The 72089-nt window shown below is 36.2% G+C and overlaps 1 long non-coding RNA gene across 1 annotated transcript; it reads right to left on the bottom strand.

Moving 5' to 3' along the window:
• Positions 1-16957: 16957 nt before the first annotated feature.
• On the bottom strand, positions 16958-33198 carry LOC126302167 (uncharacterized). Its single transcript, XR_007553095.1, has 2 exons — positions 33137-33198; positions 16958-17516 (listed from the first exon to the last, which is right to left on the bottom strand). It is a non-coding gene; the product is annotated as an uncharacterized LOC126302167 (long non-coding RNA).
• Positions 33199-72089: the final 38891 nt, after the last annotated feature.

Below are 72089 nucleotides of genomic sequence, written 5' to 3'. Positions count from 1 at the left end.
GATGTAGTACAATTCAAGTTTTAGTTATTGATTATTCACTTTTTAGTCGGATTTGGTGGCTTGGACATGAGGTGGAACCTTAAGATTTTGCATGAAAGGAGGACTAGCAGCCGCGTTGCACGGGAGAATGAGCAACGTGTTCATATGTAGTAAAAACCTGAGAAATCCGTCGTTTATCGTCATTTGTTATCGAATCGACTTAAAGCCAGACCGTCACATTGGCCGCTTTTCTCTCTGAGACGGTTACATTTATCGTCTGCAAAGCTATGTCGCGTGCTGCGGTATGCGGAGACACTAAAAGCACCATAGTAGAACACAGAAGAAGCTTCTAGGTTGAAATAATAGCCAGTAAGAAGTAGTACAATTCAAGTTTTAGTTATCGATTATTCACTTTATAGCCGGCTTTGGAGGCTTTTACATGACCTAGGACCTTAAGATTTTGCATGAAAGCAGGACTAGCAGCCGCGTTGCACGGGAGAATGTGAAAAGTGTTCATATGTAGTAAAAACCTGAGAAATCCGTCCGTTTTCGTCATTTGTTATCGAATCGACTTAAAGCCAGATCGTCACATTGGCCGCATTTCTCTCTGAGACGGTTACATTTATCGTCTGCAAAGCTATGTCGCGTGCTGCGGTATGCGGAGACACTAAAAGCACCATAGAACACAGAAGAAGCTTCTAAGTTGAAGTAATAGACAGTAAGATGTAGTACAATTCAAGTTTTAGTTATTGATTATTCACTTTTTAGTCGGATTTGGTGGCTTGGACATGAGGTGGAACCTTAAGATTTTGCATGAAAGGAGGACTAGCAGCCGCGTTGCACGGGAGAATGTGAAACGTGTTCATATGTAGTAAAAACCTGAGAAATCCGTCGTTTATCGTCATTTGTTATCGAATCGACTTAAAGCCAGATCGTCACATTGGCCGCTTTTCTCTCTGAGACGGTTACATTTATCGTCTGCAAAGCTATGTCGCGTGCTGCGGTATGCGGAGACACTAAAAGCACCATAGTAGAACACAGAAGAAGCTTCTAAGTTGAAGTAATAGCCATTAAGAAGTAGTACAATTCAAGTTTTAGTTGTCGATTATTCACTTTTTAGCCGGCTTTGGTGGCTTGGACATGACCTAGGACCTTAAGATTTTGCATAAAAGGAGGACTAGCTGCCGCGTTGCATGGGAGAATGTGAAAAGTGTTCATTTGTAGTAAAAACCTGAGAAATCCGCCGTTTTCGTCATTTGTTATCGAATCGACTTATAGCCAGATCGTCACATTGGCCTCTTTTCTCTCTGAAACGGTTACATTTATCGTCTGCAAAGCTATGTCGCGTACTGCGGTATGCGGAGACACTAAAAGCACCATAGTAGAACACAGAAGAAACTTCTAAGTTGAAGTGATAGCCAACAAGAAGTAGTACAATTCAAGTTTTAGTTGTCGATTATTCACTTTTTAGCCGGCTTTGGTGGCTTGGACATGACCTAGGACCTTAAGATTTTGCATGAAAGGAGGACTAGCAGCCGCGTTGCACGGGAGAATGTGAAAAGTGTTCATATGTAGTAAAAACCTGAGAAATCCGTCCGTTTTCGTCATTTGTTATCTAATCGACTTAAAGCCAGATCGTCACATTGGCCGCATTTCTCTCTGAGACGGTTACATTTATCGTCTGCAAAAGTATGTCGCGTGCTGCGGTATGCGGAGACACTGAAAGCACCATAGAATTCAGAAGAAGCTTCTAAGTTGAAGTAATAGCCAGTAAGACGTAGTACAATTCAAATTTTAGTTGTCGATTATTCACTTTTTAGCTTACTTCGGTGGCTTGGACGTGACCTAGGAACTTAAGATTTTGCATGAAAGGAGGACTAGCAGCCGCGTTGCATGGGAGAATGTGAAAAGTGTTCATATGTAGTAAAAACCTGACAAATCCGTCCGTTTTCATCATTTGTTATCGAATCGACTTAAAGCCAGATCATCACATTGGCCGATTTTCTCTCTTAGACGGTTACCTTTATAGTCTGCAAAGCTATGTCGCGTGCTGCGGTATGCGAAGACACTAAAAGCACCATAGTAGAACTCAGAAGAAGCTTCTAAGTTGAAGCAATAGCCAGTAAGAGGTAGTACAATTCAAGTTTTAATTATCGATTATTCACTTTTTAGCCGGCTTTGGTGGCTTGGATATAACCTAGGACATTAAGATTTTGCACGAAAGGAGGACTAGCAGCCGCGTTGCACGGGAGAATGTGAAAAGTGTTCATATGTAGTAAAAACCTGAGAAATCCGCCCGTTTTCGTCATTTGTTATCGAATCGACTTATAGCCAGATCGTCACATTGGCCTCTTTTCTCTCTGAGACGGTTACATTTATCGTCTGCAAAGCTATGTCGCGTGCTGCGGTATGCGGGGACACTAAAAGAACCATAGCAGAACACAGAAGAAACTTCTAAGTTGAAGTAATAGCCAGTAAGATGTAGTACAATTCATGTTTTAGTTGTCGATTATTCACTTTTTAGCCGGCTTTGGTGGCTTGGATATGACCTAGGACATTAAGATTTTGCACGAGAGGAGGACTAGCAGCCGCGTTGCACGGGAGAATGTGAAAAGTGTTCATATGTAGTAAAAACCTGAGAAACCCGCCCGTTTTCGTCATTTGTTATCGAATCGACTTATAGCCAGATCGTCACATTGGCCTCTTTTTTCTCTGAGACGGTTACATTTATCGTCTGCAAAGCCTTGTCGCGTGCTGCGATATGCGGAGACACTAAAAGCACCATAGTAGAACACAGAAGAAACTTCTAAGTTGAAGTGATAGCCAGTAAGAAGTAGTACAATTCAAGTTTTAGTTGTCGATTATTCACTTTTTAGCCGGCTTTGGTGGCTTGGACATGACCTAGGACCTTAAGATTTTGCATGAAAGGAGGACTAGCAGCCGCGTTGCACGGGAGAATGTGAAAAGTGTTCATATGTAGTAAAAACCTGACAAATCCGTCCGTTTTCATCATTTGTTATCGAATCGACTTAAAGCCAGATCGTCATATTGGCCGCTTTTCTCCCTTAGACGGTTACATTTATCGTCTGCAAAGCTATGTCGCGTGCTGCGGTATGCGGAGACACTAAAAGCACCATAGTAGAACACAGAAGAAGCTTCTAAGTTGAAGTAAGAGACAGTAAGATGTAGTACAATTCAAGTTTTAGTTATTGATTATTCACTTTTTAGTCGGATTTGGTGGCTTGGACATGAGGTGGAACCTTAAGATTTTGCATGAAAGGAGGACTAGCAGCCGCGTTGCACGGGAGAATGAGAAACGTGTTCATATGTAGTAAAAACCTGAGAAATCCGTCGTTTATCGTCATTTGTTATCGAATCGACTTAAAGCCAGACCGTCACATTGGCCGCTTTTCTCTCTGAGACGGTTACATTTATCGTCTGCAAAGCTATGTCGCGTGCTGCGGTATGCGGAGACACTAAAAGCACCATAGTAGAACACAGAAGAAGCTTCTAGGTTGAAATAATAGCCAGTAAGAAGTAGTACAATTCAAGTTTTAGTTATCGATTATTCACTTTATAGCCGGCTTTGGAGGCTTTTACATGACCTAGGACCTTAAGATTTTGCATGAAAGCAGGACTAGCAGCCGCGTTGCACGGGAGAATGTGAAAAGTGTTCATATGTAGTAAAAACCTGAGAAATCCGTCCGTTTTCGTCATTTGTTATCGAATCGACTTAAAGCCAGATCGTCACATTGGCCGCATTTCTCTCTGAGACGGTTACATTTATCGTCTGCAAAGCTATGTCGCGTGCTGTGGTATGCGGAGACACTAAAAGCACCATAGAACACAGAAGAAGCTTCTAAGTTGAAGTAATAGACAGTAAGATGTAGTACAATTCAAGTTTTAGTTATTGATTATTCACTTTTTAGTCGGATTTGGTGGCTTGGACATGAGGTGGAACCTTAAGATTTTGCATGAAAGGAGGACTAGCAGCCGCGTTGCACGGGAGAATGTGAAACGTGTTCATATGTAGTAAAAACCTGAGAAATCCGTCGTTTATCGTCATTTGTTATCGAATCGACTTAAAGCCAGATCGTCACATTGGCCGCTTTTCTCTCTGAGACGGTTACATTTATCGTCTGCAAAGCTATGTCGCGTGCTGCGGTATGCGGAGACACTAAAAGCACCATAGTAGAACACAGAAGAAGCTTCTAAGTTGAAGTAATAGCCATTAAGAAGTAGTACAATTCAAGTTTTAGTTGTCGATTATTCACTTTTTAGCCGGCTTTGGTGGCTTGGACATGACCTAGGACCTTAAGATTTTGCATAAAAGGAGGACTAGCTGCCGCGTTGCATGGGAGAATGTGAAAAGTGTTCATTTGTAGTAAAAACCTGAGAAATCCGCCGTTTTCGTCATTTGTTATCGAATCGACTTATAGCCAGATCGTCACATTGGCCTCTTTTCTCTCTGAAACGGTTACATTTATCGTCTGCAAAGCTATGTCGCGTACTGCGGTATGCGGAGACACTAAAAGCACCATAGTAGAACACAGAAGAAACTTCTAAGTTGAAGTGATAGCCAACAAGAAGTAGTACTATTCAAGTTTTAGTTGTCGATTATTCACTTTTTAGCCGGCTTTGGTGGCTTGGACATGACCTAGGACCTTAAGATTTTGCATGAAAGGAGGACTAGCAGCCGCGTTGCACGGGAGAATGTGAAAAGTGTTCATATGTAGTAAAAACCTGAGAAATCCGTCCGTTTTCGTCATTTGTTATCTAATCGACTTAAAGCCAGATCGTCACATTGGCCGCATTTCTCTCTGAGACGGTTACATTTATCGTCTGCAAAAGTATGTCGCGTGCTGCGGTATGCGGAGACACTGAAAGCACCATAGAATTCAGAAGAAGCTTCTAAGTTGAAGTAATAGCCAGTAAGACGTAGTACAATTCAAATTTTAGTTGTCGATTATTCACTTTTTAGCCGGCTTTGGTGGCTTGGATATAACCTAGGACATTAAGATTTTGCACGAAAGGAGGACTAGCAGCCGCGTTGCACGGGAGAATGTGAAAAGTGTTCATATGTAGTAAAAACCTGAGAAATCCGCCCGTTTTCGTCATTTGTTATCGAATCGACTTATAGCCAGATCGTCACATTGGCCTCTTTTCTCTCTGAGACGGTTACATTTATCGTCTGCAAAGCTATGTCCCGTGCTGCGGTATGCGGGGACACTAAAAGAACCATAGCAGAACACAGAAGAAACTTCTAAGTTGAAGTAATAGCCAGTAAGATGTAGTACAATTCATGTTTTAGTTGTCGATTATTCACTTTTTAGCCGGCTTTGGTGGCTTGGATATGACCTAGGACATTAAGATTTTGCACGAGAGGAGGACTAGCAGCCGCGTTGCACGGGAGAATGTGAAAAGTGTTCATATGTAGTAAAAACCTGAGAAACCCGCCCGTTTTCGTCATTTGTTATCGAATCGACTTATAGCCAGATCGTCACATTGGCCTCTTTTTTCTCTGAGACGGTTACATTTATCGTCTGCAAAGCCTTGTCGCGTGCTGCGATATGCGGAGACACTAAAAGCACCATAGTAGAACACAGAAGAAACTTCTAAGTTGAAGTGATAGCCAGTAAGAAGTAGTACAATTCAAGTTTTAGTTGTCGATTATTCACTTTTTAGCCGGCTTTGGTGGCTTGGACATGACCTAGGACCTTAAGATTTTGCATGAAAGGAGGACTAGCAGCCGCGTTGCACGGGAGAATGTGAAAAGTGTTCATATGTAGTAAAAACCTGACAAATCCGTCCGTTTTCATCATTTGTTATCGAATCGACTTAAAGCCAGATCGTCATATTGGCCGCTTTTCTCCCTTAGACGGATACATTTATCGTCTGCAAAGCTATGTCGCGTGCTGCGGTATGCGGAGACACTAAAAGCACCATAGTAGAACACAGAAGAAGCTTCTAAGTTGAAGTAATAAACAGTAAGATGTAGTACAATTCAAGTTTTAGTTATTGATTATTCACTCTTTAGCCGGATTTGGTGGCTTGGAATGAGGTGGGACCTTAAGATTTTGCATGAAAGGAGGACTAGCAGCCGCGTTGCACGGGAGAATGTGAAAAGTGTTCATATGTAGTAAAAACCTGAGAAATCCGTCGTTTATCGTCATTTGTTATCGAATCGACTTAAAGCCAGATCGTCACATTGGCCCCTCTTTTCTCTGAAACGGTTGTACTTATCGTCTGCAAAGCTATGTCGCGTACTGCGGTGTGCGGAGACACTAAAAGCACCATGGTAGAACACAGATGAAGCTTCTAAGTTGATGTAATAGCCAGTAAGATGTAGTACAATTCAAATTTTTGTTTTCGATTATTTACTTTTTAGCCTGCTTCGGTGGCTTGGACGTGACCTAGGAACTTAACAGTTTGCATGAAAGGAGGACTAGCAGCCGCGTTGCATGGGAGAATGTGAAAAGTGTTCATTTGTAGTAAAAACCTGAGAAATCCGTCCGTTTTCATCATTTGTTATCGAATCGACCTAAAGCCAGATCGTCACTTTGGCCGCTTTTCTCTCTGAGACGGTTTCATTTATCGTCTGCAAAGCTATGTCGCGTGCTACGGTTTGCGAAGACACTAATAGCACCATAGTAGAACTCAGAACAAGCTTCTAAGTTGAAGTAATAGCCAGTAAGAAGTAGTACAATTCAAGTTTTAATTATCGATTATTCACTTTTTAGCCGGATTTGGTGACTTGGACATGAGGTGGAACCTTAAGATTTTGCATGAAAGGATGACTAGCAGCCGCGTTGCACGGGAGAATGTGAAAAGTGTTCATATGTAGTAAAAACCTGAGAAATCCGTCCGCTTTCGTCATTTGTTATCGAATCGACTTAAAACCAGATCGCCACATTGGCCGCTTTTCTCTCTGAGACGGTTACATTTATCGTCTGCAAAGCTATGTCGCGTGCTGCGGTATGCGGAGACACTAAAAGCACCATAGTAGAACACAGAAGAAGCTTCTAGGTTGAAATAATAGCCAGTAAGAAGTAGTACAATTCAAGTTTTAGTTATCGATTATTCACTTTATAGCCGGCTTTGGTGGCTTTTACATGACCTAGGACCTTAAGATTTTGCATGAAAGCAGGACTAGCAGCCGCGTTGCACGGGAGAATGTGAAAAGTGTTCATATGTAGTAAAAACCTGAGAACTCCGTCCGTTTTCGTCATTTGTTATCGAATCGACTTAAAGCCAGATCGTCACATTGGCCGCATTTCTCTCTGAGAAGTTTACATTTATCGTCTGCAAAGCTATGTCGCGTGCTGCGGTATGCGGAGACACTAAAAGCACCATAGAACACAGAAGAAGCTTCTAAGTTGAAGTAATAGCCAGTAAGAAGTAGTACAATTCAAGTTTTAATTATCGATTATTCACTTTTTAGCCGGCTTTGGTGGCTTGGATATGAGCTAGGACATTAAGATTTTGCACGAAAGGAGGACTAGCAGCCGCGTTGCACGGGAGAATGTGAAAAGTGTTCATATGTAGTAAAAACCTGAGAAATCCGCCCGTTTTCGTCATTTGTTATCGAATCGACTTAAAGCCAGATCGTCACATTGGCCTCTTTTCTCTCTGAGACGGTTACATTTATCGTCTGCAAAGCTATGTCGCGTGCTGCGGTATGCGGAGACACTAAAAGCACCATAGTAGAACACAGAAGAAGCTTCAAAGTTGAAGTAATAGACAGTAAGATGTAGTACAATTCAAGTTTTAGTTATTGATTATTCACTTTTTAGTCGGATTTGGTGGCTTGGACATGAGGTGGAACCTTAAGATTTTGCATGAAAGGAGGACTAGCAGCCGCGTTGAACGGGAGAATGTGAAACGTGTTCATATGTAGTAAAAACCTGAGAAATCCGTCGTTTACCGTCATTTGTTATCGAATCGACTTATAGCCAGATCGTCCCATTGGCCTCTTTTCTCTCTGAAACGGTTACATTTATGGTCTGCAAAGCTATGTCGCGTACTGCGGTATGCGGAGACACTAAAAGCACCATAGTAGAACACAGAAGAAACTTCTAAGTTGAAGTGATAGCCAACAAGAAGTAGTACAATTCAAGTTTTAGTTGTCGATTATTCACTTTTTAGCCGGCTTTGGTGGCTTGGACATGACCTAGGACCTTAAGATTTTGCATGAAAGGAGGACTAGCAGCCGCGTTGCACGGGAGAATGTGAAAAGTGTTCATATGTAGTAAAAACCTGAGAAATCCGTCCGTTTTCGTCATTTGTTATCTAATCGACTTAAAGCCAGATCGTCACATTGGCCGCATTTCTCTCTGAGACGGTTACATTTATCGTCTGCAAAGCTATGTCGCGTGCTGCGGTATGCGGAGACACTAATAGCACCATAGTAGAACTCAGAACAAGCTTCTAAGTTGAAGTAATAGCCAGTAAGAAGTAGTACAATTCAAGTTTTAATTATCGATTATTCACTTTTTAGCCGGATTTGGTGACTTGGACATGAGGTGGAACCTTAAGATTTTGCATGAAAGGATGACTAGCAGCTGCGTTGCACGGGAGAATGTGAAAAGTGTTCATATGTAGTAAAAACCTGAGAAATCCGTCCGTTTTCGTCATTTGTTATCGAATCGACTTATAGCCAGATCGTCACATTGGCCTCTTTTCTCTCTGAGACGGTTACATTTATCGTCAGCAAAGCTATGTCGCATGCTGCGATATGCGGAGACACTAAAAGCACCATAGTAGAACACAGAAGAAACTTCTAAGTTGAAGTGATAGCCAGTAAGAAGTAGTACAATTCAAGATTTAGTTGTCGATTATTCACTTTTTAGCCGGCTTTGGTGGCTTGGACATGACCTAGGACCTTAAGATTTTGCATGAAAGGAGGACTAGCAGCCGCGTTGCACGGGAGAATGTGAAAAGTGTTCATATGTAGTAAAAACCTGAGAAATCCGTCCGTTTTCGTCATTTGCTATCGAATCGACTTAAAGCCAGATCGACACTTTGGCCGCTTTTCTCTCTGAGACGATTACATTTATCGTCTGCAAAGCTTTGTCGCGTGCTGCGGTATGCGAAGACTCTAAAAGCACCACAGTAGAACACAGAAGAAGCTTCTAAGTTGAAGTAATAACCAGTAAGAAGTAGTACAATTCAAGTTTTAGTTCTCGATTATTCATTTCATAGCCGGCTTTGGTGTCTTGGAAATGACCTAGGACCTTAAGATTTTGCATGAAAGGAGGACTAGCAGCCGCGTTGCACGGGAGAATGTGAAAAGTGTCCATATGTAGTAAAAACCTGAGAAATCCGTCCGTTTTCGTCATTTGTTATCGAATCGACTTAAAGCCAGATCGTCACATTGGCCGCTTTTCTCTCTGAGACGGTTACATTTATCGTCTGCAAAGCTATGTCGCGTGCTGCGGTATGCGGAGACACTAAAAGCACCATAGTAGAACACAGAAGAAGCTTCTAAGTTGAAGTAATAGCCAGTAAGAAGTAGTACAATTCAAGTTTTAGTTGTCGATTATTCACTTTTTAGCCGGCTTTGGTGGCTTGGACATGACCTAGGAACTTAAGATTTTGCATAAAAGGAGGACTAGCAGCCGCGTTGCACGGGAGAATGTGAAAAGTGTTCATATGTAGTAAAAACCTGAGAAATCCGTCCGTTTTCGTCATTTGTTATCGAATCGACTTAAAGCCAGATGGTCACATTGGCCTCTTTTCTCTCTGAGACGGTTACATTTATCGTCTGCAAAGCTATGTCGCGTGCTGCGGTATGCTGAAACACTAAAAGCACCATAGTAGAACACAGAAGTAGCTTCTAATTTGAAGTAATAGCGAGAAAGAAGTAGTACAATTCAAGTTTTAGTTGTCGATTATTCACTTTTTAGCCGGCTTTGGTGGCTTGGACATGACCTAGGTCCTTAAGATTTTGCATGAAAGGAGGACTAGCAGCCGCGTTGCACGGGAGAATGTGAAAAGTGTTCAAATGTAGTAAAAACCTGAGAAATCCGTGGGTTTTCGTCACTTGTTATAGTATCGACTTAAAGCCAGATCGTCACATTGGCCGCTTTTCTCTCTGAGACGGTTCCATTTATCGTCTGCAAAGCTATGTCGCATGCTGCGGCATGCGGAGACACTAAAAGCACCATATTAGAACACAGAAGAAGCTTCTAAGTTGAAAATAATAGCCAGTAAGAAGTAGTACAATTCAAGTTTTAATTATCGATTATTCACTTTTTAGCCGGCTTTGGTGGCTTGGATATGACCTAGGACTTTAAGATTTTGCATGAAAGGAGGACTAGCAGCCGCGTTGAACGGGAGAATGTGAAAAGTGTTCATATGTAGTAAAAACCTGAGAAATCCGTCCGTTTTCGTCATTTGTTATCGAATCGACTTATAGCCAGATTGTCACATTGCCACTTTTCTCTCTGAGACGGTTACATTTATCGTCTGCAAAGCAATGTCGCGTGCTGCGGTATGCGGTTAAACTCCGTTAACATTTCTAAAATTTATATAGTTTAAATAAATCATTACATTTTCACTTTTAAAACAATATATCTATATTTATAAATACCTAAAAGTAAAAAATACTTCCTTAACATCTTTGTGTCACGCTCTAATTATTAGCTATTTAAGTAAACGAAAAATAATATTACCAAAATAAATATTCAAAAAATCAAAGTTAAAAGATAAATCTTGAAATTAGAATCATATCATCCTTGAATATAACCAATTAAATAAATAAATAATCTATATAAACCTTGACCACCAAGTAATTCACCTCAACCATAATCAAATGACTTAGATGAATAATAACCTATTTTTAAAGGAATATATCTAATAAACTTAGTTGAAAGAAAAGGTATAAATCATATAGAACCGGCAAATCTAACAAAAGAAAGTATACTTAAAGAAAATAAATTATGAGAAAAATCAAAATTAGAAATAAGATAACCTAAATAAGCACCTAAAATAACAACTGTAATAGTTAAAAACTTTAAATAATAAGGTAAAGCAATCACATGAGGAATAGGAAAAATTAATCAAGATAAAAGACTACCACCAAAAACAGCAACAAACAATAGACTAATTATTCCAAACGAAATATAATAACCCTTATCATCAAAAGAAAATCTAGAATAAAAATTATTATCACCAGATATTGAATAATAAAGCAAACGAAAAGAATAAGAAGCAGTTAAACCAGTAGAAAAAAATAAAGAAAAAATTAAACAATTAATTCATCTTAAACAAACCATCTCAAGAATTAAATCCTTTGAATAAAATCCCGCTAAAAAAGGTATACCACACAAAGATAAACTAGAAACATTAAAACAAACTGAAGTTAAAGGTATGAAATTAACAATTGATCCTATAAAACGAATATCCTGAGAATCCTTCAAATTATGAATTATTGAACCTGCACATATAAATAATAATGCCTAAAATAAAGCATGAGCCAATAAATGAAAAATGCAAGCTTTGGATAACCCATAGCCAAAATTCTTATAATTAAACCAAGTTGTCTTAAAGTAGAAAGAGCAATAATCTTCTTCAAATCAAATTCAAAATTAGCACCCAATCCAGCCATACATATAGTTATACAACCAATTAAAAGTAAAAATCAACCACACTTATAAGTATCTAATATTGGTCTAAAACGAATTAATAAATAAACACCAGCAGTAACAAGAGTAGAAGAATGAACTAAAGCAGAAACAGGAGTAGGAGCTGCTATAGCAGCAGGAAGTCATGAAGAAAAAGGAATCTGAGCTCTCTTAGTTATAGCTGCTAAAACAATTAATATAGTAATGAGCTTTATTTCAAAAGAATTAGAAATAAAATCATAATAATAAATATAATTTCAACCACCAAAATTTAACATTCATGCAATAGAAATCAAAATAGCAACATCACCAATACGATTAGAAAGTGCAGTTAACATACCCGCACTATAAGATTTTACATTTTGTTAATAAATAACTAAAAATAAGAAACTAAACCTAAACCATCTCAATCTAATAAAATTCTAATTAAATTAGGGCTAATAATTAAAAAACCTATAGAAAGAATAAATATTAAAACAATAATAATAAAACGATTTATATTCTTTTCACCAGATATATAATCCTCTCTATAATAAATAACCAAAGAAGAAATATATATAACAAAAGATATAAAAATAAGAGATATTGAATCCAAAATTAAAGTTATAACAACTATAGAACCATTTAAATTGAAAAGCTCTCACTCAACAAAAACTCTATAATCAATTATTAAATAATAAATACCTAAAATAAAAATTATAGTTCTCGAAAAAAACAAAGAAAAAAACTCAAAGAACAAATAGAAAATAAATTCACGGCCTAAGATGAAAAACTTCATATCATTGATTCCACAAAACAATATTTCAATTAAAATACCTAAGCAAACTAAACAAAGAAATATTCACCCTTTAAACAGAGAATATTTAAAGGTAATCAATGTAAAAGTAAAAGATGATATTCACGAAAATAACCAAGAGAACAAGTATAAACACCAGAATAATAACTTCCATGTTGAGAATAACAATATATATACAAAGTATAAACAGCTCTAAAAAAAGATAAAAAAATCAAAGCAAAGAATCTAAAAGAAGATCAAGATATAATTCTATTTAATAATCTAATTTCACCTACCAAATTTTAAGAAGGAGGAGCAGCCATATTTGATGATCTTAAAAGAAATCATCATAAAGCCATTCTTGGCATCAAATTAATTATACACCTGTTAATTAATAATCTTCGTCTACCTAAACGTTCATAAATAATATTAGATAAACAAAATAAACCAGAAGAACATAAACCATGACCGACCATTAGAGAAAGAGAACCTACACAACCTCATCAATTCATAGTCATCAATCCACCAATAACCATTCTTATATGAGCAACAGAAGAATATGCAATTAAAGACTTTAAATCAATGTGACGAAAACAAATAAATCTTACAATAACACCCCCAGATAAACCTAAAGATAATCAAAAATAATTAAACTTTAAACCCAAATAAGAAATAACCTTTATAACACGAAAAATACCATAACCACCTAACTTCAATAAAACACCAGCAAGAATCATTCTACCTGAAATAGGGGCCTCTACATGAGCCTTAGGAAGTCATAAATGAACCAAAAATATAGGTATCTTAACTAAAAAAGCCAAAATTATAAATACATAAAACATAAAATAATAAGAACCAAAAGCAACTAATAAAGGAAAATATAAAGTATTAGAAAAATCATAAACCTTAAATAAGACCAATAATAAAGGCAATCTAGCAACCAAAGTATAAAAAATTAAATAAACACCAGCCTGCAAACGCTCAGGTTGATAACCCGAACCCAAAATTAAAAGTAAAGTAGGAACTAATCTAGCCTCAAAAAAAATATAAAAAGAAAGAAGACTTAATCTAGCAAATGAACAGTAAAGCATAATTATTAATTAAAAAACCATAAAAACAAAAAAATTAGAATGATATGAACTTAAATAAACTGAACCTCTAGCAGTGATTATTAAAGAACAAATCCAAAAACTAAGCAAAATTAAACTAAAAGAAAAATAATCAATACCAAAATAATATCTAATTATATTCAAATCAGCATATGAATAAACACAAATTATAAACACAAAACTCGACAGAAACATTAAAGAATGAACCAACCATCAACAATTATTTAATAAACAAAGAGGGATCAAAAAAATAGTTATAAATAAATACTTTAACATAAAGATAAACCAAAAGAATTAAAAAAAATCATTACCATGAGAACGAATTATTGAAACTAAAATAGAAAGACCTAAAGCACCCTCACAAACAGAAAAAACTAAAAAAATAACAGGAAAAAAATAATCATATTCAAACTCAATATGAAAAACAATAACTAATATAAATAAAGAAAGAACAATATATTCTAATCTCAAAAGAACCATTAATAAATGTTTATGTTTAGAAAAAAAACATAAACACCAGCAAAATAAATCAATAAAGAAGTAAAAATAGAAAATATAAACATTAGTTTTAATAGTTTAAAAAAAACTCCGGTCTTGTAAACCGGAAATAAGTCCAGCCCCCACTTTTAAAACTTCAGAGGTGGAAAAGCTTCCATCATCGGTCCCCAAAACCGATATTTTAAATAAAGTAACCCCTGAAATGATCAAAATAATAATTATATCATTATCAAATATAATAAATATTAATTTTATTAAATTAAGACACCCAATATCAATAATGCTTTTTATTATCCTTCAAACCTTCCTAGTTGGATTAATAACAGGAACAATAATAGAAAGATATTGATTATCATATATTTTATTTTTAACATTTCTTGGTGGTATATTAGTGTTATTTATTTATATTACAAGAATTGCATCAAACGAAATATTTCAGCCTAAATCAATTACTATAATTATTACATTAATAATGTGAGTATTTATCATATCAATAATAATTATTCTAGATATATCAATATTTATAGACATTTTCAAAAACACCGAAACTATAAATATTGATAATTCAAACAATTATCAAGAAATAACAATATCTTTAGAAAAAATATATAACAGACCTACATTTATTATTACAATAATAATAATTATTTATTTATTTTTAGCACTACTAGCAGTTGTTAAAATCACTAATATTAATCAGGGACCTATTCGTAAAATAAGATAATTACTAATGAATAAACCCTTACGATTAAGACATCCATTAATTAAAATTATTAATAACTTTTTAATTGACTTACCTGCCCCAACAAATATTTCATTTTGATGAAATTTTGGATCCCTATTAGGGTTATGTTTGCTAATTCAATTCGTAACTGGACTATTTTTAGCATACATTATACATCAAATATTGAAATAGCATTCAGTAGTGTAGTACACATCTGCCGAGACGTAAATAATGGTTGAATTATCCGAACCTTACATGCAAATGAAGCATCTATATTTTTTACTTGTATTTACTTACATGTAGGACGGGGAATTTACTACGGATCTTATATATATATATACATACCTGAATAATTGGTACAGTGATTTTATTTTTAGTTATAGCAACTGCATTTATAGGATATGTCTTACCCTGAGGCCAAATATCTTTTTGAGGTGCAACAGTAATTACTAATTTATTATCAGCAATCCCATACTTAGGAACAGATTTAGTCCAATGAGTATGAGGAGGATTCGCTGTTGATAATGCAACATTAAATCGATTCTTCACATTCCAATTTGTATTACCATTTATTATTGCTGCTATAGCAGCAATTCATTTATTTTTTCTTCACCAAACAGGATCAAATAATCCTATTGGACTAAATGGAGATATTGAAAAAATTCCATTTCATCCATACTTTACCTTTAAGGATTCTATTACATTTGTAATAATAACATCATTATTAATTATACTATGTTTAATCAATCCTTACCTATTAGGAGATCCAGATAACTTTGTACCTGCCAACCCATTAGTAACACCAGTTCACATTCAACCAGAGTGATATTTCTTATTTGCATATGCAATTCTACGATCTATCCCTAATAAGTTAGGAGGTGTTATTGCATTATTTTTATCAATTAGAATCTTAATAATTTTACCATTTTATAATAAAACACCATTCTGAGGTATTCAATTTTACCCTAGTAATCAAATTTTATTCTGAATTATAGTAGTTGTTGTATGCTTACTAACGTGAATTGGTAAACGACCTGTTGAAGAACCTTATATTATAACAGGTCAAATCTTAACAATTATTTACTTTACATATTTCTTAATTAATGTCCATGTAGCAAACGCATGAGATAAATTAATTAAGGAATAAAAGTTAATTAGCTTAGGAAAAGCATATGTTTTGAAAACTTAAAATTAGAAGTTTAACTCTTCTATTAACTTTTCTCAAAAAATTTCACTAAACAAATGAGATTAATAAAATCTTTAAACCAACAAAGAAAATAAAAAAAATTTAAAGATAAAGGTAAAAAACTTTTTCAAGCTAAGTACATTAATTTATCATAACGAAACCGTGGTAATGTTCCACGAACCCAAATAAAACCAAAAGATATAATAGCAAGCTTAATAAAAAATGTAAAACAATAAAAATCACCGCCTAAAATAATTAAAGCCAATAATATTCTTATGAAAACAATTCTAGTATATTCAGCTAAAAAAATTAAAGTAAAACCACCCGCACCATACTCAATATTAAATCCTGAAACTAACTCAGATTCCCCTTCAGCAAAATCGAAAGGAGTACGATTAGTTTCAGCTAAACAAGAAGCAAAACAAGCTAAAGCTAAAGGAAAAGAAATAATAATAAACCAAAAATAAAGCTGATAGTTTATAAAATCAAACATATTAAAACTACCAATTAAAATAATTAAAGACAATAAAATTAAAGCTAAACTAACTTCATAAGAAATTGTTTGAGCAACAGAACGAAGAGAACCTAACAATGAATAATTTGAATTAGAAGATCAACCAGCAATCATAACAGTATAAACACCTAATCTAGTACAACATAAAAAAAACAAAAATCCATAAGAAAAAGAACACATATAAGTTAAATAAGGAAAAATTACTCAAACGGCTAAAGAAATCATTAAATTAAATACAGGGGAAAAATAATAAAGTAGGTAATTAGATATAATAGGAATTGGCTGCTTCTTACAAATTAACGTAATAGTATCTCTAAATAGCTGAGGAATTCCAACAAAACCTACCTTATTTGGACCCTTTCGAATCTGGATATAACCTAAAACCTTACACTCTGATAAAGTTAAAAAGGCAAGACTAATTAAAACACAAATAACCAATAAAAGAAAATTCAAAATAAATATAAATAAATCATACAGTATCAATACTATTTGTAGAAAAAATCTACATAAACGAATTCTAAATTCAACACATTAATCTGTCAAAATAGTAAATAAATTAATATTAATCAATATAACAAAAAATAATTTAACCACATGGTCCTTTCGTACTAATATGGATTAATAATCTTACGATAGAAACCGACCTGGCTCACGCCGGTCTGAACTCAGATCATGTAAGAATTTAAAGGTCGAACAGACCTAATCATTGGGCTCCTGCACCCAAAATTTTTCTTAATCCAACATCGAGGTCGCAATCTGCTTTGTCGATATGAGCTCTCAAAAACAATTACGCTGTTATCCCTAAGGTAACTTAATCTTATGATCATAAATTATGGATGAAAATAACAAACATAAATAAATGATATAATAATGAAGAGTTTATCTATTCTTCATGTCACCCCAACAAAACATCATCATTAAATATAGAAAGACAAACAAAAAACTATATAAAAGTAAAATGTCAAGCTCTATAGGGTCTCCTCGCCCTAAAGAAGAATTTAAGCCTTTTGACTCAAAAGTTAAATTCAAAAATTTATTAAGAGACAGTTGATTTCTCGTCAAGCCATTCATTCCAGCCACTAATTAAGAGACTAATGATTATGCTACCTTTGCACGGTTAAAATACCGCGACTCTTTAAAAATACGCTCAGTGAGCAGGCCAGACCTCAAAGTATTAACAAGAGGACATGTTTTTTATAAACAGGCGGAAATCAATTTTGCCTAGTTCCTTATAATAAGTTCACAAGGTAAAAATTTTATACAAATAAATATACTAATTCTATCATTATTACAAAAGTTTTAAAATTAAATTAATAATCTTCATAAAAAACCTAAAATATTTATAAAATCAAAATAAAAAATAATGAACTAAAACGTAATCTTAAAGACAGCTGGTTTAAAGCTTACTATTATATTTATATAAAGTAAATTATAGGTTATTACCACAAAGCTTATCCCTTGAAGAATAAATAAGTTAATATTTTTACTTAAGAAATTAAATAAAAACAAATAACTTTAAAAAATTAAATTTTTTCTTAAGAAACTAGATATTTTGCGAAACGATTAACATCTCATTTCTATAAATAATTTAATAATAATTATGATACATTAACTATAAATTATTTATAAATCAACCCAAATCGAGACAAGTAAAATAAATACTAAAATTTTGATAAACCCTGATACAAAAGGTACAATAAATAAAATCTACTTAAAAAAATTTAAAATAATATTTCATAAAACACTTACATTACCAATACACTATAATTTAAAAAATCAATTCTATAAAATATACTAAGACAAAATACAATAAAATTATTTATATTAAATAATTAAATAAACAAAAAATAAATATAATAAAATAAATATTCAAGATATCCTGATTTGCACAGAAAAATTTTCAGTGTATATGCAACACTTTACTAATAAGTTATATCTTGAAACTCTTCCTAGATACATTTTCCAGTACATCTACTATGTTACGACTTATCTCATCTAAATTGAAGCTACTTTAAAATAAAATAGAATAATCAATAATGAGAGCGATGGGCGATGTGTACACATCTCAGAGCCAATATCAGTTAAATTAAATAAATTAAATTACTATCAAATCCACCTTCATTAACAGTATTTCACTATCAAATCCGTTATAAACAAAAATCTATTGTAACCCACCTCCTCTTAACTTTAAGCTGCATCTTGACCTGAAATATTTTATAATTATAAATCTTGAGAATTATAACTCTAAAAAGAGTCTCTGATAACAGAGATATACAAACAAATAAATTAAGTAGAGTAAATCGTGTATTATCAATCATGGGTAGGTTCCTCTGAATGGAATGAGATACCGCCAAATTCTTTGGGTTTAAAGACCTTAACTAATAGTACCCAGGTAAATATAATTAACATTTAAAATAATAGGGTATCTAATCCTAGTTTATTATTTAAATTTCACAGATTCATAAAAAGGGCCACAAATAAATTTTAACATTTCACCTTACAAATTTATATTTCAACCCTAGTAGTATAAACAACTGTTTTAACCAATAATATTCACTTGTATCAATCGTATAACCGCGGCTGCTGGCACGAATTATGCCGATACTAAATCAATTGCTAAATCCAAAATCACTTGATAATTAAATCAAATTACTGCAAAAAGAACATTTAGTCTAACAAAACTTACATATAATACAAAGAAAAAGTGAATAAACAAGCAAGAATAAAACTTTTAAAATTAAAAAATAAGAAATTTTTAAATTTATTAAATCAGGAAAAAATAAAAGATTCAAATATTTAAAGAAAAAAAAAGAAAAAAACCACAAACATTAACAAAAAAAAAAAAAGAAACGCTCCCCTGTATGACCACAACAACTTCTCTATTATATATAATTAAAGATTAATATGGAACACGTATAGCAATAAATGTATTATATTCTTTCTTATTTAATCTTTCTTTTCACTAATAAATAAAGAAAGATTAAATAATATAATAAATATATTTTATACAATTATGTAATTTAATATAATATGTTATTAATATGATTTTTTTCTTTATATTAAGTTAACTTATATATATGTTAGTTAAATAATCTAATTATAGATAATTTATATTAATTATATTATTATAATAAATATAATTATTTATATTAATTATAATATTATATATTTAAAATTAATAATCTTATTTATTATATCCAATTATAATAATATTAAATATTAAATTACATATTATTATATATATTATATTATAATAACCTATTTTAAGCTAAAAACATAAGTAGCTATAATCCTAGGTAAATAAGTGTATTAAAATAATCAATTGATAAAGATAAAATAAACTTATAATCTTTTAATTTTAGTTAAATGTAATATATAAATATAAATCATTTATTATATATATATATATATATATATATATATATATATAAAAATAAAAGGAGCAGGATAAATTAATCCTAATTAAACAAAATAATACATAAAATAATTTCAAAAAAAACTCTCGATTTATATATTAAATAAATGGAGTGCCTGTTAAAGGGTTACCTTGATAGGGTAAATAAATTAAATAAAATTACCTTCATTAAAATTACATGAGATAGAATTAAACTATCTCCTTTAGTATCAAAAACTAACGTGCATCATACACCTTAATGTAAAAAGGTAAGCTAAACAAGCTAATGGGTTGATACCCCATTTATAGAGGTATCAATCCTCTCCTTTTTAATGACCAACAACTCTACGAAACTTCTCTTCCTATTAACATTAATGATAGGAACGATCCTGTCCATTTCATCAAATTCCTGATTTGGGGTTTGAATAGGACTTGAGATCAACTTGCTTTCATTTATTCCACTCCTAACAAGAAATAAAAATATAATAATAAACGAATCATCAATTAAATATTTTATTGTCCAAGCAATAGCATCGACAATACTATTATTTTCAATTTTGCTGATTCAAATAAAATATCCCATGGGATGGGAAACAGAATTTATCCCATCAATAATAATTAGATCTAGATTATTAATAAATATTAGAGCTGCACCTTTCCATTTCTGATTTCCAGTAGTTATAGGAGCATCAAGATGAAATAATAGTTTAACTTTAATAACATGACAAAAAATCGCCCCAACAATGGTCTTATCTTATTGTATTCAATTAAGAACTTTCATTTGAACAATTATTAACTTAAGAATTATTATTGGGGCAATAGGAGGTTTAAATCAAACATCCTTACGACAACTCTTAGCATATTCATCAATCAGACACCTAGGTTGAATAATTAGATCATTAACAGTCAGAGAAAAAATCTGAGAACTATACTTCATTATTTACTCACTATTAAGATTAATTATAGTTTTATTATTTAAGCAAATAAATTTATTTTTCATAAATCAAATTTATTCAGCCAGAAATATAAAAACCGAAATTAAATTCATAATATTCTTATCTTTACTATCTTTAGGTGGCCTACCACCATTCCTTGGATTCTTACCAAAATGAATTGTAATACAATCGTTAATAGAAAACAATATAACAACTATTATAACTATTATAGTTGTATTAACTACAATTACACTCTACTACTATGTACGTATTAGATTCTCAGCTCTAATTATATCATACACAGAAAATTCGTGATCTATAAAGATAAAGTCCCAAAAATTAAGAATCATTCTTCCTGTAACAGTAATAATTTCAACGATAGGATTGATTTCAACATCAACCTTAATTTTATTATACTAAGGACTTAAGTTAATCAAACTAAAAACCTTCAAAGTTATAATTAAAAGAATAATCTTTTAGGCCTTAGTAAAATTTTACACCTCTAGAATTGCAGTCTAGAATCATAATTGAATATAAGACCTATATATGGTAAGAGAGAAAACATCTCATAAGTAGATTTACAGTCTACCACCTAAAATTCAGCCATCTTACCGCAAAAATGATTATTCTCAACAAACCATAACGACATTGGTACTTTATACTTCCTATTTGGAGCATGAGCAGGAATAGTAGGAACATCAATAAGAATACTTATTCGTGCTGAACTTGGTCAACCCGGATCTCTAATTGGGGATGACCAGATTTATAATGTTATTATTACACCTCACGCATTCGTAATAATTTTCTTTATAGTAATACCTATTATAATTGGTGGATTTGGTAATTTACTTGTTCCACTAATAATTGGTGCACCAGATATAGCATTTCCACGAATAAATTATATAAGTTTTTGATTACTACCACCTTCACTAACCCTTCTTCTTACATCTTCTATAGTAGATAATGGTGCTGGTACAGGATGAACAGTTTACCCTCCTTTAGCAGGAGCTATTGCACACGGGGGTGCATCTGTAGATCTAGCTATTTTTTCACTGCACTTAGCAGGTGTATCATCTATTCTTGGTGCAGTGAATTTCATTACAACAGCAATTAATATACGATCAGAAAGTATAACTTTAGATCAAACACCTTTATTTGTATGATCTGTAGCTATTACAGCATTACTTCTCCTTCTTTCACTTCCAGTTTTAGCAGGAGCTATTACTATATTATTAACAGACCGAAATTTAAATACATCATTCTTTGACCCTGCAGGAGGGGGTGACCCAATTCTATATCAACATTTATTTTGATTCTTTGGACACTCAGAATTTTATATTTTAATTCTACCGGGGTTCGGAATTATTTCACATATTGTATGTCAAGAAAGAGGAAAAATTGAATCATTTGGAACATTAGGTATGATTTATGCTATACTATCAATTGGACTAATAGGATTTATTGTATGAGCACATCATATATTTACAGTAGGAATGGATGTTGACACACGAGCATATTTTACATCAGCAACAGTAATTATTGCTGTATCTACAGGAATTAAGGTATTTAGATGATTAGCTACATTATATGGAACTAAATTCAAGTTCAATCCACCATTATTATGAGCTCTAGGATTTATTTTCCTATTTAAAATTGGTGGATTAACAGGATTAGTATTAGCAAATTCATCACTTGGTATTGTATTACATGATACATATTATGTAGTAGCCCACTTTCATTATGTATTATCTATAGGAGCAGTATTTGCAATTATAGGAGGTGTTATTCAATGATATCCACTATTTACAGGATTAACTTTAAATAATACATGATTAAAAATCCAATTTACAATTATATTCATTGGAGTAAACTTAACATTCTTTCCCCAACACTTCCTAGGATTAGCAGGAATACCTTGACGATACTCAGACTACCCAGACGCATTTACATCATGAAATGTAGTATCAAGAATTGGGTCTACAATTTCTATTGTAGGAATCATTATATTCATTGTAATTATATGAGAAAGAATGGTTACAAACCAAGCAATTATATTTAGAGCTAACATAAGAAGATCAACAGAATGACTACAAAATAACCTTCCTGCAGAACATAGTTACTCAGAATTACCATTAATCTCTAGATTCTAATGTGGCAGATTAGTGCTGTAGATTTAAGCTCTACAAATAAAGGTTTGACCTTTTATTAGAAAATATTTATTATTGGCAACATGATCAAATTTAGCTCTTCAAGATGGAGCTTCACCATTAATGGAGCAATTATCATTCTTTCATGATCATACTATGGTCGTATTATTATTAATTACAGTAATTGTAGGTTATGCCTTAAGTTATATATTATTTATTGCCTATACTAACCGTAATATACTCCATGGACATTTAATTGAAACAATCTGAACAGCTTTACCAGCAATTACATTAATTTTTATTGCCCTTCCATCATTACGACTATTATATTTACTTGATGATTCAGTAGATGCAATAATTATACTTAAAACCATTGGACGACAATGATATTGAAGATATGAATATTCAGACTTCATAGACGTAGAATTTGACACTTACATAACACCAGAACAAGACCTAGAAAATGATGGATTTCGACTGCTAGATGTAGATAACCGAACAATCCTACCAATAAATACAGAAGTACGAGTATTAATAAGAGCATCAGATGTTTTACACTCATGAGCAGTTCCTGCATTAGGGGTTAAAATTGATGCAACGCCAGGTCGGTTAAATCAAGGAACATTCACAATAAATCGACTTCGATTCTTCTTTGGACAATGCTCAGAAATCTGTGGAGCAAACCACAGATTTATACCAATTGTAATTGAAAGAACTTCAGTAAATTTATTTATTAAGTGATTATCTAAGATAATTTAAGGAGTTAGTTAAAATAAATAACATTAGAGTGTCAATCTAAAGTAACTAAAAAAATTAGTACACCTTGAAATTCATCAGATGACTGAAAGTAAGTTATGGTCTCTTAAACCAAATAATAGTAAATTAACGACTACTTCTGATGGGGAAATTATATCCAAATCAATATCCCCTCTTATATGATTATCACTATTCATTATATTTTCAGCTACTTTAATCTTGTTTAATCAAATAAACTTCTTCTCATTTAAACCTAACCTTATTAAAAGAGTTGAAAAAGGAACAATTGAAATAAAAAACTTAAATTGAAAATGATAACAAATTTATTCTCAACATTTGACCCATCAACTAACATCTTTAATTTATCATTAAATTGAACTATAACATTTCTAGGACTATTATTAATCCCATCACTATTTTGACTTACACCATCACGAATTAACATTATCTGAAATAAACTAAATTTAACCTTACATAATGAATTTAAAACACTACTTGGACCAAAATCATTTAATGGAACAACATTCATTTTCATCTCAATTTTTATTATAATATTATTTAACAATTTCATAGGATTATTCCCTTATATTTTTACTAGAACAAGACATTTAGCATTAACATTTGCAATTGCCCTACCTATATGACTAAGATTTATATTATTTGGATGAATTAACCATACTAATCATATATTTACACACCTTGTACCACAAGGTACACCGCCTGCATTAATATCATTTATAGTACTAATTGAAACAATTAGTAATGTTATTCGACCAGGTACATTAGCAGTACGGTTAGCAGCAAATATAATTGCAGAACACTTATTATTAACCTTATTAGGAAACACAGGACCATCTATAGCAATAAACTTAATCTCATTACTAATTATTGGACAAATACTTCTATTAATTCTAGAATCAGCAGTAGCAATAATTCAAGCCTATGTTTTCTCAATTCTAAGAAATCTATACTCTAGAGAAGTATATTAAACCTATGTTAACAACTCACTCAAACCACCCATTCCACTTAGTAGACTATAGACCTTGACCATTAACAGGAGCAATTGGAGCAATAGTCCTAGTATCAGGACTAGCAAAATGATTCCACCTATTTAATATTAACTTATTCATAATTGGATTTGGAATTACCCTACTAACCATAATTCAATGATGACGAGATGTAGTACGAGAAGGAACATATCAAGGATTACATACAGGATTTGTATCAATTGGATTACGATGGGGAATAATTATTATTTATTGCATCAGAGGTATTATTTTTCGTTTCTTTTTTTGAGCATTCTTTAGAAGAAGATTAGCACCAACAATTGAACTAGGAATACTATGGCCTCCACTAGGAATTCAACCCTTTAACCCTATACAAATTCCATTACTTAATACAGCTATTCTTTTAGCATCAGGAGTAACAGTAACATGAGCACATCATAGTTTAATAGAATCTAATCATACTCAAGCACTACAAGGATTATTCTTCACAGTGTTATTAGGACTATACTTTACAATACTTCAAGCATATGAATATTGAGAAGCACCTTTTACCATTGCAGATGCAGTTTATGGATCAACATTCTTTGTTGCAACAGGATTCCATGGTTTACACGTAGTTATTGGAACAATCTTTTTATCAACATGTCTACTTCGACACTCAATAAATCAAATCTCACCAAGAAACCACTTTGGATTTGAAGCAGCAGCATGATACTGACACTTCGTAGACGTAGTATGATTGTTCTTATATATCTCTATTTATTGATGAGGTAGATAATTGTTTTTCTAGTATAAATAGTACATTTGACTTCCAATCAGAAAGCTTGATATAAATCAAGAAAAACAATTATAATTCTATCAACAAGAGTTTTCATTAGATTTATTATTCCAATAATTGTTATAATACTGGCAACAACACTATCAAAAAAATTAATTAATGATCGAGAAAAAAGATCACCGTTTGAATGTGGGTTTGATCCAAAAAGATCAGCACGAATACCATTCTCACTACGATTCTTCCTAATCGCAGTAATCTTTTTAATTTTTGATGTAGAAATTGCACTAATTCTACCAATTGTAATTATTTTTAAAACATCAGACATTATAATCTGAACAGTATCAACAATATTTTTTATTCTAGTACTACTAGGTGGACTATACCATGAATGAAATCAAGGAGCATTACAGTGAGCAGAATAAAGGGTTGTAGTTAAACATAACATTTGGGTTGCATTCAAAAAGTATTGATATTATCAATCAACCTTAAATAGAATAAGAAGCGAAATATTGCAGTCAGTTTCGACCTGGAAGATTGGTATGTACTACCCTTATTCTTATTAATTGAAGCCAAAAAGAGGCGTATTACTGTTAATAATATAATTGAACTATAATAGTTCCAATTAAGGAAATGTAAAGCCAATATGAAAGCTGCTAACTTTTTATATTAGCGGTTAAACTCTGTTAACATTTCTAAAATTTATATAGTTTAAATAAAACATTACATTTTCACTGTAAAAACAATATATCTATATTTATAAATACCTAAAAGTAAAAAATACTTCCTTAACATCTTCAGTGTCACGCTCTAATTATAAGCTATTTAAGTAAACGAAAAATAATATTACCAAAATAAATATTCAAAAAATAAAAGTTAAAAGATAAATCTTGAAATTAGAATCATATCAACCTTGAATATAACCAATTAAATAAATAAATAATCTATATAAACCATGACCACCAAGTAATTCACCTCAACCATAATCAAATGACTTAGATGAATAATAACCTATTTTTAAAAGGAAAATATCTAATAAACTTAGTTGAAAGAAAAGGTATAAATCATATAGAACCGGCAAATCTAACAAAAGAAAGTATACTTAAAGAAAATAAATTATGATAAAAATCAAAATTAGAAAAAAGATAACCGAAATAATCACCTAAAATAACAACTGTAATAGTTAAAAACATTAAATAATAAGGTAAAGCAATCACATGAGGAATAGGAAAAATTAATCAAGATAAAAGACTACCACCAAAAACAGCAACAAACAATAGACCAATTATTCCAAACGAAATATAATAAACCTTATCATCAAAAGAAAATCTAGAATAAAAATTATTATCACCAGATATTGAATAATAAAACAAATGAAAAGAATAAGAAGCAGTTAAACCAGTAGAAAAAAATAAAGAAAAAAATTAAACAATTAATTCATCTTAAACAAACCATCTCAAGAATTAAATCCTTTGAATAAAATCCCGCTAAAAAAGGTATACCACACAAAGATAAACTAGAAACATTAAAACAAACTGAAGTTAAAGGTACGAAATTAACAATTGATCCTATAAAACGAATATCCTGAGAATCCTTCAAATTATGAATTATTGAACCTGCACATATAAATAATAATGCCTTAAATAAAGCATGAGCCAATAAATGAAAAAATGCAAGCTTTGGATAACTCATAGCCAAAATTCTTATAATTAAACCAAGTTGTCTTAAAGTAGAAAGAGCAATAATCTTCTTCAAATCAAATTCAAAATTAGCACCCAATCCAGCCATAAATATAGTTATACAACCAATTAAAAGTAAAAATCAACCACACTTATAAGTATCTAATATTGGTCTAAAACGAATTAATAAATAAACACCAGCAGTAACAAGAGTAGAAGAATGAACTAAAGCAGAAACAGGAGTAGGAGCTGCTATAGCAGCAGGAAGTCATGAAGAAAAAGGAATCTGAGCTCTCTTAGTTATAGCTGCTAAAACAATTAATATAGTAATGAGCTTTATTTCAAAAGAATTAGAAATAAAATCATAATAATAAATATAATTTCAACCACCAAAATTTAACATTCATGCAATAGAAATCAAAATAGCAACATCACCAATACGATTAGAAAGTGCAGTTAACATACCCGCACTATAAGATTTTACATTTTGTTAATAAATAACTAAAAATAAGAAACTAAACCTAAACCATCTCAATCTAATAAAATTCTAATTAAATTAGGGCTAATAATTAAAAAACCTATAGAAAGAATAAATATTAAAACAATAATAATAAAACGATTTATATTCTTTTCACCAGATATATAATCCTCTCTATAATAAATAACCAAAGAAGAAATATATATAACAAAAGATATAAAAATAAGAGATATTGAATCCAAAATTAAAGTTATAACAACTATAGAACCATTTAAATTGAAAAGCTCTCACTCAACAAAAACTCTATAATCAATTATTAAATAATAAATACCTAAATTAAAAATTATAGTTCTCGAAAAAAACAAAGAAAAAAAAACTCAAAGAACAAATAGAAAATAAATTCACGGCCTAAGATGAAAAACTTCATATCATTGATTCCACAAAACAATATTTTTAATTAAAACACTTATGCAAAATAAACAAAGAAATATTCACCCTTTAAACAGAGAATATTTAAAGGTAATCAATGTAAAAGTAAAAGATGATATTCACGAAAATAACCAAGAGAACAAGTATAAACACCAGAATAATAACTTCCATGCTGAGAATAACAAAATATATACAAAGTATAAACAGCTCTAAAAAAAGATAAAAAAATCAAAGCAAAGAATCTAAAAGAAGATCAAGATATAATTCTATTTAATAATCTAATTTCACCTACCAAATTTAAAGAAGGAGGAGCAGCCATATTTGATGATCTTAAAAGAAATCATCATAAAGCCATTCTTGGCATCAAATTAATTATACACTTGTTAATTAATAATCTTCGTCTACCTAAACGTTCATAAATAATATTAGATAAACAAAATAAACCAGAAGAACATAAACCATGACCGACCATTAGAGAAAGAGAACCTACACAACCTCATCAATTCATAGTCATCAATCCACCAATAACCATTCTTATATGAGCAACAGAAGAATATGCAATTAAAGATTTTAAATCAACCTGACGAAAACAAATAAATCTTACAATAACACCCCCAGATAAACCTAAAGATAATCAAAAATAATTAAACTTTAAACCCAAATAAGAAATAACCTTTATAACACGAAAAATACCATAACCACCTAACTTCAATAAAACACCAGCAAGAATCATTCTACCTGAAATAGGGGCCTCTACATGAGCCTTAGGAAGTCATAAATGAACCAAAAATATAGGTATCTTAACTAAAAAAGCCAAAATTATAAATACATAAAACATAAAATAATAAGAACCAAAATCAACTAATAAAGGAAAATATAAAGTATTAGAAAAATCATAAACCTTAAATAAGACCAATAATAAAGGCAATCTAGCAACCAAAGTATAAAAAATTAAATAAACACCAGCCTGCAAACGCTCAGGCTGATAACCCCAACCCAAAATTAAAAGTAAAGTAGGAACTAATCTAGCCTCAAAAAAAATATAAGAAGAAAGAAGACTTAATCTAGCAAATGAACAGTAAAGCATAATTATTAAAATTAAAACCATAAAAACAAAAAAAATTAGAACGATATGAACTTAAATAAACTGAACCTCTAGCAGTGATTATTAAAGAACAAATCCAAAAACTAAGCAAAATTAAACTAAAAGAAAAATAATCAATACCAAAATAATATCTAATTATATTCAAATCAGCATATGAATAAACACAAATTATAAACACAAAACTCGACAGAAACATTAAAGAATGAACCAACCATCAACAATTATTTAATAAACAAAGAGGGATCAAAAAAATAGTTATAAATAAATACTTTAACATAAAGATAAACCAAAAGAATTAAAAAAATCATTACCATGAGAACGAATTATTGAAACTAAAATAGAAAGACCTAAAGCACCCTCACAAACAGAAAAAACTAAAAAAATAACAGGAAAAAAATAATCATAATCAAACTCAATATGAAAAACAATAACTAATATAAATAAAGAAAGAACAATATATTCTAATCTCAAAAGAACCATTAATAAATGTTTACGTTTAGAAGAAAAAACATAAACACCAGCAAAACAAATCAATAAAGAAGTAAAAATAGAAAATATAAACATTAGTTTTCATAGTTTAAAAAAAACGCCGGTCTTGTAAATCGGAAATAAGTCCAGCCCCAACTTTTAAAATTTCAGAGGTGGAAAAGCTTCCATCATCGGTCCCCAAAACCGATATTTTAAATAAACTAACCCCTGAAATGATCAAAATAATAATTATATCATTATCAAATGTAATAAATATTAATTTTATTAAATTAAGACACCCAATATCAATAATGCTTTTTATTATCCTTCAAACCTTCCTAGTTGGATTAATAATAGGAACAATAATAGAAAGATATTGATTATCATATATTTTATTTTTAACATTTCTTGGTGGTATATTAGTATTATTTATTTATATTACAAGAATTGCATCAAACGAAATATTTCAGCCTAAATCAATTACTATAATTATTACATTAATAATGTGAGTATTTATCATATAAATATTAATTAATCTAGATCTATCAATATTTATAGACTTTTTCAAATCACCGAAACTATAAATTTGATAATTCAATCAATTATCAAGAAATAAAAATATCTTTAGAAAAATTATATAACAGACCAACATTTATTATTACAATAATAATAATAATTTATTTATTTTTAGCACTACTAGCAGTTGTTAAAATCACTAATATTAATCAGGGACCTATTCGTAAAATAAGATAATTACTAATGAATAAACCCTTACGATTAAGACATCCTTTAATTAAAATTATTAATAACTCTTTAATTGACTTACCTGCCCCAACAAATATTTCATTTTGATGAAATTTTGGATCCCTATTAGGGTTATGTTTGGTAATTCAATTCGTAACTGGACTACTTTTAGCTATACATTATACATCAAATATTAAAATAGCATTCAGTAGTGTAGTACACCTCCTCCGAGACGTAAATAATGGTTGAATTATCCGAACCCTACATGCAAATGGAGCATCTATATTTTTTATTTGTATTTACTTACATGTAGGACGGGGAATTTACTACGGATCTTATATATATATATACATACCTGAATAATTGGTACAGTGATTTTATTTTTTGTTATAGCAACTGCATTTATAGGATATGTCTTACCCTGAGGCCAAATATCTTTTTGAGGTGCAACAGTAATTACTAATTTATTATCAGCAATCCCATACTTAGGAACAGATTTAGTCCAATGAGTATGAGGAGGATTCGCTGTTGATAATGCAACATTAAATCGATTCTTCACATTCCATTTTGTTTTACCATTTATTAATGCTGCTATAACAGCAATTCATTTATTTTTTCTTCACCAAACAGGATCAAATAATCCTCTTGGACTAAATGGAGATATTGAAAAAATTCCATTCCATCCATACTTTACCTTTAAGGATTCTATTACATTTGTAATAATAACATCATTATTAATTATACTATGTTTAATCAATCCTTACCTATTAGGAGATCCAGATAACTTTGTACCTGCCAACCCATTAGTAACACCAGTTCACATTCAACCAGAGTGATATTTCTTATTTGCATATGCAATTCTACGATCTATCCCTAATAAGTTAGGAGGTGTTATTGCATTATTTTTATCAATTAGAATCTTAATAATTTTACCATTTTATAATAAAACACCATTCCGAGGTATTCAATTTTACCCTATTAATCAAATTTTATTCTGAATTATAGTAGTTGTTGTATGCTTACTAACGTGAATTGGTAAACGACCTGTTGAAGAACCTTATATTATAACAGGTCAAATCTTAACAATTATTTACTTTACATATTTCTTAATTAATGTCCATGTCGCAAACGCATGAGATAAATTAATTAAGGAATAAAAGTTAATTAGCTTAGGAAAATCATATGTTTTGAAAACATAAAATTAGAAGTTTAACTCTTCTATTAACTTTTCTCAAAAAATTTCACTAAACAAATGAGATAAATAAAATCTTTAAACCAACAAAGAAAATAAAAAAAATTCAAAGATAAAGGTAAAAAACTTTTTCAAGCTAAGTACATTAATTTATCATAACGAAACCGTGGTAATGTTCCATGAACCCAAATAAAACAAAAAGATATAATAGCAAGCTTAATAAAAAATATAAAAGAATAAAAATCACCGCCTAAAAAAATGAAAGCCAATAATATTCTTATGAAAACAATTCTAGTATATTCAGCTAAAAAAATTAAAGTAAAACCACCCGCACCATACTCAATATTAAATCCTGAGACTAACTCAGATTCCCCTTCAGCAAAATCGAAAGGAGTACGATTAGTTTCAGCTAAACAAGAAGCAAAACAAGCTAAAGCTAAAGGAAAAGAAATAATAATAAACCAACAATAAAGCTGATAGTTTATAAAATCAAACATATTAAAACTACCAATTAAAATAATTAAAGACAATAAAATTAAAGCTAAACTAACTTCATAAGAAATTGTTTAAGCAACAGAACGAAGAGAACCTAACAATGAATAATCTGAATTAGAAGATCAACCAGCAATCATAACAGTATAAACACCTAATCTAGTACAACATAAAAAAACAAAAATCCATAAGAAAAAGAACACATATAAGTTAAATAAGGAAAAATTACTCAAACAGAAATCATTAAATTAAATACAGGGGAAAAATAATAAAGTAGTTAATTAGATATAATAGGAATTGGCTGCTCCTTACAAATTAACTTAATAGCATCTCTAAATAGCTGAGGAATTCCAACAAAACCTACCTTATTTGGACCCTTTCGAATCTGGATATAACCTAAAACCTTACGCTCTAATAAAGTTAAAAAGGCAACACTAATTAAAACACAAATAACCAATAAAAGAAAATTCAAAATAAATATAAATAAATCATAAAGTAGCAATAATATTTGTAGAAAAAATCTACATAAATGAATTCTAAATTCAACACATTAATCTGTCAAAATAGTATATAAATTAATATTAATCAATATAACAAAAAATATTTTAACCATATGGTCCTTTCGTACTAATATGGATTAATAATCTTAGGATAGAAACCGACCTGGCTCACGCCGGTCTGAACTCAGATCATGTAAGAATTTAAAGGTCGAACAGACCTAATCATTGGGCTCCTGCACCCAAAATTTTTCTTAATCCAACATCGAGGTCGCAATCTGCTTTGTCGATATGAGCTCTCAAAAACAATTACGCTGTTATCCCTAAGGTAACTTAATCTTATGATCATAAATTATGGATCAAAATAACAAACATAAATAAATGATATAATAATGAAGAGTTTATCTATTCTTCATGTCACCCCAACAAAACATCATCATTAAATATAGAAAGACAAACAAAAAACCATATAAAAGTAAAATGTCAAGCTCTATAGGGTCTTCTCGTCCTAAAGAAGAATTTAAGCCTTTTGACTCAAAAGTTAAATTCAAAAATTTATTAAGAGACAGTTGATTTCTCATCAAGCCATTCATTCCAGCCACTAATTAAGAGACTAATGATTATGCTACCTTTGCACGGTCAAAATACCGCGACTCTTTAAAAATACGCTCATTGAGCAGGCAAGACCTCAAAGTATTTTTGATAAACAGGTGGAAATCAATTTTGCCTAGTTCCTTATAATAAGTTCACAAGGTAAAAATTTTATACAAATAAATATACTAATTCTATCATTATTACAAAAATTTTAAAATTAAATTAATAATCTTAATAAAAAACCTAAAATATTTATAAAATCAAAATAAAAAATAATGAACTAAAACGTAATCTTAAAGGTAGCTGGTTTAAAGCTTACTACTATACTTATAAAAAATAAATTATAGGTTATTAACTTCAAAGCTTATCCCTTAAAGAATAAGTAAGTTAATATTTTTACTTAAGAAATTAAATAAAAACAAATAACTTTAAAAAATTAAATTTTTTCTTAAGAAACTAGATATCTTGGGAAACGATTAACATCTCATTTCTATAAATAATTTAATAATAATTATGATAATTTAACTATAAATTATTTATAAATCAACCCATATCGAGACAAGTAAAATAAATACTAAAATTTTGATAAACCCTGATACAAAAGGTACAATAAATAAAATCTACTTAAAATATTTAAAATAATATTTCATAAAACACTTACATTACCAATACACTATAATTTAAAAAATCAATTCTATAAAATATACTAAGACAAAATACAATAAAATTATTTATATTATATAATTAAAAAAAAATATAATAAAATAAATAATCAAGATATCCTGATTTGCACAGAAAAATTTTCAGTGTAAATGAAACACTTTACTAATAAGTTATATCTTGAAACTCTTCCTAGATACACTTTCCAGTACATCTACTATGTTACGACTTATCTCATCTAAATTGAGCTACTTTAAAATAAAATAGAATAATCAATAATGAGAGCGACGGGCGATGTGTACACATCTCAGAGCCAATATCAGTTAAATTAAATAAATTAAATTACTATCAAATCCACCTTCATTAACAGTATTTCACTATCAAATCCGTTATAAACAAAAATCTATTGTAACCCACCTCCTCTTAACTATAAGCTGCAGCTTGACCTGAAATATTTTATAATTATAAATCTTGAGAATTATAACTCTAAAAAGATTCTCTGATAACGGAGATATACAAACAAATAAATTAAGTAGAGTAAATCGTGTATTATCAATCATGGGTAGGTACCTCTGAATGGAATGAGATACCGCCAAATTCTTTGGGTTTAAAGACCTTAACTAATAGTACCCTGGTAAATATAATTAACATTTAAAATAATAGGCTATCTAATCCTAGTTTATTATTTAAATTTCACAGATTCATAAAAAGGGCCACAAATAAATTTTAACATTTCACCTTACAAATTTATATTTCAACCCTAGTAGTATAAACAACTGTTTTAACCAATAATATTCACTTGTATCAATCGTATAACCGCGGCTGCTGGCACGAATTATGCCGATACTAAATCAATTGCTAAATCCAAAATCACTTGATAATTAAATCAAATTACTGCAAAAAGAACATTTAGTCTAACAAAACTTACATATAATACAAAGAAAAAGTGAATAAACAAGCAAGAATAAAACTTTTAAAAATAAAAAATAAGAAATTTTTAAATTTATTAAATCAGGAAAAAATAAAAGATTCAAATATTTTGAAGAAAAAAAAGAAAAAAACCACAAACATTAACAAAAAAAAAGACACGCTCCCCTGTATGACCACAAAAACTTCTCTATTATATATAATTAAAGATTAATATGGAACATGTATAGCAATAAATGTATTATATTCTTTCTTATTTAATTTTTCTTTTCACTAATAAATAAAGAAAGATTAAATAATATAATAAATATATTTTATACAATTATGTAATTTAATATAATATGTTATTAATATGAATTCTTTTTTTATATTAATTTAACTTACATATTTGATAGTTAAATAATCTAATTATAGATTATTTATATTAATTTTATTATTATAATTAATATTATTATTTAAATTAATTTTAATATTTAAAATTTAAAATTAATAATCATATTTATTATATCCAATTATAATAATATTAAATATTAAATTACATATTATTATATATATTGTATTATAATAACCTATTTTAAGCTAAAAACATAAGTAGCTATAATCCTAGGTAAATAAGTGTATTAAAATAATCAATTGATAATGATAAAATAAACTTATAATCTTTTAATTTTAGTTAAATGTAATATATAAATATAAATTATTTATTACATATAAGAAGCAGGATAAATTAATCCTAATTAAACAAAATAATACATAAAAGAATTTAAAAAAAACTTTCGATTTATATATTAAATAAATGAAGTACCTGATTAAAGGGTTACCTTGATAGGGTAAATATAGTAAATAAAATTACCTTCATTAAAATTACATAAGATAGAATTAAACTACCTCCTTTAGTATCAAAAACTAATGTGCATCATACACCTTAATGTAAAAAGGTAAGCTAAACAAGCTAATGAGTTCATACCCCATTTATAGAGGTATCTATCCTCTCCTTTATAATGACCAACAACTCTACAAAACTTCTCTTTCTATCAACATTAATGATAGGAACGATCATGTCCATTTCATCAAATTCCTGATTTGGGGTTTGAATAGGACTTGAGATCAACTTACTTTCATTTATTCTGCTCCTAACAAGAAATAAAAATATAATAATAAACGAATCAACAATTAAATATTTTATTGTCCAAGCAATAGCATCGACAATACTATTATTTTCCATTTTGCTGAATCAAATAAAATATCCCATGGGATGGGAAACAGAATTTATCCCATCAATAATAATTAGATCTAGATTATTATTAAAGATTGGAGCTGCACCTTTCCATTTCTGATTTCCAGAAGTTATAGGAGCATCAAGATGAAATAATAGTTTAACATTAATAACATGACAAAAAATCGCCCCAATAATGGTCTTATCTTATTGTATTCAATTAAGAACTTTCATTTGAATAATTATTATCTTAAGAATTATTATTGGGGCAATAGGAGGTTTAAATCAAACATCCTTACGACAACTTTTAGCATATTCATCAATCAGACACCTAGGTGGAATAATTAGATCATTAACAGTCAGAGAAAACATCTGAGAACTATACTTCATTATTTACTCACTAATAAGATTAATTATAGTTTTATTATTTAAGCTAATAAATTTATTTTGCATAAATCAAATTTATTCAGCCAGAAATATAAAAACTAACTACAATTACACTCTACTACTATATACGTATTAGATTCTCAGCTCTATTTATATCATACACAGAAAATTCGTGACCTATAAAGATAAAGTCCCAAAAATCAAGAATCATTATTCCTATAACAGTAATAATTTCAACAAAAGCACCATAGTAGAACACAGAAGAAGCTTCTAAGTAGAAGTAATAGCCAGTAAGAAGTACTACAATTCAAGTTTTAGTTATCGATTATTCACTTTTTAGCCATCTTTGGTGGCTTGGACATGATCTAGGACCTTAAGATTTTGCATGAAAGCAGGACTAGCAGCCGCGTTGCATGGGAGAATGTGAAAAGTGTTCATATGTAGTAAAAACCTGAGAAATCCGTCCGTTTTCGTCATTTGTTATCGAATCGACTTAAAGCCAGATCGTCACATTGGCATCTCTTCTCTCTGAAACGGTTACATTTATCGTCTGCAAAGCTATGTCGCGTGCTGCGGTATGCGGAAACACTAAAAGCACCATAGTAGAACACAGAAGAAGCTTCTATGTTGAAGTAATAGCCAGTAAGAAGTATTACAATTCAAGTTTTAGTTGTCGATTATTCACTTTTTAGCCGGCTTTGGTGGCTTGGACTTGAGGTAGGACCTTAAGATTTTGCATGAAAGGAGGACTAGTAGCCGCGTTGCATGGGAGAATGTGAAAAGTGTTCATATGTAGTAAAAACCTGAGAAATCTGTTATCGAATCGGCTTAAAGCCAGATCATCACATTGGCCGCTTTTCTCTCTGAGACGGTTACATTTATCGTCTGCAAAGCTATGTCGCGTGCTGCGGTTTGCGGAGACACTAAAAGCACCATAGTAGAACACAGATGAAGCTTCTAAGTTGAAGTAATAGCCAGTAAGAAGTAGTACAATTCAAGCTTTAGTTATCGATTATTCACTTTTTAGCCGTCTTTGGTGGCTTGGTCATGACCTAGGACCTTAAGATTTTGCATGAAAGGAGGACTAGCAGCCGCGTTGCACGGGAGAATGTGAAAAGTGTTCATATGTAGTACAAACCAGAGAAATCCGTCCGTTTTCGTCATTTGTTATCGAATCGACTTAAAGCCAGATCGTCACATTGGCTGCTTTTCTCTCTGAGAGGGTTACATTTATCGTTTGCAAAGCTATGTCGCGTGCTGCGGAATGGGGAGACACTAAAAGCACCATAGTAGAACACAGAAGAAGCTTCTAAGTTGAAGTAATAGCCAGTAAGAAGTAGTACAATTCAAGTTTTAGTTGTCGATTATTAACTTCTTAGCCGGCTTTGGTGGCTTGGACATGACCTAGGACCTTATGATTTTGCATGAAAGGAGGACTAGCAGCCGCGTTGCACGGGAGAATGTGAAAAGTGTTCATATGCAGTAAAAACTTGAGAAATCCGTCTGTTTTCGTCATTTGTTAACGAATCGACTTAAAGCCACATCGTCACATTGGCCGCTCTTCTCTCTGAAACGCTTACATTCATCGTCTACAAAGCTATGTCGCGTGCTGCGGTTTGCGGAGACACTAAAAGCACCATAGTAGAACACAGAAGAAGCTTCTAAGTAGAAGTAATAGCCAGTAAGAAGTAGTACAATTCAAGTTTTAGTTATCGATTATTCACTTTTTAGCCGTCTTTGGTGTCTTGGTCATGACCTAGGACCTTAAGATTTTGCATGAAAGGAGGACTAGCAGCCGCGTTGCATGGGAGAATGTGAAAAGTGTTCATATGTAGTAAAAACATGAGAAATTCGTCCGTTTTCGTCATTTGTTATCGAATCGACTTAAAGCCAGATCGTCACATTGGCTGCTTTTCTCTCTGAGACGGTTACATTTATCGTCCGCAAAGCTATGTCGCGTGCTGCGGTATGCGGAAACACTAAAAGCACCATTGTAGAACACAGAAGAAGCTTCTAAGTTGAAGTAATAGCCAGTAAGAAGTAGTGCAATTCAAGTTTTAGTTGTCGATTATTCACTTTTTAGCCGGCTTTGGTGGCTTGGACATCACCTAGGACCTTAAGATTTTGCATGAAAGGAGGACTTGCAGCCGCTTTGCACGGGAGAATGTGAAAAGTGTTCATATGTAGTAAAAACCTAAGAAATCCGTCCGTTTTCGTCATTTGTTATCGAATCGACTTAAAGCCAGATTGTCACATTGGCCGCTCTTCTCTCTGAAACGGTTACATTCATCGTCTGCAAAGCTATGTGCGTGCTGCCCTATGCGGAAACACTAAAAGCACCATAGTAGAACACAGAAGAAGCTTCTAAGTTGAAGTAATAGCCAGTAAGAAGTAGTACAATTCAAGTTTTAGTTGTCGATTATTCACTTTTTAGCCGGCTTTGGTGGCTTGGACATCACCTAGGACCTTAAGATTTTGCATGAAAGGAGGACTTGCAGCCGCTTTGCACGGGAGAATGTGAAAAGTGTTCATATGTAGTAAAAATCTAAGAAATCCGTCTGTTTTCGTCATTTGTTAACGAATCGACTTAAAGCCACATCGTCACATTGGCATCTCTTCTCTCTGAAACGGTTACATTCATCGTCTGCAAAGCTATGTGCGTGCTGCCCTATGCGGAAACACTAAAAGCACCATAGTAGAACACAGAAGAAGCTTCTAAGTTGAAGTAATAGCCAGTAAGAAGTAGTACAATTCAAGTTTTAGTTGTCGATTATTAACTTTTTAGCCGGCTTTGGTGGCTTGAACATGACCTAGGACCTTATGATTTTGCATGAAAGGAGGACTAGCAGCCGCGTTGCACGGGAGAATGTGAAAAGTGTTCATATGCAGTAAAAACTTGAGAAATCCGTCTGTTTTCGTCATTTGTTAACGAATCGACTTAAAGCCACATCGTCACATTGGCCGCTCTTCTCTCTGAAACGGTTACATTCATCGTCTACAAAGCTATGTCGCGTGCTGCGGTTTGCGGAGACACTAAAAGCACCATAGTAGAACACAGAAGAAGCTTCTAAGTAGAAGTAATAGCCAGTAAGAGGTAGTACAATTCAAGTTTTAGTTATCGATTATTCACTTTTTAGCCGTCTTTGGTGGCTTGGTCATGACCTAGGACCTTGAGATTTTGCATGAAAGGAGGACTAGCAGCCGCGTTGCATGGGAGAATGTGAAAAGTGTTCATATGTAGTAAAAACATGAGAAATTCGTCCGTTTTCGTCATTTGTTATCGAATCGACTTAAAGCCAGATCGTCACATTGGCTGCTTTTCTCTCTGAGACGGTTACATTTATCGTCCGCAAAGCTATGTCGCGTGCTGCGGTATGCGGAAACACTAAAAGCACCATTGTAGAACACAGAAGAAGCTTCTAAGTTGAAGTAATAGCCAGTAAGAAGTAGTGCAATTCAAGTTTTAGTTGTCGATTATTCACTTTTTAGCCGGCTTTGGTGGCTTGGACATCACCTAGGACCTTAAGATTTTGCATGAAAGGAGGACTTGCAGCCGCTTTGCACGGGAGAATGTGAAAAGTGCTCATATGTAGTAAAAATCTAAGAAATCCGTCTGTTTTCGTCATTTGTTAACGAATCGACTTAAAGCCACATCGTCACATTGGCATCTCTTCTCTCTGAAACGGTTACATTCATCGTCTGCAAAGCTATGTGCGTGCTGCCCTATGCGGAAACACTAAAAGCACCATAGTAGAACACAGAAGAAGCTTCTAAGTTGAAGTAATAGCCAGTAAGAAGTAGTACAATTCAAGTTTTAGTTGTCGATTATTAACTTTTTAGCCGGCTTTGGTGGCTTGGACATGACCTAGGACCTTATGATTTTGCATGAAAGGAGGACTAGCAGCCGCGTTGCACGGGAGAATGTGAAAAGTGTTCATATGCAGTAAAAACTTGAGAAATCCGTCTGTTTTCGTCATTTGTTAACGAATCGACTTAAAGCCACATCGTCACATTGGCCGCTCTTCTCTCTGAAACGGTTACATTCATCGTCTACAAAGCTATGTCGCGTGCTGCGGTTTGCGGAGACACTAAAAGCACCATAGTAGAACACAGAAGAAGCTTCTAAGTAGAAGTAATAGCCAGTAAGAAGTAGTACAATTCAAGTTTTAGTTATCGATTATTCACTTTTTAGCCGTCTTTGGTGGCTTGGTCATGACCTAGGACCTTGAGATTTTGCATGAAAGGAGGACTAGCAGCCGCGTTGCATGGGAGAATGTGAAAAGTGTTCATATGTAGTAAAAACATGAGAAATTCGTCCGTTTTCGTCATTTGTTATCGAATCGACTTAAAGCCAGATCGTCACATTGGCTGCTTTTCTCTCTGAGACGGTTACATTTATCGTCCGCAAAGCTATGTCGCGTGCTGCGGTATGCGGAAACACTAAAAGCACCATTGTAGAACACAGAAGAAGCTTCTAAGTTGAAGTAATAGCCAGTAAGAAGTAGTGCAATTCAAGTTTTAGTTGTCGATTATTCACTTTTTAGCCGGCTTTGGTGGCTTGGACATCACCTAGGACCTTAAGATTTTGCATGAAAGGAGGACTTGCAGCCGCTTTGCACGGGAGAATGTGAAAAGTGTTCATATGTAGTAAAAACCTAAGAAATCCGTCCGTTTTCGTCATTTGTTATCGAATCGACTTAAAGCTAGATTGTCACATTGGCCGCTCTTCTCTCTGAAACGGTTACATTCATCGTCTGCAAAGCTATGTGCGTGCTGCCCTATGCGGAAACACTAAAAGCACCATAGTAGAACACAGAAGAAGCTTCTAAGTTGAAGTAATAGCCAGTAAGAAGTAGTACAATTCAAGTTTTAGTTGTCGATTATTCACTTTTTAGCCGACTATGGGGGCTTGGACATCACCTAGGACGTTAAGAGATTTTGCATGAAAGTAGGACTGGCAGCCTCGTTGCAAGGGAGAATGTGAAAAGTGTTCATATGTAGTAAAAACCTGAGAAATCCGTCCGTTTTCGTCATTTGTTATCGAATCGACTTAAAGCCAGATCGTCACATTGGCCGCTTTTCTCTCTGAGACGGTTACATTTATCGTCTGCAAAGCTATGTCGCGTGCTGCGGTTTGCGGAGACACTAAAAGCACCATAGTAGAACACAGAAGAAGCTTCTAAGTAGAAGTAATAGCCAGTAAGAAGTAGTACAATTCAAGTTTTAGTTATCGATTATTCACTTTTTAGCCGTCTTTGGTGGCTTGGTCATGACCTAGGACCTTAAGATTTTGCATGAAAGGAGGACTAGCAGCCGCGTTGCATGGGAGAATGTGAAAAGTGTTCATATGTAGTAAAAACCTGGGAAATCCGTCCGTTTTCGTCATTTGTTATCGAATCGACTTAAAGCCAGATCGTCACATTGGCCGTTCTTCTCTCTGAAACAGTTACATTTATCGTCTGCAAAGCTATGTCGCGTGCTGCGATATGCGGAGACACTAAAAGCACCATAGTAGAACACAGGAGAAGCTTCTAAGTTGAAGAAACAGCCAGTAAGAAGTAGTACAATTCATATTTTGGATGTCGATTATTTACTTTATTGCCGGCTTTGGTGGCTTGGACATGACCTAGGACCTTAAGATTTTGCATGAAAGGAGGACTAGATGCGGCGTTGCACGGGAGAATGTGAAAAGTGTTCATATCTAGTAAAAACCTGAGAAATCCGTACGTTTTCGTCATTTGTTATCGAATCGACTTAAAGCCAGATTGTCACATTGGCCGTTCTTCTCTCTGAAACGGTTACATTTATCGTCTGCAAAGCTATGTCGCGTGCTGCGGTATGCGGAGACACTAAAAGCACCATAGTAGAACACAGATGAAGTTTCTAAGTTGAAGTAACAGCCAGTACGAAGTAGTACAATTCAAGTTTTAATTATCGATTATTCACTTTTTAGCCGGCTTTGGTGGCTTGGATATGACCTAGGACCTTAAGATTTTGCATGAAAGGAAGACTAGCAGCCGCGTTGCACGGGAGAATGTGAAAAGTGTTCATATGTAGTACAAACCTGAGAAATCCGTCCGTTTTCGTCATTTGTTATCGAATCGACTTAAAGCCAGATCGTCACATTGGCTGCTTTTCTCTCTGAGAGGGTTACATTTATCGTTTGCAAAGCTATGTCGCGTGCTGCAGTATGCGGAGACACTAAAAGCACCATAGTAGAACACAGAAGAAGCTTCTAAGTTGAAGCAATAGCCATTAAGAAGTAGTACAATTCAAGTTTTAGTTGTCGATTATTCCCTTTTTAGCCGGCTTTGGTGGCTTGGACATGACCTAGGATCTTAAGATTTTTCATGAAAGGAGGACTAGCAGCCGCGTTGCACGGGAGAATGTGAAAAGTGTTCATATGCAGTAAAAACCTGAGAAATCCGTCTGTTTTCGTCATTTGTTAACGAATCGACTTAAAGCCACATCATCACATTGGCCGCTCTTCTCTCTGAAACGGTTAGATTTATCGTCCGGAAACACTAAAAGCACCATAGTAGAACACAGAAGAAGCTTCTAAGTTGATGTAATAGCCAGTAAGAAGTAGTACAATTCAAGTTTTAGGTATCGGTTATTGACTTTTTAGCTGGCTTTGGTGACTTGGACATGAGCTAGGACCTTAAGATTCTGCATGAAAGGAGGACTAGCTGCCGAGTTGCACGGGAGAATGTGAAAAGTGTTCATATGTAGTAAAAACCCAAGAAATCCGTCCGTTTTCGTCATTTGAATCGAATCGTCTAAAAAGCCAGATCGTCACATTGACCGCTCTTCTCTCTGAAACGGTTGTACTTATCGTCTGCAAAGCTATGTCGCCTGCTGCGGTATGCGGAGACACTAAAAGCACCATAGTAGAACACAGATGAAGCTTCTAAGTTGATGTAATAGCCAGTAAGAAGTAGTACAATTCAAGTTGTAAGTATTGACCTTTTAGCTGCCTTGGTGCCTTGGACATGAGCTAGGACCTTGAGATTCTGCATGAAAGGAGGACTAGCAGAGCAGTTGCACGGGTGAATGTGAGAAGTGTTCATACGTAGTAAAAACCTCAGAAATCCGTCCGTTTTCGTCATTTGTTATCGAATCGACTTAAAGCCAGATCGTCACATTGGCCGCTCTTCTCTCTGAAACCGTTGTACTTATCGTCTGCAAAGCATTGTCGCGTGCTGCGATATGCGGAGACACTAAAAGCACCATAGTAGAACACAGATGAAGCTTCTAAGTTGATGTAATAGCCAGTAAGAAGTAGTAAAATTCAAGTTTTAGATATTGATTATTGACTTTATAGCTGGCTTTGGCGCCTTGGACAAGATCTAGGACCTTAAGATTCTGCATGAAAGAAGTACTAGCAGCCGAGTTGCCCGGGAGAATGTGAAAAGTGTTCATATGTAGTAAAAATCTGATAAATCCGTCCGTTTTCGTCATTTTTTTATCCAATCGAGTTAAAGCCAGATCGTCACATTGGCCGCTCTTCTCTCTGAAACGGTTGTACTTATCGTCTGCAAAACTATGTCGCGTGCTGCGGTATGCGGAGAAACTAAAAGCACCGTAGTAGAACATAGATGAAGGTTCTAAGTTGATGTAATAGCCAGTAAGATGTAGTCCAATTCAAGTTTTAGGTATCGATTATTGACTTTTTAGCTGGCTTTGGTGCCTTGGACATGAGCTAGGACCTCAAGATTCTGCATAAAAGGAGGACTAGCAGCCGAGTTGCACGGGAGAATGTGAAAAGTGTTCATATGTAGTAAAAACCTGAGAAATCCGTCCGTTTTCGTCATTTGTTATCGAATCGACTTAAAGCCAGATCGTAACATTGGCCGCTCTTCTCTCTACAACGGTTGTACTTATCGTCTGCAAAGCTATGTCGCGTGCTGCGGTATACGGAGACACTAAAATCACCATAGTAGAACACAGATGAAGTTTCTAAGTTGAAGTAACAGCCAGTACGAAGTAGTACAATTCAAGTTTTAATTATCGATTATTCACTTTTTAGCCGGCTTTGGTGGCTTGGATATGACCTAGGACCTTAAGATTTTGCATGAAAGGAAGACTAGCAGCCGCGTTGCACGGGAGAATGTGAAAAGTGTTCATATGTAGTAAAAACCTGGGAAATCCGTCCGTTTTCGTCATTTGTTATCGAATCGACTTAAAGCCAGATCGTCACATTGGCTGTTCTTCTCTCTGAAACAGTTACATTTATCGTCTGCAAAGCTATGTCGCGTGCTGCGATATGCGGAGACACTAAAAGCACCATAGTAGAACACAGAAGAAGCTTCTAAGTTGAAGCAATACCCAGTAAGAAGTAGTACAATTCAAGTTTTAGTTGTCGATTACTCCCTTTTTAGCCGACTTTGGGGGCTTGGACATCACCTAGGACGTTAAGATTTTGCATGAAAGGAGGACTGGCAGCGGCGTTGCACGGGAGAATGTGAAAAGTGTTCATATGTAGTAAAAACCTAAGAAATCCGTCCGTTTTCGTCATTTGTTTTCGATTCGACTTAAAGCCAGATCGTCACATTGGCCGTTCTTCTTACTGAAACGGTTACATTTATCGTCTGCAAAGCTATGTCGCGTGCAGAGGTATGCCGAAACACTAAATGCACCATAGTAGAACACAGAAGAAGCTTCTAAGTTGAAGTAATAACCAGTAGGAAGTAGTACAATTCAAGTTTTAGTTGTCGATTATTCACTTTTTAGCCGGCTTTGGTGGCTTGGACATGACCTAGGACCATAAGATTTTGCATGAAAGGAGGACTAGCAGCCGAGTTGCACATGAGAATGTGAAATGTGTTCATATCTAGTAAAAACCTGAGAAATCCGTACGTTTTCGTCATTTGTTATCGAATCGACTTAAAGCCAGATCGTCACATTGGCCGCTCTTCTCTCTGAAACGGTTACACTTATCGTCTGCAAATCTATGTCGCGTGCTGCGGTATGCAGAAACACTAAAAGCACCATAGTACAACAAGAAGAAGCTTCTAAGTTGAAGTAATAGCCAGTAAGAAGTAGTACAATTCAAGTTTTAACTATCGATTATTCACTTTTTAGCCGGCTTTGATGGCTTGGACATGACCTAGGACCTTAAGATTTTGCATGAAACGAGGACTAGCAGCCGCGTTGCACGGGAGAATGTGAAAAGTGTTCATATGTAGTACAAACCTGAGAAATCCGTCCGTTTTCGTCATTTGTTATCGAACCGACTTAAAGCCAGATCGTCACATTGGCTGCTTTTCTCTCTGAGAGGGTTACAATTATCGTTTGCAAAGCTATGTCGCGTGCTGCGGTATGCGGAGACACTAAAAGCACCATAGTAGAACACAGAAGAAGCTTCTAAGTTGAAGTAATAGTCATTAAGAAGTAGTACAATTCAAGTTTTAGTTGTCGATTATTCTCTTTTTAGCCGGCTTTGGTGGCTTGGACATGACCTAGGACCTTAAGATTTTGCATGAAAGGAGGACTAGCAGCCGCGTTGCACGGGAGAATGTGAAAAGTGTTCATATGTAGTACAAACCTGAGAAATCCGTCCGTTTTCGTCATTTTTTATCGAATCGTCTTAAAGCCAGATCGTCACATTGACCGCTCTTCTCTCTGAAACGGTTGTACTTATCGTCTGCAAAGCTATGTCGCCTGCTGCGGTATGCGGAGACACTAAAAGCACCATAGTAGAACACAGATGAAGCTTCTAAGTTGATGTAATAGCCAGTAAGAAGTAGTACAATTCAAGTTGTAAGTATTGATTATTGACCTTTTAGCTGCCTTGGTGCCTTGGACATGAGCTAGGACCTTGAGATTCTGCATGAAAGGAGGACTAGCAGAGGAGTTGCACGGGTGAGTGTGAGAAGTGTTCATACGTAGTAAAAACCTCAGAAATCCGTCCGTTTTCGTCATTTGTTATCGAATCGACTTAAAGCCAGATCGTCACATTGGCCGCTCTTCTCTCTGAAACCGTTGTACTTATCGTCTGCAAAGCTATGTCGCGTGCTGCGGTATGCGGAGACACTAAAAGCACCATAGTAGAACACAGATGAAGCTTCTAAGTTGATGCAATAGCCAGTAAGAAGTAGTAGAATTCAAGTTTTATGTATCGATTATTGACTTTTTAGCTGGCTTCGGTGCCTTGGACATGAGCTAGGACCTTAAGATTCTGCATGAAAGGAGGACTAGCAGCCGAGTTGCACGGGAGAATGTGGAATGTGTTCATATGTAGTAAAAACCAGAGAAATCCGTCCGTTTTCGTCATTTGTTATCGAATCGACTTAAAGCCAGATGGTCACATTGGCCGCTCTTCTCTCTGAAACGGTTGTACTTATCGTCTGCAAAGCTATGCCACGTACTGCGGTATTCGGAGACACTAAAAACACCATAGTAGAACACAGATGAAGCTTCTAAGATGATGTAATAGCCAGTAAGAAGTTGTACAATTCAATTTTTAGGTATCGGTTATTGACTTTTTGGCTCGCTTTGGTCCCTTGGACATGAACTAGGACCTGAAGATTATGCATGAAAGGAGGACTAGGAGCAGAGTTGCACGGGAGAATGTGAAAAGTGTTCATATGTAGTAAAAACCTGAGAAATCCGTCCGTTTTCGTCATTTGTTATCGAATCGACTTAAAGCCAGATCGTCACATTGGTCACTCTTCTCTCTGAAACGGTTGTACTTGTTTTCTGCAAAGCAATGTCGCGTGCTGCGGTATGCGGAGACACGAAAGTCATCATAGTAGAACACAGATAAAGCTTCTAAGTTGATGTAATAGCCAGTAAGAACTAGTACAATTCAAATTTTAGGTATCGATTATTGACTTTTTAGCTGGCTTTGGTGCCTTGGACATTAGCTAGGACCTTACGATTCTGCATGAAAGGAGGACTAGCAGCCGAGTTGCACGGGAGAATGTGAAAAGTGTTTATATGTAGTAAAAACCTGAGAAATCCGTCCGTTTTCGTCATTTGTTATCGAATCGACTTAAAGCCAAATCGTCATATTGGCCGCTCTGCTCTCTGAAACGGTTGTACTTATCGTCTGCAAAGCTATGTCGCGTACTGCGGTATTCGGAGACACTAAACGCACCATAGTAGAACACAGATGAAGCTTCTAAGATGATGTAATAGCCAGTAAGAAATAGTACAATTCAAGTTTTAGATATCGTTATTGACTTTTTAGCTGGCTTTGGTGCCTTGGACATGGGCTATGACCTTAAGATTCTGCATGAAAGGAGGACTAGCAGCCGAGTTGCACGGGAGAATGTGAAAAGTGTTCATATCTAGTTAAAACCTGAGAAATCCGTCCGTTTGCGTCATTTGTTATCGAATCGACTTAAAGCCAGATCGCCACATTGGCCGCTCTTCTCTCTGAAACCGTTGTACTTATCGTCTGCAAAGCTATGTCGCGTGCTGCGATATGCGGAGACACTAAAAGCACCGTAGTAGAACATAGATGAGGCATCTAAGTTGATGTAATAGCCAGTAAGAAGTAGTCCAATTCAAGTTTTAGGTATCGATTATTGACTTTTTAGATGGCTTTGGTGACTTGGACATGAGCTAGGACCTTAAGATTCTGCATGAAAGGAGGACTAGCAGCCGAGTTGCACGGGAGAATGTGAAAAGTGTTCATATGTAGTAAAAACCTGAGAAATCCGTCCGTTTTCGTCATTTTTTTATCCAATCGACTTAAAGCCAGATCGTCACATTGGCCGCTCTTCTCTCTGACACGGTTGTACTTATCGTCTGCAAAACTATGTCGCGTGCAGCGGTATGCGGAGAAACTAAAAGCACCGTAGTAGAACACAGATGAAGCTTCTAAGTTGATGTAATAGCCAGTAAGAAGTAGTACAATTCAAGTTTTAGATATCGATTATTGACTTTTTAGCTGGCTTTGGTGCCTTGGACATGAGCTAGGACCTTAAGATTCTGCATAAAAGGAGGACTAGCAGCCGAGTTGCACGGGAGAATGTGAAAAGTGTTCATATGTAGTAAAAACCTGAGACATCCGTCCGTTTTCGTCATTTGTTATCGAATCGACTTAAAGCCAGATCGTCACATTGGCCGCTCTTCTCTCTAAAACGGTTGTACTTATCGTCTGCAAAGCTGTGTCGCGTGCTGCGGTATGCGGAGAAACTAAAAGCACCGTAGTAGAACATTGATGATGGTTCTAAGTTGATGTAATAGCCAGTAAGAAGTAGTACAATTCAAGTTTTAGGTATCGATTATTGACTTTTTAGCTGGCTTTGGTGCCTTGGACATGAGCTAGGACATTACGATTCTGCATGAAAGGAGGACTAGCAGCCGAGTTGCATGGGGGAATGTGAAAAGTGTTAATATGTAGTAAAAACCTGAGAAATCCGTCCGTTTTCGTCATTTGTTATCGAATCGACTTAAAGCCAGATCGTCACATTGGCCGCTCTTCTCTCTAAAACGGTTGTACTTATCGTCTGCAAAGCTGTGTCGCGTGCTGCGGTATGCGGAGAAACTAAAAGCACCGTAGTAGAACATTGATGATGGTTCTAAGTTGATGTAATAGCCAGTAAGAAGTAGTACAATTCAAGTTTTAGGTATCGATTATTGACTTTTTAGCTGGCTTTGGTGCCTTGGACATGAGCTAGGACATTACGATTCTGCATGAAAGCAGGACTAGCAGCCGAGTTGCATGGGGGAATGTGAAAAGTGTTAATATGTAGTAAAAACCTGAGAAATCCGTCCGTTTTCGTCATTTGTTATCGAATCGACTTAAAGCCAGATCGTAACATTGGCCGCTCTTCTCTCTAAAACGGTTGTACTTATCGTCTGCAAAGCTATGTCGCGTGCTGCGGTATGTGGAGACACTAAAATCACCATAGAAGAACACAGATGAAGCATCTAAGTTGATGTAATAGCCAGTAAGAAGTAGTCCAATTCAAGTTTTAGGTATCGATTATTGACTTTTTAGCTGGCTTTGGTGACTTGGACATGAGCTAGGACCTTAAGATTCTGCATGAAAGGAGGACTAGAAGCCGAGTTGCACGGGAGAATGTGAAAAGTGTTCATATGTAGTAAAACCCTGAGAAATCCGTCCGTTATCGTCATTTGTTATCGAATCGACTTAAAGCCAGATCGTCACATTGGCCGCTCTTCTCTCTGAACGGTTGTACTTATCGTCTGCAAAGCTATGTCGCGTACTGCCGTATTCGGAGAAACTAAACGCACCATAGTAGAACACAGATGAAGCTTCTAAGATGATGTAATAGCCAGTAAGAAATAGTACAATTAAAGTTTTAGATATCGTTATTGACTTTTTAGCTGGCTTTGGTGCCTTGGACATGAGCTATGACCTTAAGATTCTGCATGAAAGGAGGACTAGCAGCCGAGTTGCACGGGAGAATGTGAATAGTGTTCATATCTAGTAAAAACCTGAGAAATCCGTCCGTTTGCGTCATTTGTTATCGAATCGACTTAAAGCCAGATCGTCACATTTGCCGCTCTTCTCTCTGAAACCGTTGTACTTATCGTCTGCAAAGCTATGTCGCGTGCTGCGATATGCGGAGACACTAAAAGCACCATAGTAGAACACAGATGAAGCTTCTAAGTTGATGTAATAGCCAGTAAGAAGTAGTAGAATTTAAGTTTTAGGTATCGATTATTGATTTTTAGCTGGCTTCGGTGCCTTGGACATGAGCTAGGACCTTAAGATTCTGCATGAAATTAGGACTAGCAGCCGAGTTGCACGGGAGAATGTGAAAGGTGTTCATATGTAGTAAAAACCTGAGAAATCCGTCCGTTTTCGTCATTTGTTGTCGAATCGACTTAAAGCCAGATCGTCACATTGGCCGCTCTTCTCTCTGAAACGGTTGTACTTATCGTCTGCAAAGCTATGTCGCGTGCTGCGGTATGCGGTGGCACTAAAAGCACCATAGTAGAACACATATGAAGCTTCTAAGATGATGTAATAGCCAGTAAGAAGTAGTAGAATTCAAGTTTTAGGTATCGATTATTGACTTTTTAGGTGGCTTTGGAGCCTTGGACATGAGCTAGGACCTTAAGATTCTGCATGAAAGGAGGACTAGCAGCCGAGTTGCACGGGAGAATGTGAAAAGCGTTCATATGTAGTAAAAACCTGAGATATCCGTCCGTTTTCGTCATTTGTTATCGAATCGACTTAAAGCCAGATGGTCACATTGGCCGCTCTTCTCTCTGAAACGGTTGTACTTATCGTCTGCAAAGCTATGTCGCGTGCTGCGGTATGAGGAGACACTAAAATCACCATAGTAGAACACAGATGAAGCTTCTAAGTTGATGTAATAGCCAGTAAGAGGTAGTACAATTCAAGTTCTAGGTATCGATTATTGACTTTTTAGCTGGCTTTGGTGCCTTGGACATGAGCAAGGACCTTGAGATTCTGCATGAAATGAGGACTAGCAGCCGAGTTGCACGGGACAATGTGAAAAGAGTTCATATGTAGTAAAAACCTGAGAAATCCGTCCGTTTTCGTCATTTGTTATCGAATCAAAGCCAGATCATCACATTGGCCGCTCTTACCTCTGAAACGGTTGTACTTATCGTCTGCAAAGCTATGTCGCGTACTGCGGTATTCGGAGACACTAAAAACACCATAGTAGAACACAGATGAAGCTTCTAAGATGATATAATAGCCAGTAAGAAGTAGTACAATTCAAGTTTTAGTTATCGGTTATTGAATTTTTAGCTGGCTTTGGCGCCTTAAACATGAGCTAGGACCTTAAGATTCTGTATGAAAGGAGGACTAGCAGCCCAGTTGAACGGGAGAATGTGAAAACTGTTCATATGTAGTAAAAACCAACCTGAGAAATCCGTCCGTTTTCGTCATTTGTTATCGAATCGACTTAAATCCAGATCGTCACATTGGCCGCTCTTCTCTCTGAAACGGTTGTACTTATCGTCTGCAAAGCTATGTCGCGTGCTGCGGTATGCGGAGGCACTAAAAGCACCATAGTAGAACACATATGAAGCTTCTAAGATGATGTAATAGCCAGTAAGAAGTTGTACAATTCAAGTTTTAGGTATTGATTATTGACTTTTTAGCTGGCTTTGGTGCCTTGGACATGAGCTAGGACCTTAAGATTCTTCATGAAAGGAGGAGTAGCAGCCGAGTTGCACGGGAGAATGTGAAAAGTGTTCATATGTAGTAAAAACCTGAGAATTCCGTCCGTTTTCGTCATTTGTTATCGAATCGACTTAAAGCCAGATCGTCACATTGGCCGCTCTTCTCTCTCTGGAACGGTTGTACTTATCGTCTGCAAAGCTAGGTCACGTGCTGCTTTATGCGGAGACACTAAAAGCACCATAGTAGAACACAGATGAAGCTTCTAAGATGATGTAATAGAAAGTAATAAGTTGTACAATTCAAGTTTTAGGTATTGATTATTGACTTTTTAGCTGGCTTTGGTGCCTTGGACATGAGCTAGGACCTTAAGATTCTTCATGAAACGAGGAGTAGCAGCCGAGTTGCACGGGAGAATGTGAAAAGTGTTCATATGTAGTAAAAACCTGAGAAATCCGTCCGTTTTCGTGATTTGTTATCGAATCGACTTAAAGCCAGATCGTCACATTGGCCGCTCTTCTCTCTGAAACGGTTGTACTTATCGTCTGCAAAGCTATGTCGCGTGCTGCGGTATGCGGTGACACTAAAAGCACCATAGTAGAACACAGATGAAGCTTCTAAGTTGATGTAATAGCCAGTAAGAAGTAGTCCAATTCAAGTTTTAGGTATCGATTATTGACTTTTTAGCTGGCTTTGGTGCCTTGGACATGAGCTAGGACCTTAAGATTCTGCATGAAATTAGGACTAGCAGCCCAGTTGCACGGGAGAATATGAAAAGTGTTCATACGTAGTAAAAACCTGAGACATCCGTCCATTTTCGTTATTTGTTATCGAATCGACTTAAAGCCAGATCGTCACATTGGCCGCTCTTCTCTCTGAAACCGTTGTACTTATCGTCTGCAAAGCTATGTCGCGTGCTGCGGTATGCGGAGACACTAAAAGCACCATAGTAGAACACAGATGAAGCTTCTAAGTTGATGTAATAGCCAGTAAGAAGTAGTCCAATTCAAGTTTTAGGTATCGACTATTGACTTTTTAGCTGGCTTTGGTGCCTTGGACATGAGCTAGGACCTTAAGATTCTGCATAAAAGGAGGACTAGCAGCCGAGTTGCACGGGATAATGTGAAAAGTGTTCATATGTAATAAAAACCTGAGACATCCGTCCGTTTTCGTCATTTGTTATCGAATTGACTTAAAGCCAGATGGTCACATTGACCGCTCTTCTCTCTGAAACGGTTGTACTTATCGTCTGCAAAGCTATGTCGCATGCTGCGGTATGTGGAGACACTAAAATCACCATAGTAGAACACAGATGAAGCTTCTAAGTTGATGTAATAGCCAGTAAGAAGTAGTACAATTCAAGTTTTAGGTATCGATTATTGACTTTTTAGCTGGCTTTGGTGCCTTGGACATGAGCAAGGACCTTGAGATTCTACATGAAAGGAGGACTAGCAGCCGAGTTGCACGGGAGAATGTGAAAAGTGTTCATATGTAGTAAAAACCTGAGAAACCCGTCCGTTTTCGTGATTTGTTATCGAATCGACTTAAAGCCAGATCGTCACATTGGCCGCTCTTCTCTCTGAAACGGTTGTACTTATCGTCTGCAAAGCTATGTCGCGTGCTGCGGTATGCGGTGACACTAAAAGCACCATAGTAGAACACAGATGAAGCTTCTAAGTTGATGTAATAGCCAGTAAGAAGTAGTCCAATTCAAGTTTTAGGTATCGATTATTGACTTTTTAGCCTGCTTTGGTGCCTTGGACATGAGGAAGGACCTTGAGATTCTACATGAAAGGAGGACTAGCAGCCGAGTTGCACGGGAGAATGTGAAAAGTGTTCATATGTAGTAAAAATCTGATAAATCCGTCCGTTTTCGTCATTTGTTATCGAATCGACTTAAAGCCAAATCGTCACATTGGCCGCTCTTCTCTCTGAAACGGTTGTATTTATCGTCTGCAAAGCTATTTCGCGTACTGCGGTATTCGGAGACACTAAAAGCACCATAGTAGAACACAGATGAAGCTTCTAAGATGATGTAATAGGCAGTAAGAAATAGTACAATTCAAGTTTTAGGAATCGGTAATTGTCTTCTTACCCTTGTTTGGTGACTTGGACATGAGCTAGCACTTTAAGATTCTGCATGAAAGGAGGACTAGCAGCCGAGTTGCACGGGAGAATGTGTAAAGTGTTCATATGTAGTAAAAACCTGAGAAATCCGTTCGTTTTCGTCATTTGTTATCGAATCGACTTAAAGCCAGATGGTCACATTGGCCGCTCTTCTCTCTGAAACGGTTGTACTTTCCGTCTGCAGAGCTATGTCGCGTGCTGCGGTATGCAGAGACACTAAAAGCACCATTGTAGAACACAGATGATACTTCCAAGTTGATGTAATAGCCAGTAAGAAGTAGTAAAATTCAATTTTTATGTACTGATTATTGACTTTTTAGCTGGCTTTGGTGCCTTGGACATGAGCTAGGACCTTAAGATATTGCATGAAAGGAGGACTAGCAGCCGAGTTGCACGGGAGAATGTGAAATGTGTTCATATGTAGTAAAAACGTGAGAAATCCGTCCGTTTTTGTCATTTGTTTTCGAATCGACTTAAAGGCAGATCGTCACACTGGCCACTCTTCTCTCTGAAACGGTTGTACTTATCGTCTGCAAAGCTATGTCGCGTGCTGCGGTATGCGGGGACACTAAAATCACCATACTAGAACACAGATGAAGCTTCTAAGTTGATGTAATAGCCACTAAAAAGTAGTAGAATTCAAGTTTTAGGTATTGATTATTGAATTTTTAGCTGGCTTTGGTGCCTTGGACATGAGCTAGGACCTTAAGATTCTGCATGAAAGGAGGACTAGCTGCCTAATTGCACGGGAGAATGTGAAAAGTGTTAATATAGAGTAAAAACCTGAGAAATCCGTCCGTTTTCGTCTTTTGTTATCGAATCGACTTAAAGCCAGATCGACACATTGGCCGCTCTTCTCTCTGAAACGGTTGTACTTATCGTCTGCAAAACAATGTCGCGTGCTGCGGTATGCGGAGACACGAAAATCATCATAGTAGAACACAGATGAAGCTTCTAAGTTGATGTAATAGCCAGTAAGAACTAGTACAATTCAAGTTTTAGGTATCGATTATTGACTTTTTAGCTGGCTTTGGTGCCTTGGACATGAGCTAGGACCTTAAGATTCTGCATGAAAGGAGGACTAGCTGCCTAATTGCACGGGAGAATGTGAAAAGTGTTAATATAGAGTAAAAACCTGAGAAATCCGTTCGTTTTCGTCATTTGTTATCGAATCGACTTAAAGCCAGATGGTCACATTGGCCGCTCTTCTCTCTGAAACGGTTGTACTTACCGCCTGCAGAGCTATGTCGCGTGCTGCGGTATGCAGAGACACTAAAAGCACCATAGTAGAACACAGATGATACTTCCAAGTTAATGTAATAGCCAGTAAGAAATAGTAAAATTCAACTTTTAGGTACTGATTATTGACTTTTTAGCTGGCTTTGGTGCCTTGGACATGAGCTAGGACCTTAAGATTCTGCATGAAAGGAGGACTAGCAGCCAAATTGCACGGGAGAATGTGAAAAGTGTTCATATAGAGTAAAAACCTGAGAAATCCGTTCGTTTTCGTCATTTGTTATCGAATCGACTTAAAGCCAAATCGTCACATTGGCCGCTCTTCTCTCTGAAACGGTTGTACTTATCGTCTGCAAAGCTATTTCGCGTACTGTGGTATTCGGAGACACTAAAAGCACCATAGTAGAACACAGATGAAGCTTCTAAGATGATGTAATAGGCAGTAAGAAATAGTACAATTCAAGTTTTAGGAATCGGTTATTGTCTTTTTACCCTTGTTTGGTGACTTGGACATGAGCTAGCACCTTAAGATTCTGCATGAAAGGAGGACTAGCAGCCGAGTTGCACGGGAGAATGTGTAAAGTGTTCATATGTAGTAAAAACCTGAGAAATCCGTTCGTTTTCGTCATTTGTTATCGAATCGACTTAAAGCCAGATGGTCACATTGGCCGCTCTTCTCTCTGAAACAGTTGTACTTACCGTCTGCAGAGCTATGTCGCGTGCTGCGGTATGCAGAGACACTAAAAGCACCATAGTAGAACACAGATGATACTTCCAAGTTGGTGTAATAGCCAGTAAGAAGTAGTAAAATTCAAGTTTTAGGTACTGATTATTGACTTTTTAGCTGGCTTTACTGCCTTGGACATGAGCTAGGACCTTAAGATTCTGCATGAAAGGAGGACTAGCAGCCTAATTGCACGGGAGAATGTGAAAAGTGTTCATATAGAGTAAAAACCTGAGAAATCCGTTCGTTTTCGTCATTTGTTATCGAATCGACTTAAAGCCAAATCGTCACATTGGCCGCTCTTCTCTCTGAAACGGTTGTACTTATCGTCTACAAAGCTATGTCGCGTACTGCGGTATTCGGAAACACTAAAAGCACCATAATAGAACACAGATGAAGCTTCTAAGATGATGTAATAGGCAGTAAGAAATAGTACAATTCAAGTTTTAGGAATCGGTTATTGACTTTTTACCCTTGTTTGGTGACTTGGACATGAGCTAGGACCTTAAGATTCTGCATGAAAGGAGGACTAGCAGCCGAGTTGCACGGGAGAATGTGTAAAGTGTTCATATGTAGTAAAAACCTGAGAAATCCGTTCGTTTTCGTCATTTGTTATCGAATCGACTTAAAGCCAGATGGTCACATTGGCCGCTCTTCTCTCTGAAACGGTTGTACTTACCGTCTGCAGAGCTATGTCGCGTGCTGCGGTATGCAGAGACACTAAAAGCACCATTGTAGAACACAGATGATACTTCCAAGTTGATGTAATAGCCAGTAAGAAGTAGTAAAATTCAATTTTTATGTACTTATTATTGACTTTTTAGCTGGCTTTGGTGCCTTGGACATGAGCTAGGACCTTAAGATTCTGCATGAAAGGAGGACTAGCAGCCGAGTTGCACGGGAGAATGTGAAAAGTGTTCATATGTAGTAAAAACGTGAGAAATCCGTCCGTTTTTTTCATTTGTTTTCGAATCGACTTAAAGGAAGATCGTCACACTGGCCACTCTTCTCTCTGAAACGGTTGTACTTATCGTCTGCAAAGCTATGTCGCGTGCTGCGGTATGCGGGGACACTAAAATCACCATACTAGAACACAGATGAAGCTTCTAAGTTGATGTAATAGCCACTAAAAAGTAGTAGAATTCAAGTTTTAGGTATCGATTATTGACTTCTTAGTTGGCTTTGGTGCCTTGGACATGAGCTATTACCTTAAGATTCTGCATGAAAGGAGGACTAGCAGCCGAGTTGCACGGGAGAATGTGAAAAGTGTTCATATGTAGTAAAAACCTGAGAAATCCGTCCGTTTTCGTCATTTATTATCGAATCGACTTAAAGCCCGATCGTCACATTGGCCGCTCTTCTCTCTGAAACGGTTGTACTTATCGTCTGCAATGCTATGTCGCGTGCTGCGGTATGCGGAGACACTAAAATCTCCATAGTAGAACACAGATGAAGCTTCTAAGTTGATGTAATAGCCAGTAAGAAGTAGTACAATTCATGTTTTAGGTATCGATTATTGACTTCTTAGTTGGCTTTGGTGCCTTGGACATGGGCTATTACCTTAAGATTCTGCATGAAAGGAGGACTAGCAGCCGAGTTGCACGGGATAATGTGAAAAGTGTTCATATGTAGTAAAAACCTGAGAAATCCGTACGTTTTCGTCATTTGTTATCGAATCGACTTAAAGCCCGATCGTCACATTGTCCGCTCTTCTCTCTGAAACGGTTGTACTTATCGTCTGCAATGCTATGTCGCGTGCTGCGGTATGAGGAGACACTAAAATCTCCATAGTAGAACACAGATGAAGCTTCTAAGTTGATGTAATAGCCAGTAAGAAGTAGTACAATTCAAGTTTTAGGTATCGATTATTGACTTCTTAGTTGGCTTTGGTGCCTTGGACATGAGCTATTACCTTAAGATTCTGCATGAAAGGAGGACTAGCAGCCGAGTTGCACGGGAGAATGTGAAAAGTGTTCATATGTAGTAAAAACCTGAGAAATCCGTCCGTTTTCGTCATTTGTTATCGAATCGACTTAAAGCCCGATCGTCACATTGGACGCTCTTCTCTCTGAAACGGTTGTACTTATCGTCTGCAATGCTATGTCGCGTGCTGCGGTATGCGGAGACACTAAAATCTCCATAGTAGAACACAGATGAAGCTTCTAAGTTGATGTAATAGCCAGTAAGAAGTAGTACAATTCAAGTTTTAGGTATTGATTATTGAATTTTTAGCTGGCTTTGGTGCCTTGGACATGAGCTAGGACCTTAAGATTCTGCATGAAAGGAGGACTAGCTGCCGAGTTGCACGGGAGAATGTGAAAAGTGTTCAAATAGAGTAAAAACCTGAGAAATCCGTCCGTTTTCGTCATTTTTATCGAATCGACTTAAAGCCAAATCGTCACATTGGCCGCTCTTCTCTCTGAAACGGTTGTACTTATCGTCTGCAGAGCTACGTCGCGTGCTGCGGTATGCCGAGACACTAAAAGCACCATAGTAGAACACAGATGACACTTCCAAGTTGATGTAATAGCCAGTAAGAAGTAGTACAATTCAAGTTTTAGGAACCGGTTATTGACTTTTTACCCTTGTTTGGTGCCTTGGACACGAGCTAGTAACTTAAGATTTTACATGCAGGAGGACTAGCAGCCGAGTTGCACGGGAGAATGTGTAAAGTGTTCATATGTAGTAAAAACCTGAGAAATCCCTTCGTTTTCGTCATTTGTTATCGAATCGACTTAGAGCCAGATCGTCACATTTTCCGCTCTTCTCTCTGAAACGGTTGTACTTATCGTCTGCAGAGCTATGTCGCGTGCTGCGGTATGCAGAGACACTAAAAGCACCATAGTAGAACACAGATGACACTTCCAAGTTGATGTAATAGCCAGTAAGAAGTAGTGCAATTCAAGTTTTATTTACTGATTATTGACTTTTTAGCTGGCTTTGGTGCCTTGGACATGAGCTAGGACCTTAAGATTCTGCATGAAAGGAGGACTAGCAGCCGAGTTGCCCAGGAGAATGTGAAAAGTGTTCATATTTAGTAAAAACCTGAGAAATCCGTCCGTTTTCGTCATTTGTTATAGAATCGACTTAAAGCCAGATCGTCACATTGGCCGCTCTTCTCTCCGAAACGGTTGTACTTATCGTCTGCAAAGCTATGTCGCATGCTGCGGTATGCGGAGACACTAAAATCTCCATAGTAGAACACAGATGAAGCTTCTAAGTTGATGTAATAGCCAGTAAGAAGTAGTACAATTCAAGTTTTAGGTATTGATTATTGAATTTTTAGCTGGCTTTGGTGCCTTGGACATGAGATAGGACCTTAAGATTCTGCATGAAAGGAGGACTAGCAGCCGAGTTGCACGGGAGAATGTGAAAAGTGTTCATATGTAGTAAAAACCTGAGAAATCCGTCCGTTTTCGTCATTTGTTATCGAATCGACTTAAAGCCCGATCGTCACATTGGCCGCTCTTCTCTCTGAAACGGTTGTACTTATCGTCTGCAATGCTATGTCGCGTGCTGCGGTATGCGGAGACACTAAAATCTCCATAGTAGAACACAGATGAAGCTTCTAAGTTGATGTAATAGCCAGTAAGAAGTAGTACAATTCATGTTTTAGGTATCGATTATTGACTTCTTAGTTGGCTTTGGTGCCTTGGACATGGGCTATTACCTTAAGATTCTGCATGAAAAGAGGACTAGCAGCCGAGTTGCACGGGATAATGTGAAAAGTGTTCATATGTAGTAAAAACCTGAGAAATCCGTACGTTTTCGTCATTTGTTATCGAATCGACTTAAAGCCCGATCGTCACATTGTCCGCTCTTCTCTCTGAAACGGTTGTACTTATCGTCTGCAATGCTATGTCGCGTGCTGCGGTATGAGGAGACACTAAAATCTCCATAGTAGAACACAGATGAAGCTTCTAAGTTGATGTAATAGCCAGTAAGAAGTAGTACAATTCAAGTTTTAGGTATCGATTATTGACTTCTTAGTTGGCTTTGGTGCCTTGGACATGAGCTATTACCTTAAGATTCTGCATGAAAGGAGGACTAGCAGCCGAGTTGCACGGGAGAATGTGAAAAGTGTTCATATGTAGTAAAAACCTGAGAAATCCGTCCGTTTTCGTCATTTGTTATCGAATCGACTTAAAGCCCGATCGTCACATTGGCCGCTCTTCTCTCTGAAACGGTTGTACTTATCGTCTGCAATGCTATGTCGCGTGCTGCGGTATGCGGAGACACTAAAATCTCCATAGTAGAACACAGATGAAGCTTCTAAGTTGATGTAATAGCCAGTAAGAAGTAGTACAATTCAAGTTTTAGGTATTGATTATTGAATTTTTAGCTGGCTTTGGTGCCTTGGACATGAGCTAGGACCTTAAGATTCTGCATGAAAGGAGGACTAGCTGCCGAGTTGCACGGGAGAATGTGAAAAGTGTTCAAATAGAGTAAAAACCTGAGAAATCCGTCCGTTTTCGTCATTTTTATCGAATCGACTTAAAGCCAAATCGTCACATTGGCCGCTCTTCTCTCTGAAACGGTTGTACTTATCGTCTGCAGAGCTACGTCGCGTGCTGCGGTATGCCGAGACACTAAAAGCACCATAGTAGAACACAGATGACACTTCCAAGTTGATGTAATAGCCAGTAAGAAGTAGTACAATTCAAGTTTTAGGAACCGGTTATTGACTTTTTACCCTTGTTTGGTGCCTTGGACACGAGCTAGTAACTTAAGATTTTACATGCAGGAGGACTAGCAGCCGAGTTGCACGGGAGAATGTGTAAAGTGTTCATATGTAGTAAAAACCTGAGAAATCCCTTCGTTTTCGTCATTTGTTATCGAATCGACTTAGAGCCAGATCGTCACATTTTCCGCTCTTCTCTCTGAAACGGTTGTACTTATCGTCTGCAGAGCTATGTCGCGTGCTGCGGTATGCAGAGACACTAAAAGCACCATAGTAGAACACAGATGACACTTCCAAGTTGATGTAATAGCCAGTAAGATGTAGTACAATTCAAGTTTTATTTACTGATTATTGACTTTTTAGCTGGCTTTGGTGCCTTGGACATGAGCTAGGACCTTAAGATTCTGCATGAAAGGAGGACTAGCAGCCGAGTTGCCCAGGAGAATGTGAAAAGTGTTCATATGTAGTAAAAACCTGAGAAATCCGTCCGTTTTCGTCATTTGTTATAGAATCGACTTAAAGCCAGATCGTCACATTGGCCGCTCTTCTCTCCGAAACGGTTGTAATTATCGTCTGCAAAGCTATGTCGCATGCTGCGGTATGCGGAGACACTAAAATCTCCATAGTAGAACACAGATGAAGCTTCTAAGTTGATGTAATAGCCAGTAAGAAGTAGTACAATTCAAGTTTTAGGTATTGATTATTGAATTTTTAGCTGGCTTTGGTGCCTTGGACATGAGCTAGGACCTTAAGATTCTGCATCAAAAGGAGGAATAGCAGCCGAGTTGCACGGGAGAATGTGAAAAGTGTTCAAATAGAGTAAAAAACTGAGAAATCCGTCCGTTTTCGTCATTTTTATCGAATCGACTTAAAGCCAGATGGTCACATTGGCCGCTCTTCTCTCTGAAACGGTTGTACTTACCGTCTGCAGAGCTATGTCGCGTGCTGCGGTATGCAGAGACACTAAAAGCACCATAGTAGAACACAGAAGATACTTCCAAGTTGGTGTAATAGCCAGTAAGAAGTAGTAAAATTCAAGTTTTAGGTACTGATTATTGACTTTTTAGCTGGCTTTAGTGCCTTGGATATGAGCTAGGACCTTAAGATTCTGCATGAAAGGAGGACTAGCAGCCTAATTGCACGGGAGAATGTGAAAAGTGTTCATATAGAGTAAAAACCTGAGAAATCCGTTCGTTTTCGTCATTTGTTATCGAATCGACTTAAAGCCAAATCGTCACATTGGCCGCTCTTCTCTCTGAAACGGTTGTACTTATCGTCTGCAAAGCTATGTCGCGTACTGCGGTATTCGGAAACACTAAAAGCACCATAGTAGAACACAGATGAAGCTTCTAAGTTGATGTAATAGCCAGTAAGAAGTAGTACAATTCAAGTTTTAGGTATTGATTATTGAATTTTTAGCTGGCTTTGGTGCCTTGGACATGAGATAGGACCTTAAGATTCTGCATGAAAGGAGGACTAGCAGCCGAGTTGCACGGGAGAATGTGAAAAGTGTTCATATGTAGTAAAAACCTGAGAAATCCGTCCGTTTTCGTCATTTGTTATCGAATCGACTTAAAGCCCGATCGTCACATTGGCCGCTCTTCTCTCTGAAACGGTTGTACTTATCGTCTGCAATGCTATGTCGCGTGCTGCGGTATGCAGAGACACTAAAAGCACCATTGTAGAACTCAGATGATACTTACAAGTTGATGTAATAGCCAGTAAGAAGTAGTAAAATTCAATTTTTATGTACTGATTATTGACTTTTTAGCTGGCTTTGGTGCCTTGGACATGAGCTAGGACCTTAAGATTCTGCATGAAAGGAGGACTAGCCGCCGAGTTGCACGGGAGAATGTGAAAAGTGTTCATATGTAGTAAAAACGTGAGAAATCCGTCCGTTTTTGTCATTTGTTTTCGAATCGACTTAAAGGCAGATCGTCACACTGGCCACTCTTCTCTCTGAAACGGTTGTACTTATCGTCTGCAAAGCTATGTCGCGTGCTGCGGTATGCGGGGACACTAAAATCACCATACTAGAACACAGATGAAGCTTCTAAGTTGATGTAATAGCCACTAAAAAGTAGTAGAATTCAAGTTTTAGGTATCGATTATTGACTTCTTAGTTGGCTTTGGTGCCTTGGACATGAGCTATTACCTTAAGATTCTGCATGAAAGGAGGACTAGCAGCCGAGTTGCACGGGAGAATGTGAAAAGTGTTCATATGTAGTAAAAACCTGAGAAATCCGTCCGTTTTCGTCATTTGTTATCGAATCGACTTAAAGCCCGATCGTCACATTGGCCGCTCTTCTCTCTGAAACGGTTGTACTTATCGTCTGCAATGCTATGTCGCGTGCTGCGGTATGCGGAGACACTAAAATCTCCATAGTAGAACACAGATGAAGCTTCTAAGTTGATGTAATAGCCAGTAAGAAGTAGTACAATTCATGTTTTAGGTATCGATTATTGACTTCTTAGTTGGCTTTGGTGCCTTGGACATGGGCTATTACCTTAAGATTCTGCATGAAAGGAGGACTAGCAGCCGAGTTGCACGGGATAATGTGAAAAGTGTTCATATGTAGTAAAAACCTGAGAAATCCGTACGTTTTCGTCATTTGTTATCGAATCGACTTAAAGCCCGATCGTCACATTGTCCGCTCTTCTCTCTGAAACGGTTGTACTTATCGACTGCAATGCTATGTCGCGTGCTGCGGTATGAGGAGACACTAAAATCTCCATAGTAGAACACAGATGAAGCTTCTAAGTTGATGTAATAGCCAGTAAGTAGTAGTACAATTCAAGTTTTAGGTATCGATTATTGACTTCTTAGTTGGCTTTAGTGCCTTGGACATGAGCTATTACCTTAAGATTCTGCATGAAAGGAGGACTAGCAGCCGAGTTGCACGGGAGAATGTGAAAAGTGTTCATATGTAGTAAAAACCTGAGAAATCCGTCCGTTTTCGTCATTTGTTATCGAATCGACTTAAAGCCCGATCGTCACATTGGCCGCTCTTCTCTCTGAAACGGTTGTACTTATCGTCTGCAGAGCTATGTCGCGTGCTGCGGTATGCGGAGACACTAAAATCTCTATAGTAGAACACAGATGAAGCTTCTAAGTTGATGTAATAGCCAGTAAGAAGTAGTACAATTCAAGTTTTAGGTATTGATTATTGAATTTTTAGCTGGCTTTGGTGCCTTGGACATGGGCTAGGACCTTAAGATTCTGCATGAAAGGAGGACTAGCAGCCGAGTTGCACGGGAGAATGTGAAAAGTGTTCAAATAGAGTAAAAACCTGAGAAATCCGTCCGTTTTCGTCATTTTTATCGAATCGACTTAAAGCCAAATCGTCACATTGGCCACTCTTCTCTCTGAAACGGTTCTACTTATCGTCTGCAGAGCTACGTCGCGTGCTGCGGTATGCAGAGACACTAAAAGCACCATAGTAGAACACAGATGACACTTCCAAGTTGATGTAATAGCCAGTAAGAAGTAGTACAATTCAAGTTTTAGGAACCGGTTATTGACTTTTTACCCTTGTTTGGTTCCTTGGACACGAGCTAGTAACTTAAGATTTTACATGCAGGAGGACTAGCAGCCGAGTTGCACGGGAGAATGTGTAAAGTGTTCATATGTAGTAAAAACCTGAGAAATCCCTTCGTTTTCGTCATTTGTTATCGAATCGACTTAGAGCCAGATCGTCACATTTTCCGCTCTTCTCGCCAGATCGTCACATTTTCCGCTCTTCTCTCTGAAACGGTTGTACTTATCGTCTGCAGAGCTATGTCGCGTGCTGCGGTATGCAGAGACACTAAAAGCACCATAGTAGAACACAGATGACACTTCCAAGTTGATGTAATAGCCAGTAAGAAGTAGTACAATTCAAGTATTATTTACTGAATATTGACTTTTTAGCTGGCTTTGGTGCCTTGGACATGAGCTAGGACCTTAAGATTCTGCATGAAAGGAGGACTAGCAGCCGGGTTCCCAGGAGAATGTGAAAAGTGTTCATATGTAGCAAAAACCTGAGAAATCCGTCCGTTTTCGTCATTTGTTATAGAATCGACTTAAAGCCAGATCGTCTCATTGGCCGCTCTTCTCTCCGAAACGGTTGTACTTTCGTCTGCAAAGCTATGTCGCATGCTGCGGTATGCGGAGACACTAAAAGCACCATAGTAGAACAACGATGAAGCTTCTAAGTTGATGTAATAGCCAGTAAGAAGTAGTAGAATTCAAGTTTTTGGTATCGATTATTGACTTTTTTGTTGGCTTTGGTACCTTGGACATGAGCTAGGACCTTAAGATTCTGCATGAAAGGAGGACTAGCAGCCGAGTTGCACGGGAGAATGTGAAAAGTGTTCATATGTAGTAAAAACCTGAGAAATCCGTCCGTTTTTGTCATTTGTTATCGAATCGACTTAAATGCAGATCGTCACACTGGCCACTCTTCTCTCTGAAACTGTTGTACTTATCGTCTGCAAAGCTATGTCGCATGCTGCGGTATGCGGAGACACTAAAACCACCATGGTAAAACACCGATGAAGCTTCTAAGTTGATGTAATAGCCAGTAAGATGTAGTACAATTCAAGTTTTAGCTACTGATTATTGACTTTTTAGCTGGCTTTGGAGCCTTGGACATGAGCTAGGACCTTAAGATTCTGCATGAAAGGAGGACTGGCAGCCGAGTTGCACGGGAGAATGTGAAAAGTGTTCAAATAGAGTAAAAACCTGAGAAATCCGTCCGTTTTCATCATTTTTATCGAATCGACTTAAAGCCAAATCGTCACATTGGCCGCTCTTCCCTCTGAAACGGTTGTACTTATCGTCTGCAGAGTTACGTCGCGTGCTGCGGTATGCAGAGACACTAAAAGCACCATAGTAGAACACAGATGACACTTCCAAGTTGATGTAATAGCCAGTAAGTAGTAGTACAATTCAAGTTTTAGTTACTGATTATTGACTTTTTAGCTGGCTTTGGTGCCTTGGACATGAGGTAGGGCCTTAAGATTCTGCATGAAAGGAGGAGTAGCAGCCGAGTTGCCCAGGAGAATGTGAAAAGTGGTCATATGTAGTAAAAACCTGAGAAATCCGTCCGTTTTCGTCATTTGTTATCGAATGGACTTAAAGCCCAGATCGTCACATTGGCCGCTCTTCTCTCCGAAACGGTTGTACTTATCGTCTGCAAAGCTATGTCGCGTGCTGCGGTATGCGGAGACACTAAAAGCACCATAGTAGAACACAGATGAAGCTTCTAAGTTGATGTAATAGCCAGTAAGAAGTAGTACAATTCAAGTTTTAGGTATCGATTATTGACTTCTTAGTTGGCTTTGGTGCCTTGGACATGAGCTATTACCTTAAGACTCTGCATGAAAGGTGGACTAGGAGCGGAGTTGCATGGGAGAATGTGAAAAGTGTTCATATGTAGTAAAAACCTGAGAAATCCGTCCGTTTTCGTCATTTGTTATCGAATCGACTTAAAGCCCGATCGTCACATTGGCCGCTCTTCTCTCTGAAACCGTTGTACTTATCGTCTGCAATGCTATGTTGCGTGCTGCGGTATGCGGAGACACTAAAATCTCCATAGTAGAACACAGATGAAGCTTCTAAGTTGATGTAATAGCCAGTAAGAAGTAGTACAATTCAAGTTTTAGGTATCGATTATTGAATTTTTATGTGGCTTTGGTGCCTTGGATAATGAGCTAGGACTTTAAGATTCTGCATGAAAGGAGGACTAGCAGCCGAGTTGCACGGGAGAATGTGAAAAGTGTTCAAATAGAGTAAAAACCTGAGAAATCCGTCCGTTTTCATCATTTTTATCGAATCGACTTAAAGCCAAATCGTCACATTGGCCGCTCTTCTCTCTGAAACGGTTGTACTTATCGTCTGCAGAGTTACGTCGCGTGCTGCGGTATGCAGAGACACTAAAAGCACCATAGTAGAACACAGATGACACTTCCAAGTTGATGTAATAGCCAGTAAGAAGTAGTACAATTCAAGTTTTAGTTACTGATTATTGACTTTTTAGCTGGCTTTGGTGCCTTGGACATGAGGTAGGGCCTTAAGATTCTGCATGAAAGGAGGAGTAGCAGCCGAGTTGCCCAGGAGAATGTGAAAAGTGGTCATATGTAGTAAAAACCTGAGAAATCCGTCCGTTTTCGTCATTTGTTATCGAATGGACAAAGCCCAGATCGTCACATTGGCCGCTCTTCTCTCCGAAACGGTTGTACTTATCGTCTGCAAAGCTATGTCGCGTGCTGCGGCACGCGGGGACACTAAAATCAACATAGTGGAACACAGATGAAGCTTCTAAGTTGATGTAATAGCCAGTAGGAAGTAGTACAATTCAAGTTTTTGGTATCGATTATTGACTTTTTAGCTGTCTTTGGTGCCTTGGACATGAGCTATTACCTTAAGATTCTGCATGAAAGGAGGACTAGCAGCCGAGTTGCACGGGAGAATGTGAAAAGTGTTCATATGTAGTAAAAACCTGAGAAATCCGTTCGTTTTCGTCATTTTTTATCGAATCGACTTAAAGCCAGATCGTGACATTGGCCGCTCTTCTCTCTGAAACGGTTGTACTTATCGTCTGCAAAGCTATGTCGCGAGCTGCGGTATGCGGAGACACTAAAAGCACCATAGTAGAACACATATGAAGCTTCTAAGATGATGTAATAGCCAGTAAGAAGTAGTACAATTCAAGTTTTAGGTACCGATTGTTTACTTTTTAGCTGGCTTTGGTGCCTTGGAGATGAGCTAGGACCTTAAGATTCTGCATTAAAGGAGGACTAGCAGCCGAGTTGCACGGGAGAATGTGAAAAGTGTTCATATGTAGTAAAAACCTGAGAAATCCGTCCGTTTTCGTCATTTGTTATCGAATCGACTTAAAGCCAGGTCGTCACATTGGCCGCTCTTCTCTCGGAAACCGTTGTACTTATCGTCTGCAGAGCTATGTCGCGTGCTGCGGTATGCAGAGACACTAAAAGCACCATAGTAGAACACAGATGACACTTCCAAGTTGATGTAATAGCCAGTAAGAAGTAGTACAATTCAAGTTTTAGTTACTGATTATTTACTTTTTAGCTGGCTTTGGTGCCTTTGAGATGAGCTAGGACCTTAAGATTCTGCATGAAAGGAGGACTAGCAGCCGAGTAGCCCAGGAGAATGTGAAAAGTGTTCATATGTAGTAAAAACCTGAGAAATCCGTCCGTTTTCGTCATTTGTTATCGAATCGACTTAAAGCCAGATCGTCACATTGGCCGCTCTTCTCTCCGAAACGGTTGTACTTATCGTCTGCAAAGCTATGTCGCATGCTGCGGTATGCGGAGACACTAAAAGCACCATAGTAGAACACCGATGAAGCTTCTAAGTTGATGTAATAGCCAGTAAGAAGTAGTAGAATTCATGTTTTTGGTATCGATTATTGACATTTTTGTTGGCTTTGGTACCTTGGACATGAGCTAGGACCTTAAGATTCTGCATGAAAGGAGGACTAGCAGCCGAGTTGCACGGGAGAATGTGAAAAGTGTTCATATGTAGTAAAAACCTGAGAAATCCGTCCGTTTTCGTCATTTGTTATCGAATCGACTTAAAGCCAGATCGTCACATTTGCCGCTCTTCTCTCTGAAACGGTTGTACTTATCGTCTGCAAAGCTATGTCGCGTGATGCGGTATGCGGAGACGCTAAAAGCACCATAGTCGAACATAGATGAAGCTTCTAAGTTGATGTAATAGCCAGTAAGAAGTAGTCCAACTCAAGTTTTAGGTATCGATTATTGACTTTTTAGCTGGCTTTGGTGCCTTGGACATGAGCTAGGACCTTAAGATTCTGCATGAAAGGAGGACTAGCAGCCGAGTTACACAGGAGAATGTGAAAAGTGTTTATATGTAGAAAAAACCTGAGAAATCCGTCCGTTTTCGTCATTTGTTATCGAATCGACTTAAAGCCAGATCGTCACATTGGCCGCTCTTCTCTCTGAAACGGTTGTACTTATCGTCTGCAAAGCTATGTCGCGTGCTGCGGCATGCGGGGACACTAAAATCACCATAGTGGAACACAGATGAAGCTTCTAAGTTGATGTAATAGCCAGTAAGAAGTAGTATAATTCAAGTTTTAGGTATCGATTATTGACTTTTTAGCTGCCTTTGATGCCTTGGACATGAGCTAGGACCTTAAGATTCTCCATGAAAGGAGGACTAGCAGCCGAGTTGCACGGGAGAATTTGAAAAGTGTTCATATGTAGTAAAAACCTGAGAAATCCGTCCGTTTTCGTCATTTGTTATCGAATCGACTTAAAGCCAGATCGTCACATTGGTCGCTCTTCTCTGAAACGGTTGTACTTATCGTCTGCAATGCTATGTCGCGTGCTGCGCTATGCGGAGACACTAAAAGCACCATAGTAGAACACAGATGAAGCTTCTAAGTTGATGTAATAGCCAGTAAGAAGTAGTACAATTCAAGTTTTAGGTATCGATTATTGACTTTTTAGCTGGCTTTGGTGCCTTGGACATGAGCTAGGAACTTAAGATTCTGCATGAAAGGAGGACTAGCAGCCGAGTTGCAAGGGAGAATGTGAAAAGTGTTCAAATAGAGTAAAAACCTGAGAAATCCGTCCGTTTTCGCCATTTTAATCGAATCGACTTAAAGCCAAATCGTCACATTGGCCGCTGTGCTCTCTGAAACGGTTGTACTTATCGTCTGCAAAGCTATGTCGCGTACTGCGGTATTCGGAGACACTAAAAGCACCATAGTAGAACACAGATGTAGCTTCTAAGATGATGTAATAGCCAGTAAGAAATAGTACCATTCAAGTTTTAGGAATCGGTTATTGACTTTTTACCCTTGTTTGGTGCCTTGGACATGAGCTAGGAACTTAAGATTTTACATGCAGGAGGACTAGCAGACGAGTTGCATGGGAGAATGTGTAAGGTGTTCATATGTAGTAAAAACCTGAGAAATCCTTTCGTTTTCGTCATTTGTTATCGAATCGACTTAAAGCCAGATCGTCACATTGGCCGCTCTTCTCTCTGAAACGGTTGTACTTATCGTCTGCAAAGCTATGTCGCGTGCTGTGGCATGCGGGGACACTAAAATCACCATAGTGGAACACAGATGAAGCTTCTAAGTTGATGTAATAGCCAGTAAGAAGTAGTACAATTCAAGTTTTAGTTATCGATTATTGACTTTTTAGCTGGCTTTGATACCTTGGACATGAGCTAGGACCTTAATATTCTGCATGATAGGAGGACTAGCAGCCAAGTTGCACGGGATAATTTGAAAAGTGTTCATATATAGTAAAAACCTGAGAAATCCGTCCGTTTTCGTCATTTGTTATCGAATCGACTTAAAGCCAGATTGTCACATTGGCCGCTCTTCTCTCAGAAACGGTTGTACTTATCGTCTGCAATGCTATGTCGCGTGCTGCGCTATGCGGAGACACTAAAAGCACCATAGTAGAACACAGATGAAGCTTCTAAGTTGATGTAATAGCCAGTAAGAAGTAGTACAATTCAAGTTTTAGGTATCGATTATTGACTTTTTAGCTGGCTTTGGTGCCTTGGACATGAGCTATTACCTTATGATTCTGCATGAAAGGAGGACTAGCAGCCGAGTTGTACGGGAGAATGTGAAAAGTGTTCATATGTAGTAAAAACCTGAGAAATCCGTCCGTTTTCGTCAATTGATATCGAATCGACTTAAAGCCAGATCGTCACATTGGCCGCTCTCCTCTCTGAAACGGTTGTACTTATCGTCTGCAAAGCTATGTCGCGTGCTGCGGTATGCGGAGACACTAAAAGCACCATAGTGGAACACAGATGAAGCTTCTAAGTTGATGTAATAGCCAGTAAGATGTAGTACAATTCAAGTTTTAGCTACTGATTATTGACTTTTTAGCTGGCTTTGGTGCCTTGGACATGAGCAATTACCTTAAGATTCTGCATGAAAGGAGGACTAGCATCCGAGTTGCACGGGAGAATTTGAAAAGTGTTCATATGTAGTAAAAACCTGAGAAATCCGTCCGTTTACGTCATTTGTTATCGAATCGACTTAAAGCCTGATTGTCACATTGGCCGCTCTTCTCTCTGAAACGGATGTACTTATCGTCTGCAAAGCTGTGTCGCGTGCTGCGGTATGCGGAGAAACTAAAAGCACCATAGTAGAACACAGATGAAGCTTCTAAGTTGATGTAATAGCCAGTAAGAAGTAGTACAATTCACGTTTTAGGTATCGATTATTGACTTTTTAGCTGGCTTTGGTGCCTTGGACATGAGCTAGGACCTTAAGATTCTGCATGAAAGGAGGACTAACAGCCGAGTTGCACGGGAGAATGTGAAAAGTGTTCATATGTAGTAAAAACCTGAGAAATCCGTCCGTTTTCGTCATTTGTTATCGAATCGACTTAAAGCCAGATCGTCACATTGGCCGCTCTTCTCTCTGAAACGGTTGTACTTATCGTCTGCAAAGCTATGTCGCGTGCTGCGGCATGCGTCGACACTAAAATCACCATAGTGGAACACAGATGAAGCTTCTAAGTTGATGTAATAGCCAGTAAGAAGTAGTACAATTCAAGTTTTAGTTATCGATTATTGACTTTTTAGCTGGCTTTGATGCTTTGGACATGAGCTAGGACCTTAATATTCTGCATCAAAGGAGGACTAGCAGCCGAGTAGCACGGGACAATATGAAAAGTGTTCATATGTAGTAAAAAAATCAGAAATCCGTCCGTTTTCATCATTTGTTATCGAATCGCCTTAAAGCCAAATCGTCACATTGGCCGCTCTGCTCTCTGAAACGGTTGTACTTATCGTCCGCAAAGCTATGTCGCGTACTGCGGTATTCGGAGACACTAAAAGCACCATAGTAGAACACAGATGTAGCTTCTAAGATGATGTAATAGCCAGTAAGAAATAGTACCATTCAAGTTTTAGGAATCGGTTATTGACTTTTTACCCTTGTTTGGTGCCTTGGACATGAGCTAGGAACTTAAGATTTTACATGCAGGAGGACTAGCAGACGAGTTGCACGGGAGAATGTGTAAAGTGTTCATATGTAGTAAAAACCTGAGAAATCCGTTCGTTTTCGTCATTTGTTATCGAATCGACTTAAAGCCAGATCGTGACATTGGCCGCTCTTCTCTCTGAAACGGTTGTACTTATCGTCTGCAATGCTTTGTCGCGTGCTGCGCTATGCGGAGACACTAAAAGCACCATAGTAGAACACAGATGAAGCTTCTAAGTTGATGTAATAGCCAGTAAGAAGTAGTACAATTCAAGTTTTTGGTATCGATTATTGACTTTTTAGCTGGCTTTGGTGCCTTGGACATGAGCTAGGACCTTACGATTCTGCATGAAAGGAGGACTAACAGCCGAGTTGCACGGGAGAAGGTGAAAAGTGTTCATATGTAGTAAAAACGTGAGAAATCCGTCCGTTTTTGTCATTTGTTATCGTATCGACTTAAAGCCAGATCGTCACACTGGCCACTCTTCTCTCTGAAACGGTTGTACTTATCGTCTGTAAAGCTATGTCGCATACTGCGGTATGCGGATCCAGTAAAACCACCATAGTAAAACACCGATGAAGCTTCTAAGTTGATGTAATAGCCAGTAAGATGTAGTACAATTCAAGTTTTAGCTACTGATTATTGACTTTTTAGCTGGCTTTGGAGCCTTGGACTTGGGCTAGGACCTTAAGATTCTGCCTGAAAGGAGGACTAGCAGCCGAGTTGCACAGGAGAATGTGAAAAGTGTTCGTATGTAGTAAAAACCTGAGAAATCCGTCCGTTTTGGTCATTTGTTATCGAATCGAGTTAAAGCCAAATCGTCACATTGGCCGCTCTTCTCTCTGAAACGGTTGTACTTATCGTCTGCAAAGCTATGTCGCGTGCTGCGGTATGCGGGGACACTAAAATCAGCATACTAGAACACAGATGAAGCTTCTAAGTTGATGTAATAGCCA

This window comes from Schistocerca gregaria, unplaced genomic scaffold (assembly GCF_023897955.1).
Source record: "Schistocerca gregaria isolate iqSchGreg1 unplaced genomic scaffold, iqSchGreg1.2 ptg000167l, whole genome shotgun sequence".
NCBI classification, from domain to species: domain Eukaryota; kingdom Metazoa; phylum Arthropoda; class Insecta; order Orthoptera; family Acrididae; genus Schistocerca; species Schistocerca gregaria.
Note: the sequence above shows the minus strand (reverse complement) of the source record. Positions and strands in the feature narration are given on the sequence as shown.